Source organism: Xyrauchen texanus, chromosome 10 (assembly GCF_025860055.1).
Source record: "Xyrauchen texanus isolate HMW12.3.18 chromosome 10, RBS_HiC_50CHRs, whole genome shotgun sequence".
Taxonomy (NCBI): Eukaryota; Metazoa; Chordata; class Actinopteri; order Cypriniformes; family Catostomidae; genus Xyrauchen; species Xyrauchen texanus.
In genome coordinates this window covers 13,743,678-13,815,766 of record NC_068285.1, presented here as the reverse complement: position 1 = coordinate 13,815,766, position 72,089 = coordinate 13,743,678, and the positions used below count along the sequence as shown (strand labels likewise).

Below are 72,089 nucleotides of genomic sequence, written 5' to 3'. Positions count from 1 at the left end.
ATATTGCTAAGCCTTTGCCTCACTTAAATTGAATTGTGTCAATGCATTCAAAATCAATTCATGCAATTTATCTTCCATTATTTAGAGCGATTGGGATGAAACACAGCTGATCCCAGAGCAAGAGTGTAAAAGCAGTCATAAAGGGATGATGCTGGGTTTTTCACAGCCTTCTTTGCTCATATTTACCAAGGGCGTCAATATTTCTGGCCATCACTGTATATATACTAAACTGCACGGCTAGTCAGTAAATCACTCCCATGATACCTCAAAGTTTTGTGAACTTCCTATACTGGCGTTCTGTTTCACGTCATTCTTGATTGATACATTTTTTTTAAGACTCCTAGCAGCCTAGTTAAGCATTAAGCAAGTCATCCATTTCCTGTCAAATTCATCCATTTCCTGTCAAATTCAAGAGGCATTAAAACTAAAACGCATTCGCCATGCAAATATCTACTCTAACAGTGAGCTTCAATGTAGCTTTTTACTATATTCAAACTCATTTGCAGAATGCATCACTTTATCAAACTCCAAATTTAGACATGGCTTTTAAAGAAAACTGAAAGAGAAATATTATATTTAAGAAAGGGGTTTGATCCATGTGTCTTGTTATATAAAGGACACCATTGCTACCTGTAAACCATGAAAGTAAATCCATTCTAAAGATTAAATGCACATTTAATGCAATCTGAAATAGTGTTTTGGATTGAGAAGTTTCAATCCAAATGAAGGTGACCTAGAAACTAGTGGGTTACTAGGACAACATTCCTGTTTTATCACCAATATGCCCTTAGGCAAAGCACATAACCCCAGGTCACCAATATATAGGGACCGTCCGTGCATTCAATTGGCATGTTTTCAGTCGTTTTGGTCAAAAAATAGCTGCCAAATAACAGTTTTTAGTTTTTTCAGAAAGCGATGACAACTAGGCTACACAAATGCAATAAAAGTTCTGGCTATCCTTACCCCTATGTGCAGGAAGGAGACCGTTACGCTACCTTGGAAATTTCACCCAGGGAAGTGTTATATTACAGCATCTTGCACCAGTTAGTATGAAATTACTAACACCAGATGTTACCATGTGTTAAAAGTACCTCAGAAATGGTTGAACAGGCACTCAGTAAATTTTTTCTCATTCAAAATGTCCCCTAAAATGTAATTGCATTTGGAACATACTGTATGAATAAAATCAAGACTCCAGTCATATCAGTAACATTATAAAAGCTGTTTTATTCCACAGGAGAGGGTCTCCACATGGGGGCGGCCATGTTGGAAATACATGAACAGCTGAAAACGACTTGATTAATCTCAGTAACCTCCCTGTTATTGGACACTTTCACTCATGGATTAAAGTCATTATGGCTTACTATAAACAGTGAATTTTTACTATAAATAATGTGTTTGAATGATAATACATCCAGGCCACTAGGTGTCACTGTAAGTCCAAAATGACAAGAACAAAAACTGAGTGCACTGAAGCTGTGCTGTAAAGATTTAAATTAAAATATTTAATGAACATAAATTGAGAACATTAAGGATACATTGGTTGCTTTTAGTCATTGTATTAATTTTATCCTAGAATAAAATTTTTATGTAGGTGAAAATGTATTGTTAAAAAATGAAAACAACATATAGTGAACACGCTATGTACATGCAAACCCTTACAAAAATGTATTAATGCCATACCCCCATGAAAAGGCAGATTTATGCTGGTTTGGGGGGGAGGGGGGGTATGCCCCTGAAATTACAAATATTGGGGAGAAAATGTATAGTGTAATCTTCTGTGTTTTATTTGTAACCTATATTTCTTAATATTGTATTATAGGCCTATATAGAGATATTCTTGCATAAAACATAAGATATAATTACTCAAATAGATCATGTCTGTTAAAAGGTCTTTGAACCAAAAACACTTACTATAAGTTTCAGAACTCAAACCTTCCTCCTCCCTGCAAAGAAACCTTTAACACCTTGATTTCAGATTTAGCACTAAATGCAGGTCTCAACAAGTTCTATAATGTTTGTATTCAGATCACAAAAACCACATATGAAGGTAGTCAAAAAAGCATGTGGCCACATCGCATTATGCGTCCCGGACAGCAGTGAAGCGACTCCCCTCATCTGCCAATTAACCACTGTGCTAAAACAAGAGTGTAAACTTTGCCGATTACGAGCGGATTTTGAAGTAAACAACCATCCGATCGGAAAAATCGGATGGATGATCTGTTGTCATGGAACAGATACCCTCCACATGAAATCCAAACACATGTAGTCACAGGAGACCCATTTAATCGACCAGTTGTAAACAGCGATGTGTCTCGCCTGATCACATGTGATCGGATCACTCGAGACGCACCTCCAGGTGAAATGGGCACAAAAATAGCATTTGTTGAAGTCAATCTTCCAAAACAACTCATTCTATGCTTCCTCCACAATGTGATGTCACACTGAGGTATGTATTTGCATCTGACCTCCTCCACAACAAAACATCAATGCCTACTTAACCTTATGACCTCCGTCACCCCCATCCTGTAGTGGTGAGCAGTGAGATGGCAAGGAGAGAGCAGGTCAGTCAAGAGCAGAGAGCCAATCAGAACAGTGGGCGTTTACTGTCAATCCTTAAAGGAGAAGCAGCACCAAAAACGAGTGTTTATGACAGAGGGCCAGAATGAGGATGGAGAATTATCATGTTTTACAATATGACCCTTTTATTTATTTATTTTTTGCAACAAAAAAAAAAAACTTTACACATTTTATAAGTTAACCTGAAGGAACATATACAAAAAAAAAAAAAAAAAAAAAAAGGCATGTCATGACTCCCTGTAATAAATTGGTTAAATTTAAGTATTTTACATTCTTATTATTATTGTATTTTTTTTTTTATATTTTTGCCATAATAAAGGTTTTTAAAAAATGCAGGGGGGGCGGGGGGTAATTTCTTACCTTGATTTTTCTGATTAAACTAGCTGATAAAAGGACAACTTGCTATTGTAAAGGAAGGAAAACAGAGATGTGAACGAGCAGTTTTTTTGTTTTTTGGTATTGCATAATGAACTAATATAGTCCTATCCGTTTATCATTGTGTGACTCCACTCGAATTACGTCCCCTTTTCTACTAATATAACTAAGCATTTATTTAATCACTAGTGGTTTTCAACCTCCGTGAGAGTCTTGCCATTTTGCGACAACGAGCTGGTTTACGTTATTTCGTGTTGTCATATGTCAATCGACCACGAGATGTCGCCACTCCACTTAAAGGTGTAAATGCGTTGTGAAATGTGAATTACAGGGATTTAAAATTAGTGTTTGCTTATAATATTCATTTTATAAAATAATAATAATCATATTAATAGTAAAATATGTAGTCAATCAATGAGTCATTTTTGACGTTACAAATAGATTGGTAGTAAAGACAGTGCAGTGCATTACCTTCAACAAACAGCAGAGGACGCAGTTTCTCATATTAAACATTACGGAAGTGAGATCAATCTCTGCGACAGTCCTTTCTAGAATAAATCATTCGTATTTCATAGGCATTGTCCAGGAACTGCCTGTCAATGGCATTTATCTGTCCTAACACTGTTATGTGCATATGCTGGTAAATTTAAACATTTCGTTATATTGCTAAGCCTTTGCCTCACTTAAATTGAATTGTGTCAATCCATTCAAAATCAATTCATGCAATTTATCTTCCATTATTTAGAGCGATTGGGATGAAACACAGCTGATCCCAGAGCAAGAGTGTAAAAGCAGTCATAAAGGGATGATGCTGTTTTTTTCACAGACCCAAAAGGATTCATAAATAAATTAGATGCATAAACAACAAGGCTCGGTCCATATCCCTTTTCTCTGGTGTTCGCTTCTCGGATTACACCATTTGTGTTGTGCACACTTCCATTTCTTCTTTTATATTCAGTGAGAGAACCACTAAACACATGCAGAGCAGCTTAATTAGAAAAGTAATGCATACCTAAGTAGTTTTCTCTTAAAAGCCTTACATTATGTGAAATCCAATTAGCTTTTATATGATACTTCTGGTACAAAGATCATTATAAACTAAATTATGACTGTTTTCGGTGCATTTTATTTTACTAACATTATAACTTGACATCAAAGAAAATAACAGAATTATTAAAGTTGTATGATATGACCCCTTAAAAGGTAACAGGGTGTATAGCTTCGATGTAAAGGCCTACTAGCCTGCAGTTTAATAACTTCCTGCAGTGAAATGAGAATATATTTCCAATTTGGAGTGGCATTAATAATTTAGAAGTGTGGTTCGGTCTCCAAGTAATGAAACAATTATTAATTATAGACTGGATAATGTCTCATATGTTTAACATGGTGCAGCTAGAGCCATTTTAATCACATAACAATACCATATTAACCCTTAATATCTATCATAACCTTAAATACAAATGATTGGAGTGATTACAGTCCTTCTTATATTTTTTATGAATCCAAATCATGTTGCTCTACTCAGATTATTAACACCATAGGGCCTGATCATGCCTAATTAAGTACATCAGTGCTGCATCAGCTGAGGTTAGTCTCCATGGCGAATCCCTCAGTTTTGTTCTGAATGATTGATATAGTAAATGCATTTGAATGTCAGTGAACACTAATGAGCATAACGGAGACCGGTTCGATGTCGGCAGAATGATCCTATTGGGTTGTTTCTAATACAGCCACACTACATTATACTTTTATTGAGTCCAAATAATCAGAGACAGCACCTGCTACGGCAGCTGCCAAAGGAAATAGTACAAAATCATGACATCTAATTAGTGACACATAGAAACAATGCAGGTGGACACCTGTGAGAAATGTATTGTTGTGCAGTTGAAAACAAAGTGTTAAGAAGGCTTTCACTGAATGTTCAACCATTTTCATCTGAATCCTTTAACAGTTGCATTGCTAATTTTTGTCCAGCCTCCCTTTCTGTTTAAATTTAGCATACTGGAACTTTTTTCTCTCTTTCATTCTCTAGCTCACACTTTCTAGGATGGTTTAAAAAAATCTTGTGTTGTTTTCAGAGAAATCTAATATATATATATATATATTAGGGCTGTCGATTTAACTTTTAACTTCAGTGCGATTCATTTTATTAAAAATGACGCGTTAAAAAAATTAACGCAATTAATCGCACTGCCCCCGGACCGTAATAAGGAAGATTCCTGAGAAATGCAAGCATGTAGTCCCACCTGTTTACTCCAGAGGGCAGTAAGTGAAATTTCAACTGTGTGGCAACGCGCAGTTTATACAGTGAAGAAAACAATCAGACAGCACAACACAGACATGCGTTACGTTCTTGCGTTCAAAACACTTGATGAGCGCAAATGTGAACTAAGGGATCTCTAGATGTGTTCTAAGTATTAAACTATATTTAATCTGACACAGTGACGTAAAATGTTTATTTTTATGACGCAATGCGCCCGAGACGCTAGACAAGCATGTCTGACATAGGTGTTCATTGACGGGTCCTTAAACAAGCCCTCATAATAAATCTCCAACTGATTGACAAATTCACTTGTGTAATGGATTGATGAACTGTGTGCCAATGATTGACTTATGATCAATAATATGGTAGTAAACAATACATTGTATTCTAAAGCCGCTTTTTGTATCATCTTATTAATGATGAACTCTTCAATGCCACGAATGAATGTAATGCACTTTAATTATCTGAATATTTATATATATATATATATACTTTTTTAAATATTTAAAGATAACTATGTATAATTATTTCATCATTATATTTTTAATTATTGTTATATGAGGGGCTTTCTCAGCAAATATTTGTATATGCGACTAAATGTGATTAAACGCGATTAATTAATCGGGACACCATGTAATTAATTCGATTAAAAATTTTAAGCGATTGACAGCCCTAATATATATGACCATGAATAAGATTTTTTTTTATTTGTTATTTAGGCTTTGATTAGGCAATGGAACGATCCCATTTATTCTCTTCTGATCCGATTCTACATTATTTTATTATAAATTAGGAAAACAAAAATACAATTACATAAGTGCATGTGCAAAATTTGCAATTTGTTTTTATTGTAATTTCTAATAATAATAATAATAATAATAATAATAATAATAATAATAGTGCTGCATGAGTGCTCCAGGAAGTCAGTGTTTGAGTGTTTGTTTGAAGGCTAATTTGTTGGCTTCTCATTCAACATCTGGTAAAAGTGCCAACGCCGTTCTCAATGCATGTTATAGGCAGACCAACTACGCTGAGCAGCGCATCACGAGTCTCTGCACATGTTTATGTGTTTGTCGGCAGTTTCAGTAAAGCGTGGTGCCAGAGACTACTAGCTGTGCATGCTGACTGTATATTTATTTTTAAACACAGTTTTTTGCAATTCACAAAGCTTTTGGATGACTGTAAGTGCCTGAATAAAATGCACAAGTTATACAGACTTGAAGCATGACACTAACGTCAATGACTAACATGCGGTATCTGATTTGGATTGGGCTCGCTGGACCGATACCCGATCAGGGTAAAAACGTCAGAATCAGACCCAATATCAATCCGGGAATCAGACCGGTGCCATCCCTAAAATATATTATTTAATTTCTTATTTTACAATAGCCATATTTTTGCAGTGAGATTACTTCATTAATCCCCAAGCAGATGTGTTTGTAAAAAGTAAACTATGCCCTTGCAGTTACAGCACCTGCACTCATATAAATTGGGTATAAAGTCTGATTGAATTTCCTACATGTGGCTTTTTCTGACTGCAGCCTAGTCAGTCAAAACCCAATGTTTAGTTTAATTTAATTCACTAAAAGCATTTTGTCAAACAACAACTGAACATTACAGTTAAAGGTACACTCAGTAACTTTTGTCTTTGTGTCATCTTGGACTTACACTGACACCTCGCAACTTGGATGCAACATCATTCAAAATAACTAGTTTTCCGTTTCAGATGCCATTGTAGAAATGTACTATTCATAGTCAGCAAATATTACTTTAATAAACGAATGAACGTTTCAAATAAAGGGCGGTTACTGAATTTGCACAAGTAGTATTTGGTCATGTGATCCTCATGGAAATTGGTACTTTAGTTTACCAAAGTGGCATTCAACTGATCACAAAGTATAGTCAGGACATTACTGATGTAAAAAACAGCAACATCACTATTTGAAAAAACAGGACCCATTTCCAGCAGCCATCACTTATTAATGCTAAATTGCTAATTTGGTACTAGAAAATCACTTGCCATTATATCAAACACAGCTGAAAGCTATTTGGTTCATTAAATGAAGCTTAACATTGTCTTTGTGTTTGTTTTTGAGTTGTCACAGTATGCAATAGACTGGCATGTCTTAAGGTAAAAAATGTCAAAAAATAAACAGCTTTCTCTAGAAACTCGTCAGTCAATCATTGTTTTGAGAAATGAATACAATGCTTGAAATTGCCAAAAAACTGAAGATTTCACACAAAGGTGTACACTACAGTCTTCAAAGGACAACTCTAACAAGGACAGAAAGAGATGTGGAAGGCCAGATGTGCAACTAAACAAGAGGATAAGTACATCAGAGTCTCTAGTTTGAGAAATAGATGCCTCACATGTCCTCCGCTGACAGCTTCATTGAATTCTACCCGCTCAACACCAGTTTCATGTACAACAGTAAAGAGAAGACTCAGGGGTGCAGGACTTATGGGAAGAATTGAAGAAAAAGACACTTTTGAAACAAAAAGAAAAGGTTGGAGTGGGCAAAGAAACACAGACATTGGACAACAGATAATTGGAAAAGAGTGTTATGGATATTAAGCCCATTGAGGTTTTGTGTGATCAGCTAGACTGTAAGGTGCATGAGAAGTGCCCGACAAGACAGACACATCTATGACAAGTGCTACAGGAAACTTTTTTTTCTAATTTAATAGTAATTTTTATAGTATGATTTAACCCCTTCACGAACCCAGTCAGGAAGGCAGTTTATTTGTAATGAAAGTGCCTGTGACTTCTGGGAAAAACAACAGTCTGAATGCTGGTGGTTGTGTAAAAAGTCAGAGAGCCTGCACTTAAAAAGAGGGGCATAAGTACATGTTTGGCTAATGAAATTGCAAGCGGTCTAGACAGAGATGACTTGCTATGAGAGAGACGTTACTTCCAGGTTGTAAAACCTTGCGATTGTGTTTTGAGAAGATCTGCTACACAACATGTGTCTTGTAAGGACACACCATTCGTCCATGCCCATGAAGAGGCCACACCTCTAGCTTAGTGTACTTTAACACCAGTTGGGCAATTTGCACCCTGCGACTTGTAAGCCAGGGCAACGCATCAACAATCCAGTGAGAAAGTCTTTGCTTGGAGATGGACATTTCTTTTGTGTGTCATCCACAGCACACAAAGAGCTGAAACAGTCTGATTTGGTGGCTGCGCTCAACATATATCTGTAGCGCTTGCAAAGGGCATAACAAATGCAAGGACTGTTCCTCATCTGAATTAAAAGGAGGAGGGACAAAGGCTTAATGGTGAACCACCTGCGCTCTGAAAGGTGTGGTTAGAACCTTTGGCACACAGCCTTTTCTGTGTTTGACAGTGGTTTTTGAAAGACCCAGACCAAACTCCAAATTGTCAACTGACTGTGCTTACAAATCACCAACCCGTTTTACTGAGGCCAAAGCCAGCAGTAATGCGATCTTAAGAGAAAGCACACACAATTCAACATAGTCCAGAGGCTCGAAGGGTGGCCTAACGAGCACTTTTAGGACCAAAGTTAGGTCCCAAGTTGGGACTGTAGCTGGGTGATGGGGATTTAACCACCCTGCCCCCTTAAAGAATTATGATTAGATCATGTTTGCCTATAGAGTTGCCAGCTTCAGGTGCATGATATGCAGATATAGTCGCCAATTAAACTTTGAGCATTAATGGAATGAGCCCTGCGTCCAATCGCTCTTAAATAAATGTATGAATTTCAGGTCTTTGCCGTGTGAAAAGAACCAATTAGTGAACACATTTCATTTCAGTGCATAAAGGCGTCTCATGTATGGTGCTCTAGCATGTAAAATGGTGTTAATATCCGACTGAGCCAATTCTGGGTTGTCCGCTGTGCTCCGTCAAACTTCACAGCTCTGGTTGTGGATGCCAAATCGTGCCTTGTGTTTGAGAGAGAAAGACTCTCTTCAGCGGTATTTCCCATGGAGGCCTGTCTAGTACTTCTACCCTCTCCCAACATGAAACCAGGACCAGGACTGATTGGGCCATTTCGGCACAATTAACAGAACTGTTTCCATGTCCACTCAGACTTTGCTGATGACAGAATGGAGGCGGCGCACCGGGGGAAATGCATACTTGCGTTTTGCCGATCATACGTGGGCCAGCGCATTCTGGCAACTTATATATGCCACTACTGTTGTGTTGTCTGAACGAATCAGAATGTGGTGATTCATGATATAGGAATAAAAAGCTCTCAAAGCTAAGACAGACAATAGCTCTAGGCCAGCACTGTAGGAAAGAGTGCTTAAAACACTTCAGCTTGCACATGAGCATCTGTAAAATAAATTGAAGCGCAATAATTTTGATCAAATTAAAATTGTATTTGTGACGCAAGTAAAAACAGAACAGAAGCTATAATTGGGTAGCTATAAATGTAATTGCTTGATAAATAAAGAGTAATTTGTTGCATCACTTCATAAAAGGAAAATGTAATCAGGTTCTGATTATTGTGATGGGTCACACCCAACACTAACAGCAGCTCTGTATGTGCTTTGCAGTGTCACTGAATAGACGTCAAAAAATGATAAATATGTGAATGAGTAGAATATTTTGTATAAGATGCATCACTGTTCCATTATAAGAGATCTTTGTGAGTGAAATACCCTATGCTTTATTTACTTGTAGGGCTTACACAAGCACACCATAGAGCACAAATTATGATTAAAACTTGCATAATATTAAGCGTACAATATAAAGATTATGCATATTGGCAGTCTAGCAGCTTCTATCCCTTTCTAAAATTATAACAGGAATGTGGCCCGTGGCACCTTATATATTGCTGCACTTGGCCCCTGAGCATAAAACGTTTCGCACCTGTCCAGGTGTCGAAAGTTGGGCATCCATCACACACCGTGCCCCAACCTGTGTTGTATGCATCTGTGGTCAGTACTTTCCTTCATTCTATTTTGCCCAGCATAACCTTACCCTAACCCTGTTGGTAGAAGGCCAGCGCTGTCCATGGTGCTAGTTCAGCCAGACAGTGGCAAGTCACCACGATGTGAAAGCGCCCGAGGCTCCAGGCAATGCGAACATCACTTAAGTCAGTACTGGAGAGGTCTCATGTGTAACAGACCTAAAGGTATGACTGCGAATTCTGCCACCATAAAACCCAGCACTCTCTGAAATGACATCAGTGGAAATGTTTTTCCTGTTTGAACTGAGACAGACACCAAAGAATGGTTTGTACGTGCTCGTTCATGAGGTGCGCACACATGCTCACGAAGTTGAGACAAACTCCTAAAAAGGAGATTTACTGGCTGTGGGAAAGTGTGCTTTTCGCCAGTTGACATTAGACCTGATTTTCCTTATGGCAAAGCAGCAAGTCTCCATGTTCACTTAGTAGTGCCTCTGATTGGCTAGTAATATCCAATTGCTGAGGTAATTCAAAACATGCACACCGTTCATTTTCAACGAGGCGAGCACCGCATCGATACAATTGATGAGCATGCGGGGAGCCAGAGATAGACTGAAAAAAAAACTGAAAAAGGACTTTAAATTGATGCGCAGTGAATGAGTCAGGATTTTGTCAGTTCGTTATGAACTTCTGGGAAGAACGGGGCAGATCAGCGGAATGTGGTCACCTGACGGCATCCGGACTGCAAGAACCATTAATCAATTCAGATTTTTCAGGTTCCTCTGTAGGAGATCAATCGAGGCCAAGCTCTTTGACCACCTTTGAAAGGACGCAAAGCATCTCATTGTCAGTGGTATATACACGCTCCTGGCCCTTGCTGGGGGAGGGGGCAGCAACGTCCTCCATTGACCACTCGCCAGCTGCAGTGAGAGACATAACATAATCCTCAGCGTCAGAATAGGGCCTAAGCTCGTCACGCACATACTGTATTGGCAAATATGTAACATATGGAGAATGAGGGGCTCACATGGTGTGTGCCAACACGAGGTCCACTTCAAATTCTTCCTGCTCGCTCTCGCTGCCCCGCCATGCCTCCTTGTGTGATTGCTCTAGGATCACAGAAGACATGGATGGGAAGGCGTGGGAGGCTGAATCGTCCCTCAGAATGAGGGTGTGTCTTGAGACTCATGCCCTCACAGTAAGGGCAGTCTCTATGAGAGCCGTCTCTGCGTAGGCGCGGCCCAGACAGTGAATACAGCTCTCATGCTAATCTGATAGCGGGATGTGTCCCTCGTATAAGAAACACTTACGAATGACATCTTTAAAAAAGACAAAACACGTAAGCGGCTCTTCTAGACTTCTAGATGAGAGATGAATCGCTGTCTTAAAGGAAGAACATTTTGTGGAATGTGTTTGCGCATCTGCTTTTATACCGGAGAGCTTCGTGCCTAAAAGGGCGGGGCTTATTGACCATAGCCAATTTTAAAATTGCAGTTTTTGTAGAAGGGTTTCTACTAGGTCATATAGAAGGACACTCCCCATAGCGTCCGCTTCCTGATGAAGTGTCAAGTGTACGTAAGAGAACATCTTTTATAAGGTCTTCAACTCACGTGAGTGGTTATAATTTCAAACATATATTGCAAAATTACAATGCATTTCTTTAGCAGTACATCTTTATTTAAAGAGTAAAAAAATGACTGAGTGCACATTTAAAGCATTCAAAAAATTCAGTGGGGTGTGGGTTAAGCAGTTTATACAGTAGATTAATTTTGTTTAAATCAAAACTACCCCATTCCTTTCCTCTTTCAACATTTAACCTTCATATATATTCAATACATCTAGGTAAATGTACTCATACATACAGTATATGTTAATATAACTCATGAACACATAGCACCTACATGTATCCAACCTGTTTGTTTAGCTTCATCCATCCTTTTTGGCATCAGTACCCTCAATCCATTCTCCCTCCCACCATTCCTCTCTTTCTATTTCTCACACACACACACACACACACACACACACACACACACACAATCTTCACTTTTCTCATCAACCATCGTTGCCCCATCATTTCCCCGGTGACGGCTTCAGCAGTACCGTCGATAAACCATCACCATGGAAACAGCCCAGCAACAGGATGGCCCCTCACGGCCAATGAGAGCATGAGGTGTCCTGGATTCTCCTCCAATGGGGGCGGAAGGCCTAGTGAGCTCAAGGTGAATGCTCAGGGAGGTGTGAGCACACACTTCCTTTCTGGTATATTTAGCAAACAGCGGTGCTGCATCACTCGTCCTTTCATTCTCCTTTTCTTCCCTGTGCTTTTGATCATTTGGATGCAAAAGCACAATACACTTTTCTCTAGTAAAAGAAAATGCTGTATTCAGCAGTGTAGGTGTTACATGGAGTGATGTATGTAATTGGTTTGGTAGGCTTGGTATTCTGGAACAATACTAAAACCTTAAAGTTAGTATAAGGAGGCAGATTGTGCTGTTCTTTGTAAGGGATGGAATTTCTGAAAATATCAGTATCGGATCCCATAGAATTACTGTTACACATTACTGAGAACAATTTTCTTGCTTTTAGCAACACTTAGTTGACATATCACCAATGAACTGCTGCAATCTGTGCAATGAACCACTTAATTTCATTTAGTCACATAATTTTCATGAAGTATCCCCCGGTAAATTATGAATAGAAAAACCTGAGTAAACCCACCTTGTATGAATGCTTACACATGGTAAAGGGTTAATGAAGGGAAAAATAATGTCTTAATTCATACCTAAAAATGGCTATATTAAAGGGTTAGAGTAACTCTGTCCCCAGTAATCAGCTAAATCTGACAAACCTACCTTTGGTGATGTCCTTAAAGGTAACAATTATTCAGAAATAAAGTCAATAATGATTTTAAATTATTATTATTATAAAGATCTTTTCTTCCAGAAAACTGCTGTCGTCTGTTGGAGGTTGGAGGAGTGGCCGAGGATCAAGCCACAGCGTATCGGAGAAACGACGAGTAAGTGTTTTCTCTCTCTCTCTCTCTCTCTCTCTCTCTCTCTCTCTCCCACTGCCGCTCCGTGTTGGCCTTTCCCTCACTTTTTTTGAATGTTTTTGTTAATTTTGCACGATCGCTATTACGGCGTGTCGGTGTCACATTTATTTTTTTCCCTCCACTTTTCCCCTCCCTCATCCAGGTAGACAGGGATGACCTGCCGGCAGACGGGGCTTTAGGCACGCCCCTCCCCAGGGAAAGGGGGGTGGGGGGAACGTCATGCCTGGTTCTCCCCGGCCTGAGAGAACGAGGGAGGAATGTGAGAGGGTGGAGGGCAGGGCTGGGTCGTGATGCTACACACCCGGCCCCTAATCAGGATAATCAAGACTCCGAGAGGGATAAAGGCCAACTGGAAACGGCAGTGGGAGAGAGAGCGAGAGAGAGAGAGAGAGAGATTTACGGCAGCTGTCCGACACCTTTGTGTGTTTGTATTTTTGGTTTCAGTTCTTCATTAAAATATTATTTATATTGTCAAGCCGGTTCTTGCCTCCTCATTTCCATTAATCCCTTTACAGACATTTAGCTAGATACTCAATGATAATGTGTTGGAATGATGGCTGCTGGAAATGGGGCTTTTTTCAATAGCAATGGTGCTGTTTTGTAGATCAGTAATGTCCTGACTATACTTTGTGATCATCTGAATGCCACTTTGGTGAATTAAAGTACCAATATCCTTCTGAAACTTAAAAATCTGTACATTATTCCAGATTTTGGCCACCAGTGAATATATATGTTATTGTTAATAAGATTCTGTCTTGTATATCTCTTAATGACTGTTAGGAATACCAATCCTGCAATAAAAATTAAATCAAGGTCTAAAATAATGATAATAATGCTGTATAACTGCATGTGCTTTATCAGACATAGAAGACACATTTGAATATGTTGCATAGATTTGAAAATGAACCCGCATGAACATTCAAGTAAATATTCATAAAAAGCAACTAGTACAGAGGCAAAATCAATTTTGATGACATAATTCAGCCTACAGACAGCTACACAATGAAAGGAACAGATTGAGTCATTGCTTGTATAATGACCTTAAAATACAGAGAGGCAGAAGCTTTCAATGTTCACACATCTTCAGTATAAACAGTACAATCACTCAATCAACTGCAATTTAATAATGCACTATGTTGCTGAATATCCCTTCTGCATTCCATTGATGTGGAGCAAAATTGATTGTTTTAATGATGATGGATTTGTGTGTGTACTCTGTTTTAATAGGCAACTGTGTTTAATTTAAACACATGTCCATTGTTTGTGTGTGTGTGAGTGTTCTAACAATGTAGAATGTGTGGAACCACATTTGTTTGTGTACATCTTCAAATCTTTTGTGTCACATTTTGAGTTGGTGCAGTGTCTGAATCTTTCATTCCCTATCATCAATGATCAATGAGAGATACAATAGATATAGGTTTGTATCTTGTGTTGTGAAAGAAAGCATCTTTTTCTCAGTTGTATTCTCAGTATAAAACTAAGTGATTGAAGTGTGTGTGTGTGTGTGTGTGTGTGTGTGTGTGTGTGTTTGAGTTGCGTCTTGATTGAGACTGCATTCCTTGCCAACGCTAGTCATCTCCAGTCACGTGACCTGCCAGCCAGTGGTCTCCAAGCAACCTCCTCCCCTCCCCCTCTCCATCCTCCCCTCCATCTATTTCTCGCTGTATTCTGTTACTCCGAAGACCCTGTGTGCGTGGGAGTGGATGTGATTTAGTGAGCCAGCGAGGAACGTGTTTATTTATAGAGCTGATGGAAAGTGGTGGGGGAAATGTTGTGTTCGCTCAAATGAAACTATCTATTATGAACCTATCCCAGCAATAACCAATCACACACACACACACACACACACACACACATACAATCTTGTTTTATATCATTGTGGGGACTCTCCATAGACTTCCATGGATCTTATACAGATCTAATAATAATTTCTATCTACTAACCCTACCCTTAAACCTAACACTCACAGAAACCTTTTGCATTTTTACATTTTCAAAAAAACATCTTTTAGTATGTTTACTAAGCCATTTCCCTCATGGGGACCGCAGGCTGGGCCCCACAATGTAGGTGATCTCAGGTTTTACTATCCTTGTGGGGACATTTGGTCCCTACAATGTAGCATAAACATGTATACACACACACACACATGTGTGGCTATCATGAGGATTCTCCATAGACATAATGATTTTTATACTGTACAAACTATAGATTATATCCCTTAAATCTAACACAACCCCTAAACCAAACACAACCCCTAAACCTACCCCTCTCCAAAAAAAACTTTTTTAGTATGTTTTTTAAGCGATTTGAATTATGGGTACATGTCCTCATAAAATTTTTTTAACATAATACCCTTGTAATTACCAGTTTGTAACCTAAAAAAATCGTCGAACATTTGTTTTACCAACATTTTTGCCATGGTCGTGCAATGCTCATGAGATCAGGGTGGGAAAATCAATAGACCGATGAGTTTCGTCAGTTGATGTTCAGTAACTGATCATGTACTAAGTTGTGGTACAAAAGATTTGAAAGTGGTTTGGTGACTACTGTAAATAATGATAGAATATTCATTTTTGGGTGAACTTTCCACCTTAACATCAGGAAGCTGATCTCAGACCTCTGTACTATAACTATTTATAGTGCGGTCATATATCTATTGCCTGATGAAACTGATTGCAGTTGTTTTCTCAGGCAGTGTGATCACTAGCACAGAACCATTTTAGATGGGATTTTTAAAGCAGAGCACTAGGACCCAGTGGAGTGTGAAACAATGTATGGATGTAATTAAAGGCCTTTGTCATTTGTTTGATGAGGTAGATTGGATTATAATGATGGGAGGTTTGCAATCACTGCTCCTGTTGCGGCTTGTGGCACTCTGCCTGATTGAATGACCTCCTGAAATGACAAAAGACAGGTTACTAAGCTTCTCTCTTCCACCTTTCATTTGTCAGTGGACTGGATTGATTTTTTTGACAGCTTGTAACTCAGACACATAGAATGGTTAAATTCAGTAAACTACTCTTAACAATGACTTGAATCTGTGCATAAAGTAGTCAATATAACAATAAACAGCATTTTTTAATTTTCTGAGTAAAATGTGAGAGGTGCTTGCTTGTGCAACATTTGACACTGAGGCGTTTTTGTTTTTTGTAGGGCGCCTAAGTGTTGATAAGCATTTGCTAGCGTATTCTGGGTGGTTGCCTACTGGCCCAAGTCAAAAAAAACATCTCCAAGTCTCTATGATGTTGTGGTCTCAATATATGTCTCAGGTCCCTCCTTCAATGCAAGTCTTGGAGATTTTTTCGCATGTTTTGACATTCACCAAGGGAAAATCATAAGTCTAATCGCTTTAAAAGTAATAGCACACCTCTTCTCAACAAGCCGTATGATTTGAGGTATCATTCATGTCTGTAACACAGATGGAGTAGGGCAGGTTACGCACTTAAGTTCAATACGTATGGTTTCGGCCAGGGTTTGTGCAAATCCAGAGCATAAGAATGCAAGTCCTGTTCAGATTTGTGTCTGGCACACATACACTGTAAGGACACGTTGCATTCTCAATGTTGTCACAAGGAGCACTATTGTGGACATTAGCATAAACTATGTTCAGTTATAGCAAGATTTCTCTTTCTTGTCAAGTACTGTCATGGTGGAAGGGCTTGGTATTGATACAGATTTCTTGATTTGATGGTTTCAGATTCACAAGTTCTTGATTTGATTCGATTTCAACATGACTCAAATTTTGTTTCATTTGGATATATTTCAGCTGTAAGGTCCATTCTGTTCAAAGAATGGCAAATTCTCAGGGCCAGCAAAGCCATCTCTTCTGGCCTAATTAATAAATAAATATTTTTTCATCCGTTCATTCTCATTCACCTTTTTACCTATGTATGCAGAAGCAGCACGTGAGTCTGAGTTCCACCCCATCAGGCCGTCAGAATTTCTACAGAATCCCTCAACAGTGCAAGTGAATAGGCATCTTAAGTCAGTTTGTCAGATTGATCAGCCAGTCAGATTGATTTATTTGTTTTTGTTTATGTTGGGTGTGGTCTTTAGGATATGTCCCAGTCAAGGCCCTCTAGGTTTAAGTGATGAACGGAATTTGAGATCAAGCTGACGAGTCGGCTGTCATCACTGCCACTATCACCATTGAAGAAGAGATCCCTATGGTTTAAAAAACCAGAGATGTAAACAGGAAAGGAGGGCTGATTTTGACTTCAAGTAAATTGGTATGGGCTTTTTGCATTGTTAAAGCAACATCAGGAGTTTTCTAAGTGTAATTTGGAGTGGTGGTACAGGGCTGTTAATCAGAAGGTTGCAGGTTTGAACCCCACGCCCACCACCACTGTGCCCAAGGCACTTAACTCCAGGTTGCTCTGGGGGGATTGTCCCTGTAATAAGTGCACTGTAAGTTGCTTTGGATAAAAGCGTCTGCCAAATGCATAAATGTAAATGTAAATTAGGCTGTCTGGAGTATTCAGTGTCATTTCATGTTTTGCAAAGTAACAAAATGTAATGCAGTGTATGAAACAAAATGTAATGCAAGCAACATTTAAATTGCAAATATTATTAGATATCTTATTCCTGGTATTGTAGACCTCCTTGATTTTGGCTTCTGTGCACGAATGTGTTGGTATTTCTAGTTGACTGCAACACTGTATGATGTCCATTGGCATAGGTTGTCTTATTAATTGTAAAAAGTAAAAATTGTTAATGGCATGAATCGTACTGAAGGCTTAAAATGCACAGCCTGTCACTGATTCTGCTTAAATATGAAATTAGCTCTCAGCAATGCTGTAAATTATACAGGGAATCTAACTTGGTACACTACAAAAATATTAATAAAAAAAAATAGACAACAGGCCCCAAACTATGCAGTTCAATTGCTATTTATTGAACAGAAATGATGATCAATACAACCAAAACTTAAGTGATTATTCAGAATTATTTTCTTTCCCCCAGGACAACATGGCAGAGCAACAGTTTTAATAGAACCTTGCTAAGCATATTAAAGTTTACTAAAGTCCTCAAGCACCGAATTTGTTTCTATCTGCGCCTTCTCCTGTAACGAAACAATAGGGGATGTGCATGTGAAAATAATGAGTGCCGAATTTGCAGCAAGTTTGCAGCATTTTGCAGAAACTCTAGATTTTATATAAGGGAGTACACAAAATGGAGGCTGCCATCTTTGCTCATGGGCACTCAGATCCAGGATCGGCTGTCATGTGACCAATTGCTCATGAATGAAAACAGATTGTGACTTAAATCTTTTTTGTGGGGGAAAAAAATAATCAGAAAACATGGCTTCTTTTGAATGGCTGTCAAAGGAGAAACATGCTTTTTTCCATCACAGGCTGTTGTTCCAGCATCTGTCAGCAGGGGCAAAAGTGGACCTACTAACCAGGATATTCCTGACCCCCTGAGTTTAATAGCACTGACAGTTGAGGTAACTATCAACCCTTGAGCACCGAGGTTTACTGGCACAAGCAAGAGCGCATGCTATGTTCAGATGGAACCATGCACTTGCAAACCATGGGCCAAGCATTCATATACTTGGGTAAATTATGTTTCTGGTCAATGTATGAGCAATATCACCAGTGATGCCTGCCATAGCAAGAACAACTACCTATGATGCAGGAGAAATATTTAGGATCCTGCTTCCACCAGCTGCATACAAAATGCATTTCCTCTTAAATGGAGTGGCACATAATGCAGGCAGTCATCTGTGATTCTTTGTGTGTTTGTCCTACCTGTACTTGGTAGCAATAATGTGAAATTGCTCAGGAAGACCACCTGTCAAACCCAGCCATCTGTAAGACAAGTAGTGGAGGATAGAAAGAGAGAGAGAGAGAGAGAGCGAGACTAGGGCTTTTTCATTTATGTGCGTTTATTATTTAACAGCCTGAAGCTCTTGACTACAAATGTAGAGATTATGAAACATTTACGCACATGGATGTAGTGAGGGAGAGTGGGAGGAGGTGAGATGGAGGGATGTGGAGGGGAAGAGACACAGGAGAGATGGGGGATACCGAGCGCAGTAACCATCCGCTGGAGGATTGGTGTGTTTCCCTATCAACCTTCCCTTCATCAATCTTTTACTCTCTCCCTCTTCCTCTCTCTTGAATCCCATTTATCGCTGCCTTTTATACACCCTTGTTTTCAGTCATCCTGTTCCCTTCTCATCAAGGTCGCTGGCAAGGACGTTTGCATCTCTTCTCTGATTGGCTGACACAATGGCTGGGACTTAAAGAGACAAGAGCGTTTAAAATGGCAGCCATCTTGGATTCTTAGTCTATCTCAGAGCAAATATTTAGCATTTGAAACACAAAATAATCCGAAAGGATTCAACACAGTTCACGTTACTCTAAAAAGAATACGTGATTTTGTAATTTTGTCATAATGCAGGTCAAATTGCAGTTTTCAAGAAATATTCTTGCAAATCTAATACAGAGTCAAAGGACAAGACAAGGTTAAAAGGATTTTGCATTCACAAGCAGTCGAAAGTATTGATTTTGAAGAGGCTAGTTTTGCATACTGCACATCTGTTAGTTGTTCATGCTCCTTTGAGATTATATTGCACTATATTTGATGTATAGAAGATTGCAAGAAAATGGTGCAAATATAAAGAGAAATAAGATGTGCTTGTATGATGAGGATATTTTTGGCAATTTTATTATAAATTCTATTATAAAAAGAGTCTAGTTGTACTACAGTAATGGCTTGGAATGAGTCAACGAATGGAAGTACTGTGGTTTCGTCACGTTTTACAGAAAATCAATGGCTTTCACGTTTTGAGTTACTGTAGTGCATCAGCTAAGCAAACCCCCGAGGAATAATAATGGAAGGAGACACAGAGAAAGAAAGAGCTGAGACAGTCCTCTCACCCAGACATATGCACATTCACACATACTATATGTATGCATACACAATGACTTATCAACATCATGCATTTAATCTTGCCACATAAATGAATGTATCCTAGCCAGACGGAAATAATTCTATCCTACATTTCATGCAAATCAAACCTCAAATATACTGCTACTGTTTTTTTTTTTTAACACTGCCATTTTATGCCATTATATGACTGGACTGTGCAATTTAACCCTCCAAAAGTCTTCTTTTTTCCGGTGACATTTTCCTCTACATCTGTTATGCAAAATAGCACCATCCACCTTCGTGCAATGTTTGTCTGAGTAGATCTGGTAACGTCCTATTGTGTGATACAGCTGGTAATGTTATAGCGCAGGAAAATGTATTTGAGAACATGTAAATAATCACTCTGTTAATAATTTCTTGTATTCCCTGCTGTAGACCAAGCTTTCCAGACACAATGTGTGGAGGGGAGGAAGGACAGTGAGAAGAGGTCCTTAACAAGAAAGAGGAAGCTAACAGGAAAAAAAATAGCTTGAAGGGAGATTAAGTGCTCTAAAAATGGGAAAAAGAATACGAGAGCGACATTAGCAACCAAGTCATGTTCTCGGAAATGTGAAGTTCTTACACTTGTGTAATAGTTCCAGCATTAATATGAGCATTACAGCAGTTTCAGCTTTCTGGAAATACCTTCTGGGTTTTCAGAGAGATTACGCATAAATGTACTGTACATGGTATTTTGATATGTTATGCTAGTATGAACAGAAGTAATACTAGCCGAGACTTGGGGATGTTTTGGAAAAGTGGCCATCCACACAGACACAACTATCGACCCTAGCTCATGTGTGTGTGTGCCTGTGTGTTAGCCTTTTTAGGTCTCAAGAGGTATTTCATGTGGTTCAACAGTGCTGCTTACACAAAATGTTGTTTGTTTCTTCCAATTCCACCTTGATCATTTTGTGAATCCTTTAATCATATCACGTATATAAAAAAAACACATTTTCCTCTGTTTATTCTTCCTGTTTTCCACTTATTTCTCTCCTTCACCCTTATCTTCCATGTATAGTATCCCTACAGTATCCCTGTAGAGAAGACGAGCAGTACTGGTCACCAGCACATTTGGTTTAATGGATGCTGGTGTTCACACCTTTTTTAACATATTTACTTGTAAACTGGCTTCACGAATTCACTGGTTGAGCAGCTTCACTAGCTCATTTTTGCTGGTCTACAGAATGGCTTTGTTGTTGGTATATGTTTTGGAAGGTGACCCCACCAGGCTGTTTAAAGGGTTAGTTCAACCAAAAACTAAAATTATCTCATCATTTACTCACCTTCATGCCAGCCCATGTGTGTATGAATTATTTTCTACAGCAGAATACATTTGAAGAAAAAGTAGAAGAATATCTTAGCACTGTAGATCCTTTAAAAGCAAGTGGGTGGTGACCAGACCTTTGAAGATGACAGTCTGTGATTTTTGGAGCTGCAAAGGTCTGATCACCACCCACTTGCATTTTAAGGACATATGTACTGAGCCGAGATATTTTAGATTTTTCTTCAGATGTATTCTGCTAAAGAAGGAAAGTCATACACACCTGGGATGGCATGAAGTTGAATAAATAATGAGAGAATATTCATTTTGAAGTGAACAATCCCTTTAACTGTATTAACCAGCAAGACCACCTTTGTTCAATTAGCCTCACTAGAAAGACGATGCTGGTTGTTTTGCTGGTAAACAGTGTAGCTAGATCTGCACCTCACCAGCACTAACCAATATAAACCAGAGTGCCCAGTGCAGAAATTCCAGACTGATCACAAAGTGAATTCATCGACAGTAGGTCGAAAGTTCTTAAGTGAATATCAGCAAAGTAACAAATTGCCCCAATGTCTGAAGGGGGAAGTGTTGTTGAACATATTCGGGCACGTGTGAGCTCCAGTTTCTGGAGAAATGTTCTGAGTGGCATAAAAAGCGAGTTTAGTTGTATATTATGTAATACAGTGTGCCGATTGTATTAACCACATGCCCGAACTCCAACCCTAAACCTAACAGTCAGTGGAGTAAAAATGTAATTTTAGAGGGAAAATGCTATTGTTCATGTACATGCAAAGACTTCCTGGTTTCAACGTGGAATCCACCGCTGTGTCTGAGGCTGCTGATGCAACATGCTATATCTGTCGCACCACAGGAAAAGGTAAACACGTTTGCATTGATTAAATAAAATCTGACAGCAGATGCTGCTTGTAATTCACTTAGCAGAATGGGATCAATGTCAGGGTACTGGAAAATTCGGTAGCAGCATGTCGCTTTCACATGTGATCATGTTGGAAATTCTTGCTGGTCTAATCTCGTCTTTTCAGCAGGAGACATCCACCCAGTCTCACCAATCTGTCTCTCTGTTGGGCCCTCATGGTGGTCCTCAAGACAGATTAAATCCTTTAAAATCCATAAATTCAATACATTCTGAAAAAAAATACATATAACAACATGCAGACCCCTTCACTCCTATCCATGTGTAGGATGGTGGTATTTCAGGGCTCTGCAGGAGTAATCATTACTGTTATGCTGTTTCAAGACATAGTCAGGACACCCAGATTATTGATTTAACACCAAGAGCTGCTGGTTTCTTGCACTGTTGAGAATGGTACTAATCCATCAATTGCTTTGTTGCTGCTAATCTTGACATAAGCTGTGTCCCGTTTGGAAGGCTGCGTGCTATAGGACGCATCCTTTGAAGGCTGCAGTATACTGAGACGGCCTTCATGGACAAACGGAAACGGAACATGGTTGCTATGACAGCACGCCACTCTTTAACAAGCGCGAGCACTTTGAGTGAGAAGGGAACGAAGTCCCTTAAGAAGGGACTGTATGAGGTACATTTTAGGAGAGTTATAATGATGTAAAGAGAAAAGAAAATAGATTTTACAGGTGTACTTTTAGTCTAATACTTCATTTGAATTATATGTGAATATAATTATACATATTATATAGCCTGCACCCATCTACTGAGGTATTTCAACCTGGGAACTAACATTACTTGCGTTTGAACATCATATTTACGGGCAAATTGTTGTCATATTGGTTTAGCCGTTTCCGTTGAAGCAAAGAATTGTGGGTTGTGAGTGCCCACGAAGGATACACCTCATGCATCCTCCGAATTCCCGTGAAAGAAGGTCGCATTTGAAGGGTGCATTTGAAGTGTCCTACTCGCTATTATGAATAGAGAGACAGCCTCGATGACGTATGCGGCCGACAAATGCGACCTCCGCAGGACGCAGCCTTCCAAATGAGACACAGCCATAGTTTAGCAACCCTTACCATGATAATGAATTATTGCATGATAATTTACTTCTATAAATAAAGGTTAAACATAAACATGACTAAAAACTTTTGCAATGCTTTTAGATAAAAACAAATCTACATTTAACATGGCATTTATATATTTACCAAAATGTGTCTTGGGAAAAACAATATTACACTGCAAAAAATACTTTCCTTACTCTGTATTTTTGTCTCTTATTTCCAGTACAAATATCTAAACATCCTTAAAACAAAATCAATTTCCTTGAGAACAAAAACGGGTCTTGTTTTCAGAGAAATTTAACCAAATGTACTGGATTTTTTGCTTAAAAAAAGACTTTTGCCATTTGGGTAAGCAAATATAAACTTAATAAAATCTTCCTTTTATTTCTTACCCCATTGGAAAAGTTTTTTTTTCTTGTTTCAAATATAAAACCCAGTAAAAAAAAAATATTTTTATAATTTTTCTGAAAACAAGACAAAATATTTGATGTCATTTTGCATCTTAGTAAATGTATGTTGTTTTAAGAATATTTAGATATGGTCTTAATTTTGACCCACTATAAAATCTATTTTTGGAACTTCAATAAATATTTCAAGTGCCTCAAAAAACATTCCTGGGCCACTAGAGGAAGGTTTGATGGTCTGTAATGTTCTTGCAGAAACTTGTGATTCCATTAAGCACTTAGTACTGGGGTGGTGGTGTAGTGGTCTAAACCACATAACTGGTAAACTGTTAATCAGAAGGTTGCTGGTTCGATCCCCACAGCCACCACCATTGAGTCCTTGAGCAAGGCACTTAACTCCAGGTTGCTGCGGGGGATTGTCCCTGTAATAAGTGCACTGTAAGTCACTTTGGATAAAAGCGTCTGCCAAATGCATAAATGTAAATGTAGTTTCAAGCTCTAATGTTCTGGAGACACACATTGACTTCCTCTGAGCAGAGATTGTACTTCAGGCGCTGCTGATACAGTTCTACTCAGCAGTCTTATTGTATATTTCTATATATACTTATATTTTCTGTTTGCTTTTTATTTCATTTTTTTATGATCTCTGTCTTGTTGTATTGTTTGTGCACTGGAAGCTTCTGTCAGCAAGACAAATTCCTTGTATGTGTAAGAATACTTGGCAATAAAGCTCATTCTGATTCTGATTACCTGAAACTAGTGAACCTAAAACCCTTTTAAAATCTCAAAAGGGTTCTTCTGAAATGTAATTTCAGCTGCAATCAAATGTCAGACGTATTTGCTTAATGTAGACGTTTTGGCTTCGAGAGGTTAATTAAACATGTCGTTCAGACCCCAACTCCATCCCCATATATCATTTTCTCAATAACTCACTTGCATGATTAGGGGGCAAGATTACTTAGCAGCTGTTGCTATGGGGACCTGATAGAGGACAAAATGAGAATTTGAGGCCGAGGATTTCGTATATTGTTGCTTGGATGCAGTCAGACAATTTGTTTTTTGGAAAAAGAACTTGGTTTTCTCTGACATGGACATAAACAGATGATGCAGACAGAAAACTTGAGTTGCTAAAAACAACTGCAAAAGATATATTGATTGTTGCACTGGATTTCTGTATTCTCACGTGGCCTTGAGAACACAGTAAGAAAGCAATGCCTAGGATTGAACAATAACTTACTGATTTGAACATATATACAAAAGTATATAAAATTCTGAAAATTTGATTCAAGGATGATTGGCGTCATCCTGATTGTTCTAGGCCACATTAATCTATTCTTAGCATCAAGTCGAACAATTATAAAACACAACTTTTTCTCCTGTCTTTCTGAGCTATTTTCAACCATTTTATTCTCTCTATGCATCTTTTTAAGGTTATTTTCGCTCTCTCTATTCTCTCCATCCAGACTCTGAATAGAAGGCGGACTCATTCTGTCTCAACTCAATTAACTAATCCTCTCACCCCCTCTGTTTGACTAACTTCCTCGCTGTGTTCAAAAATATTGAGGTATCTCTTTTTGCCCTTATAAGACTGACACCCCACCGCCGCTAAAATACTTTAAAAAATGTCTCATCTGTGTGACTTATACACAGTAATGTATTGTATGTTCAACCCATTTTCACCCCAATAAACATTTGCACACAATTCTCCCTCCCTACCTGTTTTTCAATCTGTAATACACCCTCTCGATTCGGACAGTCCCAGGGTTTAGATAACATCGTAAAATTGGCTTATCTTCAGGAGCAAGTGCTGAGAATGAAAATAAGATTGAGAAGCCTTGTGCATTGGCAATAGATCACAAGTCATCCACTGAACAATCTTTGGGTGTGGTTTTTGACATCTGTTGAGACGATTTATTCTATGTAAGCTTTCAACATGTTATAAGACTAGAAAGGCATGTCTTGTTTTAGGTCTGTTCTCACCCTAAAATGATTGGATCACTTCAGAAGACATGGATTAAACCACGGGAATCTTATGGATTAATTTCATGATGCCTTTATATGCTTTTTTGAGCTTAAATTTCTGTCCACATTCACGTGCATTGAATTGAATTGACCTACAGAGCTGAGATATTCATCTAAAAAATCTTCATGTTAGTTCTGGGATGGCATAAGGGTGAGTAAATGATGAGAGAATAAGCCTCCGAAAGGCATAAAGGCCGTCGGCGGAAGGTGGTGCGACGAGAGAGAGATCGTTTATGGTCAGCTGACCATCATGTGTGTGTTTGTGTCTTTTGTTTATGTTTCTCATTAAAGTAGTATTTATATTGCCAAGCCGGGTTTCGCCTCCTCCTTGCCCATTAACGGCTTTACACTTGTGCCAAAACCCGGGAAGGAGGAGGGATGCCCGTCACGGCAGTCCTCTCGACCCCTCCATGTTTCTGGGGGAAGGCAGGGCACTCTTCTGCCCCTGGCAGCGGCTCCATCCCTCCAGACGGTCGTGGAGTCCAGTCCCCACTTGCCTCACGGACGGTAGCTGTTCCCTGCGTACGGGCTACTCTGTCCCCTGGCGGAGGGCAGCGGCACTCCCCTGGGTGGATGGCAGTGTCAAGGACTCCACGACGGGCATCCCTCCTCCTTCCCGGGTTTCGGCACCAGTGTAAAGCGGTTAATGGGCAAGGAATGGGCAATATAAATAACACTTTAATGAGAAACTTAAACAAAAGACACAAACACACACATGACGGTCAGCTGACCGTAAACGATCTCTCTCTCGTCGCATCACCTTCCACTGTCGGCCTTTATCCCTCTCCGAGGCTTAATTAGCCTGATAAGGGACCCGGTGTGTATAATCACGACCAGGCCCCGCCCTCCGCCCTGCCACACATAGCATCATACATCATAAAAGGGGCGGCTGTGGCTCAGGTGGTAGAGGGGGTCGGCCGCTAATCGCAGGGTTGGCGGTTCGATTCCCAGCCCACATGACTCCATATGCCGAAGCGTCCTTGAACAAGACACTGAACCCCAAGTTTCTCCCAATGGCAAGTTAGCACCTTGCATGGCAGCTCTGCCGTCATTAGTGTATGAGTGTGAGTGTGAATGTGTGTGTGAATGGATGAATGGGACACAATGTAAAGCACTTTGGTAACCTCTAAGGTTTAAAAAAGGTGCTATATAAGTGCAGACCATATATACATGGTACTGCAACGTACTTCACAATATACCTTGGTACTATGTCATAGGCTAGATGGTGCATGTTTAAAACACCATGTGTAATGTCTAACAAAAAAAACGATGGTATTATCATGGTCCTTATTTGCAATTTGGTCTATTATCCTGTTCATTGGTTCTGCCATGATTTAACAAAAGTAGCACACTTAAAAACCAAGCAGACAGACAAACAAGCGAAAGTATGCTATTCAAAAATGGAATGCAAAGAAATGTCCTCTTAATTTAACTGTCTTCTATAGTATAGCCTGACTATGATCTTCTTGAACATTGTCTGATTTATTAGAACGCCATTTTTGTTACATTCTTTGCGTCAATTAGGCGCTACTTTCACACGCGGAGGGATGCCGAGGCATCTGGCACTACAGCGGCGGAGGCACACAGAGAGGCAGACGAAGCGCTTCGGCACTTCATTTCGCCGGTATCATTCGCCTGCGATTCAGCCAGAGACGCTTCATAATCCTCTGCGCTGCATATGCTCTTCTATCATTATATCAACGGCAGCCACATGCGCTTTTAAAAACCAATGCAGCTTGGTCCATTCTTTAGGTTTTTTCTTCATGTAGACCCACTCTAGAACATTATTATACATGATCCCTACGAGTAATTTGTTACATCTATAGATCTATCCATAGAGGGTCGTTTGAACGTTGTCGTTACTCGTCCAACAGCATCATTCCTTCTTCTATCCACTGACTGAAACCAAACGCAGTTTGAAAGACTAAAGAAACAGCTACTGACGGCTCCAAAATGGGGGTAAGATTCAGTATTCTCAATGCATGCACGTTTTTTCATGGATGCACCGTTAGAATAACCCTGTTGAGGCGAATATATGATATAACAAAATTGTATATTAACATGTCCATATGTACAGAACATTTTCTGGATGGTTTCATTTAACAGGTGCATTTAACTTGAGGCTATTTATTACTATTTATTTCACATTTTCGGCATTGCTGACAGTTATACCCATTGTAAATGGCATTTACAGGTTAATCTAACACCAGGTTGTGAGCGTAACACCTTTAGCGTTGGTCAATAACGGTGCTCGGTCGTTTGGTAATTGCGTCAAATCTGGCCACTTCATATCCACAGTTTTGCGCCCGCTCTGATGCGTCATAACGCGAGTGCAGAGGGAGAAAAGAGAATTCGGATTCGCATATAAATGCACAAATCGTCGCAATATGTATACATCATGTTTTGACGCTTGGCATAAAGCGTTTGACATTGGACATTTTGGCGCTAATTGTACGTCTTTCAGATGGATGCGCGTATTCGTCTGGTGCATTGGACCCGCAAAATGGCATATTCATGCACACCCAATAATATAACAGAATATCATACATACATATATTATATGTAGGCTACTTTTTAAATTTTCCGACGGTTTCTGTTTGCCCTCCATACCGTTTGATTAAATGTGTGATGACAGTTTGTCAGAAGGATGAGTCTGAGAATTCCTGTCGGTGTCCTAAATGAAAAGGCGTTAACCGCAGATGGGGTGGGGGGCGTATGGATTTGGGAAGACTGCATCTGGACCCCTTTCGAAGGTTTTGCACCCGACTGTCTGACATAACCTTGTTTTGTACTTGATCTGTGGCACAAAATATATCCAAACGGTGCCAAAAATCGAGTAGAATTTTTCAAAATACCAGCGCAGACAACTGCGTCAAACGCCGATGTCTGCTGTTCCCAATTTCGAAGCTGATTCATGATATAGCCTAACCAGGCACGCATCGAACTTAATCTCACATATTGCACCTTCTAGATTGTGTTATTTTGCGACCTTGCAACTACCAGATTAGTGAATCTGAAATTCTTATCAAGAGAGACCAATTGTTCCAGTCAATCTGAAAATACATGGCGATATGCTGTGACGCAAGCACGCGCACGACAATGGAACGGCGCGAGGCCATATCCTCTTTCAACCCATACTTATCCTTTTGAATCGCCAGTGAAGTACTGTCTCGCGGTTTCCGTGTCGTTCTTACATGCTGATTTCGGTCGTGACGACCGAGGGGGGAACCGCGACTGCGTCAAAGTGGAGGTTGATCAATGACAGTGGAAATTCCCGGACAAGTATTGCGATTGGTCCATGAAGCGCCACGAGGGCGTCAATACCGAGAGGGCAGGTTCAAATTCCCAAGTCACCGATGATTTATGTGCAGCCAGTCCATCAATAGATTGAGGATGCGTGATTGGCCAGATGCGCTGCCTGAGGCTAAGTGAAGGTTTGGAGCTGGATGTGGTGGTGGGGATTGGCTGATATGGGATGGGAATAAAATGGGAAGGGAAGATTAATGATGGGGGAAACGGGAGGCGGTTACCTGGTGTCACCTTGAGAAAGGCACTGGGAGTCCTGTTGTTGAAGGCGCAGGTGCATTTGGGTTGTCAGCAATTAGTATGTGGTGATGATGCTTCCAAGAGTGTGTCTCTGAGATGCCCTTGGGACATTAGTGCAAACCCAAATAGCACACCTACATCTCTGAGATCTGTTTTAGATCTTTTCATCTGGAAAGCGTCACAATCTAATTAAAGGGACAGTTCACCCAAAAAATAAAATTCTCTCATCATTTACTCAACCTTATGCCATCCCAGATGTGAATGACTTTCTTTATTCTGTAGAGCACAAATGAAGATTTTTAGAAGAATATTTCAGTTTTGTTGGTCCTCACAATGCATGTGAATGGTGACCAGATCCAAAAAGCATATAAAGGCAGCATAAAAGTAATCCGTAAGACTCAAGTGGTTAAATCCATATCTTCCTAAAAGATATGATAGGTGTGGGTGAGAAACAGATCAACATTTAAGTCCTTTTTTACTGCAAATCTACACTTTCACTTTCACATTCAGTCACCTGCTGGTCAATGGAGGTGATTTATAGGAAAAAAGGACTTTAAAATGTATCTGTTGCTCACCCATACTTATCATATTACTTCTGAGGACATGGATTAAACCACTGCAGCCATTTGGATACATTTTAAGATGCATTTATGTGCTTTTTGACCTTCTGAGTTCTGCTCACCATTCACTTGCATTATGAGGACCAACAGAGCTGAGACATTCTTCTAAAACTCTTAATTTGTGTTCTGCAGATCTGGGATGGCATGAGGGTGAGCAAATGATGAGAGAATTTTCATTTTTGGCTGAACAATCTGCTAAACATCTTAAAAATATCAGATTTACAAGCATTCTGAATCCTAAACATCTCAGAGTCATCTGCTGAATGTCTTATTAACATCCAAGAGGAGACGTCTTAAAGACGTATTGCAGATGAGCAACAACCTAAAAAACATCTGGGTGATGTACGTGTGCTATAACGATGCAATTCTGTCTGAAGACTCTGAGGCCACTACACATCCCTGATAGGACACGCACATCACCCAGACGTCTATCTGACTCATCTGCAATACGCCTATTAGACATTTCCTCTCGGATGTCAATAAGATACGCAGCGGATGTCTTTGAGACATTTATGATTCAGAGTGTTTGTAAATCTGATCTTTTTAAGATGTTTAGCAGATGTTAATTAGAACGAATCGCTTTCCAGAAACTCTATTGGGATATTCTCACTGGAAAAGCCCTCAATACTGATATTTGAGACCTAGCAGCTTTTTCATACACTAGTGTTTGCCACCATTTTGTTTAAAGAATAAGCTTCATTTTGGTAGAGAAGCAGACAATGGGGTTTAAACATCTGTCCCCTTCCCTTCTAACTGGTTTTTATGTTGCATGCGTAATATGCATCAGCACATTATGCACCCTGCTGTGTGCATTTGTGTGTTGTGGAGAGGCTTATAATAGAAGGTTGTGTAATGGACGGCGTTCAATATCTCATTCTCACTGAGTGATTTTGGATATGTACTATGTGTGCGTGTAACTTTCCACTAAAGCATGCAATCCAGCCTTATTTTGTGTCAAAGCCCGGGGTCAGCAAAGCTAGCAGACACACTATCAGTCAATTTGCCAGTTGCCAACATGATGTCATATCCTTTGGGACCTTCAAGGTCAGCCAGAAAGCTGATTTGATTGGCCCCCAAATGTCAATAGCAGGTTTAAATCTGCTTGTTCCCCTTTAAGGCTGGTTTCCTTTACATTTACTGTAGCTAATCACAGTGACCAGAATTGCATTAACAAACAGCTGCTGTCTGTGGTGCTATTGAAATTAATTCCTTGTAAAATAGGTATGCTTAGATTAGCATTTTAGAAGTGCCAAGAACTATAACAGGAAGATTTTAAAAATGTGATGTACAAATGTAAGGCTTGTTCTTCCGGTCAGGGCATTTAATTATTACTCAATTGAAGATAAGGTTATTTTACAATTTGTCAAGCTTTTCTTACGGATTTTCAGAATCTAGAAATGAGCTAGCGAACAGAGAGGGAATTGAGACAGATTATTTAATATTGTAAATTAGTGTGAATGTCACAAATTGAATGTGGGGAAAAACAAGGAATGTATTTTGCATAAAGAAAATGAAGCCAATTTTTAGGATCTGTATAATGTTTTTTGTAACAGTATTTTCATGACAGTTGGGTACATTTCTCTCTATGTAATTCTCATATCTGGATATTATTATTAAGTTTAACTTGTTGTTAAACCTCAGTGAGATTCTCATTACGTTATTACAGTATTGTTTGATGTATTACAGTAAAAATACTGTAATGCAATAGTCTTTTATGGAACTCAGCGTAAAAGGCGACGAACACCTCCTGGCATCCACACCAGGCCGGACAGATGAAACAAACCAGGGAGTTGGCAGAGGGGCAGATGACAGACCAGGGAGGGTGGGTGGGGGAGACTAGGGGGACGGCACAGGCAGGACTTTTGGCAACCAGGGAAACTGGGCAGACCAGAGAACCAGGACGAAACTGGAGGGCCGACCCCTCCAGGGGCGCTGCAGCAGACCCCGACACAGGGATCCCTCTCCTCTTCCTTCTCCGCCTCTTGTAGATGGAAGGAGCAGCAGGCTACTGTGCCTCCTGGTGGCCAGCCGCGGACCCCTTGGCCTCCTGACAGTCTGCAATTGGCTCTCTTCCTCCTGGTGGTCAGCATTGACCGGTTCCTCCTGGCGGTCAGCGACCGGCTCCTCCACCTCCTGGCGGTCTGCAGCGAGCTCGGCCGCCTCCTGCCTCTCAAATGCGGGCACGGCCGTTTCCTGGCACTCGGGTTCGACCACCTCCTGGCTGACAGACGTGGGCTTGGCCATCTCCTGGCACTCAGAAGCGGGTCCGACCGCCTCCTGGCTGTTAGATGCGGTCTCGGCCGCCTCCTGGCACTCAAATGCGGGCTCAGCCACCTCCAGGCGCTCAGACCTGGACTCGACCGCCTCTTGGTACTCAAACGCCATAGATTGAATACTTGCACATTATGCTTCATATCTTAACATGACTCACTGCACTGCTTAGATATCCATATCCACATCTTTATTTAAACTCCCACCACTCTCTTAACCAATTTAGCATTCCTACTTCTGTGATGCCAGTTAATTAGTCATTTAGCCAAAATAATCTTATGTGCCGGTTTGTCATGTTTTATTTATAGTCTTGAATGATAAAAGAAGTAGTTTTTATAAATATTGCATGAATGAGCAAGGTTTCTTTCGAAGGTTTACGGAGGGTGTCTAATGCATTTTGTTAATCCGCAAGAGCGTGTTCAGGACACAGTGTATTTTCATGTCCTCAAGGTCATTAGATGAAGCCTTGGACAGCTGTGGATAGAAAGAATATATGCTGCTGAGGTTTGTTTGAGAGGGGGGTTAAGTTTTACATTTGTGGCCTTAACCACCAGATGCATTTACACTTGGCCGAGGTGTGCCTTGTATGTATCTACTGAGGTTTGAGTGATCGGATTGCTATTCATGTGCTACTCAAATGTATCTCAAACAACATTTACCCTTGGTCTTTTCATGACCAAGTGTAAATACCCCGAAAGATTTCATTCCTTGGGCCCTCTTACAGTCAATCTGGGATCTTGTGAATTTAATCAAAGCTAAGACAATATACTCTACTTAAAGTAGAGCAGCAATTGCGTATTAGAAACCTCATAAATCACACTTCTTGTGGCCTCAGAGTCACAGCGGCCAATGGTTTTTGGCATTAATGTGCACGTGGCCCTTGTCTGATCTTGGGTCATGACTGATTACGTACTTGGTATTGCACGTGTGCAGGCGTGCATGAGAAAGTTGTAGAGAACAGCAAACAGTCAAATGGAGGATGTTTCATGAATGAAGATACAATGAGAACACAGTGTACCAGATGCAAGTCTGCTCTATCAAGCACACTTGATTAGATGATGGTAAAGGACCATTAAGCAGCTTCAGACTCTATACAGTATATAATCATATATATATTATCATAGAAAATGAGCGATTGAATGTATGAAAAAAAGAAAGGGAGACAGCGGGATTACAATTGTTCAGTAGGTTAATCCAGAATATAGTAAACAGTCTTAATCCTACATTGCAAATCACCCAGAGGATATAAAGAGGGAACCCTTGACAGATGGTCAAACTGTTTCAACACACTGGCACAAGGATGATACAAACTTGGCCTTTTTGTAATTGTAGTATATTTTGTACCCTGCTTTTGTATACATTACTCTAAAACAAAAAATGTATGATGTTTTTATGTTTATCTTTTTCACTTGCACTGTATCTGTGATTGCCTCTCTCTGAATTATGTTACTCCGTTACATTGTCTTGGTAATTTCACTCTTTTGGCTTGTTAGGCTTTATAAATAACTACTAATAGTTCCTTATAATTTTTTCATAATTCAAGACAAATTTCATTTCAAATAAAAGAAAGCTCATAAATGAAAGCCGTTTCATCATTGATCGATATAATAAAAAAATGTAAGTTAAATATTAACTTAATCAGTAATAATTAATAAATAAATTAATCAGTTAAATTGATATTTTTGGATTGCCCCATCCTCTTTACTTAATATAGATACAATAACATTTTAAATAATTGTTTTTATATTAAACCTTATGATTAACATAAATTATTATAATAAATTAATTCAGTTCAAATTAGAAGCTAAATATGAACTGTTGACTAAATCTTATTTAGGATTGTATTTTTTACGCCTTTTTTAATAACATAATAGTTTCTGTTTAAAGCGTAATTGATGGCCAATTTAGTACAAATAAATTCTGTTAATATATAACAGCTGTTTATCATAATTTAATGTTTATATTATATTAAGTGAAAAAGTTACACATCTGCTTGAATGAAGCTCATTGAATATCAACAATTCCAGTTAATTCTGAAAAAGCTCTACAAGACATTCTGTGATCTGTATTTATTAATCTGACATTTACTTCACAAATATAGATATTTTTTTAATGTATTGCATTTTAAAATCAAAGCATCCTGCTGTGCCGTAATAGTGGATTTGACTTTAATGCCTTCTGGATGTGTTTGCAAGCAAAAAATAGGTCACAGCTGCACACACGGCAAATCAGGGAATCAATGAAAAGTCGTAATGTGGATCTAAGCACACTAGACAGACACACACCTCCCCCCATATCCTGCATGGGGTTCCTGGTTAAGCTTTGCAGTTTCAAAGATAATCAGGTTTGTGGATGGGCATTCCCTGATGGTTGGCATTTCCCCTTGCCCCCTACTTGAGTTCCTGTGTCTCTTGCAGTGTAGCAGAAGGTGTTCAAGCGTGATGCTTAAAAATGAGCCTTCTATGCAACTGCATCCATATGACTTTTTTCTGAGATGCATTTCATTTATTTTCTCAGATACTGTATATACATCAATTTATATTTGCGTTTGTCATTGGTCCATTGACTTTATAATATGGAATGTCCTAAAACAACTTGTGCTTGCAAAAATGTGTCAATATCGTTTCATGAAGATATTATCGTAATGGTTTCTGTTTAACAATCGGATCCCTTATGATTCATTGTAATTCATGATTTTGGACAAATTACAATTTAAATAAAATCTGCCAATTAATCATATAAAGTACAATAAGGTTTCATTAGTTAACATTAGTTAATGCATTACATATCATTAACTAATAATGAACAATATATATATATATATATTTATTAATCTTTGCTGATGTTAGTTGACAAAAATACAACCGTTCATTGTTAGTTCATGTTAGTTCCTGGTGCATTAACTAATGTTAACTAATGCAACTTTTAATGAAGAAAAAAAAAACAAATATTTGTATATGTTGAAATTAACATTAACCATGATTAATAAATACTGTAAAAGTATTTTAAAGTGTTACCATTATATCTGTTATCTTTATTGTTCAAATATATTAATATTGAAAGTTGAATATCCCCCTCCCACCCCACGTATTTAATTTAGAAAAAAAAAAAGGTTAAATATTCAATCTTATGATGAAAATAAATAATTATAATAAATATATAAATAAATTCTATTAAAATTAAAAGCTAAAAATATGAACAGTTAACTTGATCTTTTGGGGATTGTTTCCCCCGTTTTTAATAAGAATCATATTTGTTTTTGTTTGATATGAAATTGATAAACAATATAGAGCAAATCAATGGTGCTGAGAGACAATAGCTGTATTATGATCATGTAATGTTTATATTAGAGGTGATATTCAAGATAAAATGTAAAAAAAATTGTCTGTTACCTTTAATGGTGTCCTGGTTTTGAAGTTGGCCGAACAAAATCGAGCACTATACCAAAATGTGATAATGTACAATCTGCAGTCATAACATTGTCTACCATTCTGTCTCTGCAGTATGGACGGTCAGACAGTTACCGCGTGGCGACCACGCAGGACAAAGATGAAAAGGAATCTCCCAAAAAGAAGGCAGGGAAAGACCTGGATGACCTCAAGAAGGAAGTACCATTGGTAAGCCACACATTGATTTTAAAAGCTTTTTTCATTCTATACATTTATCATGAAATGGAGCAGAAATGGACAGATTTCCCTACTGTAATTTCATTTAGTTTAGTTTATTTACATTTTGATAGATAAGATGATCTACGTTAAGTGATTTGGTCCGTGTGATGGTACTACTTTATTGCTCATATAGCAATACATTATACATCCTCTTTATCACTATTTGTGTGAATTAAACTAATTTAATCTTCCTCCATGTTCTCTTTTCCCCAGACAGAGCATAAGATGTCGATTGAAGAAGTATGCAGAAAGTACAACACTGATATTGTACAGGTGAGTTCATCACATCGTCAATAAAAATGTGAACATTTGATTATTTACCATAAATACAAATTTTGCTTTTAGTAGCTTTCGCTTTGGTAGATACTCTTCTTCTTAAAGAGACAGCTAAGCAATGTCAGAAATGTACTTTTTAAGTTAGTAAATGGCAATACTTGCACCAGGAATAGATTTTTCAGGGTCACTTTTACATTATAGAAAACCACACAGTGTGTCATCCATATCAGATACTTCATATCTGTACTTAATCTTTAGTCAATAGAATAGTATGAAATACTTCTCTGATCCAATGTAATGTATTTAATGCGGTTTACCGCTATACCGCGGGAATATCTTGCTTTTCAACCGTGGTTAGAAAAAATCCATACCGCCCCAGCCCTAATCTCATCATTTACTCACTCACATGCCATTCCAGATGCGTATGACTGTCTTTCTCCTGCTAAACACAAATTTAGAATTTTAGAAGAAAATCTCAGCTCTGTAAGTCCATATAATGCAAGTGAATGGTGACCAAATTGGAATTGAAGCTCCAAAAAGCATATAAAGGTAGCAAGAAATCCATAAGACTTCAGTGGTTAAATCAATGTCTTCTGAAGCGATCCAATTGATTTTGGGTGTGAACAAATATAAATATACCTCCTTTTCACTATACATATTGCCATTGCATTCTCTGCCATGATTTCAAGCTCAACTACACTTCCTAGTGCTTGACACACACACAGAGCACTAGATGGCGCTAGGATGTGTAATCGAGCTTGAAATCATGATCGCCAAGGAGACTGCAGATGTCTAGATTTATAGTGAAAACTGAGTTTGGTCTGTTCGCTTAAGAAGATATGGATTAAACCACTTGAGTTTTATGGGTTACTTTTATGCTGCCTTTATGTGCTTTTTGGAGTTTTAGTCACCATTCACTTGCATTGAATGACCCTAAAGAGCTGAGATATTCTTCTAAAAGTCTTGTTTTGTCTCTGGTTGAGAACCATTGCTAGATATACTATCAAGCTAATTTCACAGGAGCCCTGATACATTTCTTCTCATCTCACCTCTTTTCCTTTACTCCCTTGAAGGGTCTGACTAATGCTAGGGCAGCCGAGTACCTCATTCGTGATGGTCCCAATGCTCTCACCCCGCCCCCTACTACCCCGGAGTGGGTTAAGTTCTGCCGACAGCTCTTCGGAGGGTTCTCCATCCTGCTGTGGATTGGAGCCATCCTCTGCTTCCTGGCCTATGCCATCCAGGCCGCCACGGAGGACGAGCCTGCGGGAGACAACGTGAGAACATGCACGCACACACACAACTTGTAAATTAGCACAAAAATTAGCCAACGTTTGATTGGTACATCAATTTGTTACATTATAAATACCAAATCAAAATTGTAGTTTTGTGTTTTTTAGCTTGTGGCTGTTAGCATTGATTAGCCATCTATATAATAGCGTACTCCAAAACTTGACAAATTATTATTATTATTTTTTTATAAATATACAGGTTTAAAATTTACAGAATATCTCTTTTTGGAATATTTAACAAACATATTGGTACCGGATGCCCACTGAAGCTAAGCAGGGTTGAGCCTGGTCAGTACCTGGATGGGAGACCTCTTGAGAAAACTATGGTTGCTGCTGGAAGAGGTATTAAGGAGGCCAGCAGGGGGTGCTCACCCTGACTCACTGTGGTCATTAAAAATACCAGGATACTTCTCAAAAAGAGTAGGGGTGTAACCCTGGTGTCCTAGCCAAATTCCCTCCATTGGCCCTTCTCAATCATGTCCTCCTAATAATCCCCATCCATTAATTGGCTCTATCACTCTACTCTCTCCTCTCCACCAATAGCTGGTGTGTGGTGACTGTACTGACGAACTATGGCTGCCGTCGCATCATCTAGGTGGATGCTGCCCACTGGTGGTGGTTGAGGAGATTCCCCTGTTCACTGTGTAAAGTGCTTTGAGTGTACAGTAGTGTCAGAAAAGCGCTATTTAAATATAACGTTCATAGTTCATGGCTGTAACGTAAACTAAAGCCTATTGGCTATTTGAAAAAATAGGGATAAGACCTCTGATTTTGAATTGTTCTGGCCAAACTTCCTGTTTCAATAGGAAATATGTCAGCACAGGTACATACATACACTGATGTTGTGCTACAGTTTGGACTGTGTGAGAATTAGGACAATGAAAATTTGCCAGAGAGTAGATAAGGACACAATCTATAACCCTATTCCAGCTCAGTCTTTTATTTGTAATCTGGTTGGCATTCTAATATTGATATTATCATCAATCTCTTTCTTTTATAGAGTACTGTATAAAGTTTTGAGAAAAGCTAATGGAGAGTTTGCTTTAGCTGAGAGACTGGTTTTCCTGAACTTGCCATTCATTTGATAAATTGCACTTTTGTTTCTCTCTCTCTGCTCCACAGTTGTATCTGGGCATCGTGTTGTCTGCTGTGGTTATCATCACTGGCTGCTTCTCCTACTTCCAGGAGGCCAAGAGCTCTAAGATCATGGAGTCTTTCAAGAACATGGTTCCCCAGGTATAAAAAGCTACAGTGAAGTCCAAAATACCAAGATATTATTTTCAAGTGTATTCCTATGTGTTTCTTCAAATTCGGGCACTTTTAACACATTAAACAAAGTAAAGTCTCATTATAAAATGTTTCACTTTCTTTGGCCTACTAACAATGTCCAACAATGTATGCACATACATCACAGGAGATTGTATATTTTTCTTGGATATATTTCGTCCTAATCCTAATATGTCCTAATTATAATTCAGAAGTGACATACTATATATTTACAGATATAGATAATAGATTACACTCAAAATGCTTTCTGAACTGCTCTGACCTTGAAAACAACAGTCTCAGTGAATCAAAAGGAAAAGTAGACATAGAGCTGTAATAATAAATCTCCAATTAATCTCTATCCCATGTTTGCCTTTCTTGTCATAATCCTAATTATTATCTCCCACTGCTGAGACTCTGAAGCTTCTAGAATGTATTAAAACACCCTCTGAGAGGTTGAAACTGGTGTTTGTGTGTGCTCTCAAAGCAAGCTTTAGTGATCCGTGAAGGAGAGAAGCTCCAGATTAATGCTGAGGAGGTGGTGGGTGGAGATCTGGTGGAGGTGAAGGGAGGTGACAGGATCCCTGCTGACCTCAGGATCATTTCTGCCCATGGCTGCAAGGTATCTAGATACACTTCTATGGATATGCCAGGCCTGATTCACTCAAATTCTGCAATGGTTCTTTGTAGCACTTTCTTTGTAGATTGAACAAAATTCTTCTTATCAAGAATCAAATTTGCAATATTGGGTTCTTGAGTTATGTATATGGATCTTTGGAGAATTAAAATGTTCTTCATTACATTATAGGTTCTTCAGATCAGATATTGGTTTCTGGGCTCTTTAAAGGACCAGTACATTGTTTGTTTTCCCCCCATTTTTCCCTTCATTTCCCCTTTTTTTCTAAAGACAAATATAAAGATCTTTGTGGAACTTAAAATGGTTCTTTTATGGCATCAGGCAGGTGGATGGATGGATGGATGGATGGATCAAACGACAGACAGACAGACAGACAGACAGACTGATAGATAGATAGATGAGAGAGAGAGAGAGAGAGAGAGAGATAGATAGATAGATAGATAGATAGATAGATAGATAGATAGATAGATAGATAGATAGATAGATGAGAGAGAGAGATAGATAGATAGATAGATAGATAGATAGATAGATAGATAGATAGATAGATAGATAGATAGATAGATAGATAGATAGATAGATAGATAGATAGATGAGAGAGAGATAGATAGATAGATAGATAGATAGATAGATAGATAGATAGATAGATAGATAGATGAGAGAGAGAGAGAAGATAGATAGATAGATAGATAGATAGATAGATAGATAGATAGATAGATAGATAGATAGATAGATAGATGAGAGAGATATAGATAGATAGATAGATAGATAGATAGATAGATAGATAGATAGATAGATATATAGATAGATAGATAGATAGATAAGAGAGAGAGATACAGATAGATAGATAGATAGATAGATAGATAGATAGATAGATAGATAGATAGATAGATAGATAGAGAGAGAGATAGATAGATAGATAGATAGATGAGAGAGATAGATAGATAGATAGATAGATAGATAGATAGATAGATAGATAGATAGATAGATAGATAGATAGATAGATAGATAGATAGATAGATAGATGAGAGAGAGATACAGATAGATAGATAGATAGATAGATAGATAGATAGATAGATAGATAGATAGATAGATAGATAGATAGATAGATAGATAGATAGATAGATAGATAGATAGATGAGAGAGATAGATAGATAGATAGATAGATAGATAGATAGATAGATAGATAGATAGATAGATAGATAGATAGATAGATAGATAGATAGATAGATAGATAACCTTTATTTTTAATAGTGTCCAATGATTTAAGCTCATAATATTCTTTATTCTTCAGGTTGACAACTCCTCCCTTACCGGCGAATCAGAGCCCCAGACCAGGTCACCTGACTGCACCCATGATAACCCTCTGGAAACCCGCAACATCGCCTTCTTCTCCACCAACTGCGTTGAGGGTATGGTTGTCATAGCAGCTGCATCACTGCTCAATTGTTTCCCCTATGCTGTCTCTCTCACGTTATTATCTTATTTTCTGTTCTCTATTACTCATCCTCCCCAATCGATTTTCGATTTTTTTTCCCATTTCAATTTTTTCTGGGTCATTTTTTCCAAGAACTGCCTCAGAGGAAAGATGTTGTCATGACAACAACCTCTCACTGTTGTGCCCAGTCTTGCCATTCATCAGTTGCCCACGCGATTGCTAACACCCACTTGTTTTTCACTCTAGTTTTCCACACATTTCTCGCTCTGTCACTCATTCTTTCACACTCCCTCTCTCTTTTTTTATTGAATTCAAATCTGACTGAATAAATGAATAATCATGAAGTTGCAAAACACGATTTCTTAGCTCTACCATTACGGAAAATCTGTCAAGTTGTCATTTTTTATTATAAATCAGTTTCACAATGTTTTTTTTTTTTCTGTGAATATGATTTTGAACATTCCCAATAACAAATTCAAATGCTTTTTTTGCAATGAAGAAGGCAATTTATAGTCCGACTGTGATTGGTCTCTGTCAGTGCAATGCAGTTGTTTTGAAAGGCCAAGAGATGTTGCAAATGCCCAGAGCTCAGAGCTGTCAGAAGGGTGTCTGTGTTTCGTGATCTTTGTCAATAGACCTCTTTCATGCAAAGGCCATCTTTGATTTTTAATGGGAATAACAACGAGGCTGTGAGGAATAGACTTGCCAGCTCTCAATGGCACAAATGGTTCAAAGCTGTGTAAAGCTCCTAGATCACATCTGATTTTCCACACCTCATGTTCTCCCGAGTAAATACTGTATGCTCTTGGACAGATACATTATCAACGTTTTGTCCGCAGAACGATCCAAAAATACTTTAAACTGCAGTACAGCCCATTGCAGAGACTGTAAGTTTATCCCTCACAGCCTCATTCCCATTAACAATCAAAAATGGCGCTTGTGTCAATAAGTGAAATGATGTCGCTCAGATTCTTGCTCCAGTATGATTCTCTCCTGACCCCTTGTGGTGAGTTATGGGAATTAAGGCTTTCAACATGCTTTGCTTGTAAAGCACAATGACATAATACCAAAACAATCATCTCAGACATAAAGCTTTTACTTGCAGTTTGAGGTTATAAAAATAGTTAATATGAGAAAACATTTTTTTACGATTTGTGTCAGATTTATTTAGTCGACTTTAATGGTCAAATAACATTATTCAGTTGTGCAGTCAATTAAAAAATATATAAAAAGAAAAAAGTGATAACACGTTTACAGTGGTAAAACTGTTAATAATAAGTGTATAATATAATATAATATAATATAATACACTTTACAATAAGTTCTATATGTTAGTATTATTAAATGCATTAGGTATCATGAACTAACACTGAAACATTATTTTTAAAAGCATTTATTTATCTTGGTGAATTTTAATGAATGAAAATACTATTGTTCATTGTTAGTTCATGTTAATTCATAAAACATAAATAATGTTAACATTGAACTTTGAATTTTAAAAATGTATTAATTGTTAAATTAACATTAACTAACCATTAATAAGTGCTGGAAATGTATTATTCATTGTTAATTCATGAAAACTTCTGTAGTCAACAAAGACAAACGTATTGTATAGTTATACATATATAATATAATATAATATAATAATGCAGTGTAATGTAATCAGTGTTGGGAGTAATGCAATGCTAAATAATTCATTACTGTAATTAAATTACTTTTTGTTGAGGGGAAAGTAACGTAAGGGATTTCTCTTAATGTTTCAGTAATTTAATTACAGTTACTTCTGATGTAATTGTGTTAAATACTCTAAAGACTATAGAACAGTATAAAACAAGAGTGAATTTAAAATAGAAATTTAAAGTGTTATGTTAAAATTTATGTTTTCTAATTAATCTTTCATTGTTTTGGCCAGTTCATGAATAATAATTTATTTGATTTTATATTATTTATTTGCAATAATTAAAAGAACAATTTCATGTTTGTCCTTGTATTTTTCATCTGGTTGAGGTTGATCAGGGTTTTAGAAAGTAATTAATAATAAGTAATGCAATTACTTTTCAAAGTAATTAGTACAGTAATCTAATTACACTGTAGAAGATGTAATTAGTAGTTAGTAATTAATTACTTTTTAGAGTAACCCAACCCTGAATGTAATGTAATGAAATATAATATAATATAATCCTCCATAGGTTGCCTACTAATCTGAATATTTAGGTGTGAGTATCTCCCAATTGTCAGTGTTGATTACAGCCCTGTATTATATCATATATTATTAAAACTCCCTCTTCTCTGTCTGTCAGGTACTGCTCGTGGTATTGTCGTATGCACTGGTGACCGCACTGTAATGGGCCGCATTGCCACACTGACCTCTGGCCTTGAGACCGGCAAGACCCCTATCGCCAAGGAGATCGAGCACTTCATCCAAATCATCACAGGCGTGGCCGTCTTCCTGGGCATGTCCTTCTTCATCCTGTCAATCATCCTGGGCTACTCCTGGCTGGAGGCCGTCATCTTCCTCATTGGAATCATTGTCGCCAATGTGCCCGAAGGACTGCTGGCCACCGTCACTGTGAGGATTCCTGTAGTTTTCCCTCTCTTCCACTGTGTGGTTTTTGTGTGTGTGTGTGAGACATTAAAGTGATATCCAAAAATAAAAATTCTGTCATCATTCTCTCACCCTCATTTTGTTCCAAACTTAAACATAATTCTTTCCTCGTTCCATGGAACAGTAAACGAGACGTTAGACAGAATGATAGCCTCAGTCCCCATTTACTATCATTGTAAAGAAAAATAAATGAATACTGAGACTTTGCATCCCCAACATTTTTGTGTGGCATGGAAGTTATACATGTTTGAATCAACATGAGGGTGGTTTAATATGGACAGAATTTTAATTGTTGATGGTTCCTCAAACCTTCTTTTTGAATTTGTTGGTATATTTCAATTTTAAGTGTGTATTTGTGTCTCATCTAGTGCCTACTCACGTCTTTTTCTCTGTTTTTGTGACCACATAAATGTGTGTTATTGTTCTGTTTTCCACTTTAATTTGTGTGTTTGCGTGTTGGACAGTCGGTTCTGTTTAGTCTATGTTCAAATGGAATACTATAGTGTACTGATGCTTACAAAATCCTGCATAGTATGTACAGTAACACTAAGTTAACATAAGAGCTGTCTATTTTAGCGTTTCTCTTCTTATTTTAATTTTTTACTTAAGATTTTAATATATGAACTGGCTAAATATTTAGATTCAAATTTCATGTGTTTCAGTCAGTTTCTTTATTGATTTGGTTTATGTATTTGTTGCACCTTCTATTGGACTTAGGACACAACGTCAGTTAAAACATTTGTTAAAAATGGGCGATTTCCCCTTAACTGAAATAATGTCTTTGTGATTCTAATCTAATTAGAATTTTAATCATATTTGAATTTAAAATGTTAAAACTTAGTACTTATGCAGCAAGATGCTGATGCAATGGCTAAAGACCTCCACTTAAAGGTGCAACATGTAATATATTTACTGTACTAAAGCATAAACTTATCATAATATGTTATCAGAGATTTAGGAAACATGCTAAGTTGAAATACTGGCTTCTCCGAAAGCAATGCTACAGCCAGTATATTCTACTTTGAAATGTCCGTTCTGGGACGGAATTTCTGTTTGTGTTTTGGCCTGTGTGATCCCGCCCACTGTCCATTTTCCAATAGTATTTGGACACCCCGTGATGCAGATTTGAACAAGCCAGCAATACATCTAGCTAACATTGACAGAGTTATAAAAAATCCACATGAGCTGGTTTATAATTTGCAAAAAATAATAACATTGCAAACGTATACATTAGCTGATCAACTTACGGTGTAAGGCTTGTTACTTGCCATTGTCAGTTTTCTCATTCCTGTTGCGTGTCCTCAGCCTGACATCCCGCGTGAGCTTTGAGTCTGGGGAGCAGTGGAGACAACGCTCTCCAATGTTTCTAATTTGGACTGCAGTACCCATTTTAAATCATCATCAGTGCATGGCAAAATTCAAATTTTAGCAGTATTTAGCATTTGAATGTGCATTTTAAATTTTTAAATTTTGAATTTTGAATTTTAATTACATACTATATTGTGGGCTGCAGGATGTGGGATGTATACTGCTCATTTTGGCTCATTTAGTAAAACATCCAGGTATTCCATACATACATAATGCATACTTAAAATAGTAGTACGGTAGTATTCCATTCTGAACATAGTTGGTTAACCATGGATATCCGTTGTCTGTCCTTTTCGTAAAATTACATTTGTGCCTCTGGATTATTTCTTTTATTACTTGGTGTAAATCTGTACATTTTCAGTGAAGTGTCGTGGCTTCTTGTCTGTGATTGTGTCTTTGCTGTGTCTGTGAATGCTTGAGTAGTGTTGTAAATTGTTGACGGTGTTTGTGATAGCGTGCATCAATGAATGTGTTCTTTAACTGTATTCCCTCTCTCTAATTTTCTGTGACTTTATTGTGTGACTGTGACTCTATCGCTGTCTTTCTGTTCCTCTCTCTTTTTTTCCTGTTCTTTTACAGACTCATACTAGGCCAATATGACAGTCTGACAAAGTATTACTCTGTGGTATCTCTAGTTTCCTGTGCAAGCTAGTGGCTGCCACATTAGCTTAGTTCTCACTGCAACCAATTCTGATTTTCTGATCTGGATCTTTATGGCTGACTGTCTGCAATGTCCGTTTGCAGATAATGACATTAGATTCATTTGTTCAGACAGTTTAGCCCAAATCTGGCATATCTAAATTAAATTTCCATATTAATGACCCAAAAGTAAAACCCTATGCTGTTTCAAACCCATTAGACTTTCTTTTATGGAACACAAAAGGAGTTATTTGGCAGAATCACTCCTCAGTCTTAGTCCCCATTCACTTTCATTGAATAGGAAAATAGATGCAATGAAAGTGAATGGTGACTGAGACTAACATATTACATGGTCTAACATCTCCTTTTGTGTTCCATGGAAGAAAGTCATATAAGTTGAAACCAGTCTGGGCCGTGCATTTAAAGTCTAGTCCACAGTGTCACAGTTTCACAATGAATAAGACACCGTATGTCTATCATACATTATGTGACAGTCAACTAATAGTACAAATTGACATTTTAAAAACACGTCCACGCATGAAAGCCAGAACTTGAAATGACACTTAATGCTCAAGCAAGCCTAATTTTAACTGCAGCATGACTGTTTTGTGAAATGAACGTCTCCCGAACAGACTCATAATTTTTCATATGAATCTACCAAGGAGGTCTATAATACCTGGACAAATCTATCTATTAATATTTGCGATCTAAATGTTGCTTGCAATACATTTCATTTCATCAGGGTACACGGTTATGCTGCGTTTCATTCAAGTTGGATGAGGGAAATTCCTACTTGATATCTCCGACCATAAATGCATTAAATTCCCTGATATTCGGAACTGCAACGCTTCTGTTAGATTAGCAGGATGTAACACAGCACTACTTTTCAAAACTGACACTGAATGCTCCAGCAGCCTAATTTACACTTAGAAAACTCCTGTTGTTGCTATAACAATGCAAGAAACACTTACCAATATACTTGAAGTGAAAATCAGTCCCACTTTCCTGTTTAATAAATTGAGCAATCACACGGTCACGCAGAACATCTCGTGTTTATAAATCCATAAGGATCTCTTTCTCATTGATGACGATCTCGCACTCGCTTTCAAATTACGTCACTTAAAGTGTGATTGTGTCACTCAAGGCCAGCTAGAAGGCCTCGACTGGGACATATCCAGGGCTGGACAGGTAATCTGGCATACCGGGCATTTTCCCTGGTGGTCCGACGCACTTTGGGGCCGATCAGGGGCGGACTGGACATCGGGAGAACAGAGCGGGCCAGTGGGTCGGCCGCGAAATGTGCCGAATGGACAGCAATAAGCTAAAATGAGGTGCAGCGTTATGTAGAACGGACAATAAAACAGTGCCGGGATATGCAGAAAAGGACAGAAGTTTTAAAGAAACATTGTAAAGAAGTAGATTCAAAATGAGCAATACATGAAATTAAAATCTAGTTAAACAGAAATAAACACACAGAGGAATAATATTTAATCTATATGCACCAATACAGGAATAAAAACTAAATTTACCTACATATATTTGTACTAAAACATTCTTTTTTGAAAACACACTGTGTGAAAAAACTACAAATTCATTCCTTTTTTTTTTTTTTTGTTTTGTTTTTTTTTTTTTAACCCTGTTGAATATTATTATAATCCTGAATTATTATTGTGGGACATAGTTAAGTTTATTATTATGATATAATACAATATAATACAACATGGCAGATTTGAATCCCCGAGGGGGCATTTGAAATTGCACAGATTTGTCACTTCACCAAAGATGTAACGATGCTGAAAATGATTTATTTATTTTTTCACACTAATACCTTCGTTTCAGTGTGAAAGGCAGCGTGAGTCACAGCTTTCATAGATATGCACATGCATAAGCCCAACTGAAACATCACCAAACGTTCAAAATATTAAGGCTTATCAACCTTAATAATGTTTAAGACAACATCACTTAAATTCGTAAACAAAACACATCAAAAGGCAGTAAACCGCTGTACCAACAATTAGAAAAACGGAACGTGCCGAGTGCTGATGCTAAACCACTTATGCTTGCACTTTTAGTTACATCATTTAGTTAAATCCTTATCCTGGGTAAATCCCTTTTCTTAAATCATTCCCTTCTTTTAGCCTTTGAGCCTCTGAGCTCTGACTGAATTACATGGCAGAAAACATTTTTCTAATTAAGCACAGATTTGCCAGAGAGTGTAACTTCTGTCCCCACCTTCCACCTGAAACTTTCAATTACTCACCACAAATAGTGAAAAAAAATTAAAACACCTTTAAAAGATGGTAACTAAATAATACAAATTGGTTTAAATACAACATTTGGACAGAGGGGGCACAGTGGTCTGGCTGAGGGGGCACTGAAATCTGATTTCAATGCTTTTTGCTGTTCAGAATACAAACCAAATGAATTTGAGTTGAATTTGATTTCTGCTGCCTGTCTGAACAAATCTATAGAGACTGACACTCTTGTAGACTGAGGCTCTCACTGTGACTTGATTGGCTGTGTTTGCATGTGCGCTTTGTGCTACTAAACTAGCTGTGCTTTTACTAGCTTTGCTGCGGCTTTGCTGTACTCCTCAGAGCCTCTTTCTGCAACACTGTCCTATAACTGCACGATGCTGCATTGTAACACCCAAACACCCAATGTAATGTCCCTAATGCTCTTTTCTTTTTCTTGTCTCTCTTTGATTCTCTCTGCTCATGTTTCAACTTCTGCCTCAACTGCACTTCTTTTTTGTGTTCCATTTTTCCGGTCCTTTGTTTCCGTCTCTCCCATTCCACCTCTCTGTTTCCGTCTGTCAGGTGTGTCTGACCCTCACGGCCAAGCGTATGGCTCGTAAGAACTGTCTTGTGAAGAACCTGGAGGCTGTGGAGACTCTGGGTTCCACCTCCACCATCTGCTCCGATAAGACCGGCACTTTGACGCAGAACCGCATGACTGTCGCCCACATGTGGTTCGACAATCAGATTCACGAAGCTGACACCACCGAAGACCAGTCTGGTGGGTAATTTAAGATTAGTAAATCTTACTGACTACTGTGTAAACCATGTTCACATCAACACCAGGGGGAATTACATTTAAATTCAATTGATATTTTACATATCAGATGAAAATTCTCTCAGCATTTACTCACTCTTATGCCATCCCAGATATGTATGACTTTCTTTGTTCTGCAGAACACAAATTATGATTTGTAGAAGAATATTTCAGCTCTGTAGATCCATACAATGCAAGTGAATGGGTGCCAAAATGTTGTTGCTCAAAAAAAGCACATCAAGGCATCATGAAAGTAATCCATATGACTCCAGTGTATTAATCCATATTTTCCGAAGTGATATGATAGGTTGGGGTGTGAAAAAGATCAATATTTACAAGAAGAAGAATGTGAAAGTGAAAGTTAAAGTGGAGATTGGCTGAGCAGAGAGGGGAATTTAAAGTAAAAAAACGTAAATATTGATCTGAGTCTCACACACATCAATCAGATCTCTTCTGAAGACATTGATTTAACCACTGGAGTTTTATGGATTACTTTTATGCTGATTCAAAATTTTGGCACCCATTCACTTGCATTGTATGGACTAACAGAGCTGAAAAATTCTTCTAAAAAGTCTTCTAAAAATATATCATTTGCGTTCAGCAGGAGAAAGACAGTCATACACATCTGGGATGGCATAAGGGTGAGTAAATGATGAGAGAATTGTAGATTTTGGGTGAACTATCCCTTTAATTTGAATTGGGATGCAGAATTGCAGTTTGAAATTGAATTTAAGCACGCAGAATTAAAATGGAATGAAATTCAAAGGAATTTATATAACTGTAAGTATAGTTTTCAATAATACATTTGTGATGAGGAGGAGGGCGTGACCGGGTCGAGAGGATTCACGCCCGGCTCTGAGTTGCCCAATCATCGGGAGAGAGATAAAGGAGAAGCCAGGGACGCTAGAGAGGGAGAGAGAAAGACGTATGCAGCAGTCTTGTGTATTTATGTTGTGATGTTATGCTTTCAGTTCAGCAATTGTGTTAATTAAAAGTTTACGCTGACTGCTCAACCAGTTCCCACCTCCTCCTTGCCCATCGTATGAATACGTAACACTGGTGCTGAAACCCGGGAGGGAGGAGGGATGCGCCGTTGGAGAGCCATCTCCGCTGATGGAGGGTCATGATGCCGTGGAGGTATGGTCTGGTGGAACTGGAGCGCCTGAGGGTGGAGGAGCCCGTTGCCATACACCAGGAAGCAGAGGAGCTGCTGCCAGCTGCCGGGAGGCGGAGGAGCCCGCTGCCATCCTCCAGGAGGCGGAGGAGCCAGCTGCCATCTGCTAGGAGGCGAGGTCCAGTGCCATTGCCCGGCGTCACGGAGGACAGCTGCACAGCTGGCTGAGGACCAGTCGACAGCGTGTTTTGGAACCAGCTGAGCAGTCAACATAAACTTTGTATTAACACAAACTCTAAACTGAAAGCATAACGTCACAACATAAACACACATACACAAGATTACTGCGTGCGTCTCTCTACCTCCCTCTCTGGCATCCCTGGCTCCTCCTTTATCTCTCTCCCGCTGATTGGGCAACTTAGCACCGGGAGTGCATCCTCTCGGCCTGGCCACGCCATCCTCCTCATCACAACATTTTTCAGTATAAATTACTCATTAACACATTATCATCCATTCAACATATGGGGTAGATGATATTATTAATCAATTCATGAAATGCCACCTATAAACTTTTTTATTTTATTTATATGTACTGTATGCAATAAACTTTCATTTTGTGGAATGCTCTAATTAACCCCATAGTCTTCAAAATTGAGCCAAACAACATGAAACAATTCAACATTCGGTGGTGCATAACCTGTTCACTTCAAATGTTGTCTACATTTTACATCATTTTGAGGTCTTTCTCCATCAGGTGCGTCGTTTGATAAGAGCTCTGGGACGTGGTTGTCTCTGGCCCGTGTTGCGGCGCTCTGTAACAGAGCTGTGTTTAAGGCGGCTCAAGACTCTCTGCCAATCCTGAAGCGTGATGTGGCGGGCGATGCTTCTGAGTCTGCCCTCCTTAAGTGCATCGAGCTTTCCTGTGGATCAGTCAAAGCCATGAGGGACAAGAACAAGAAAGTGGCTGAAATTCCATTCAACTCCACCAACAAATACCAGGTTTGTATAATGTTTATATGCAGTGGTTAAATTTACTCTTGAAGCATAGCATCCATAAATGTGCTGAAATATCCAGTCAATGCCATCTTTATTGGCTAAATACTTAAGAATAGGAGACATGGCCTAGTGGTCAGTAAAATGCTCCAGCAGAGTGAGTCATAGTGCTCTTGTTGGGCAACATGAGGTCAAGCCTGATGGCATTTCCTTACTCAGTATCCCACTTCTTCCATGATTCTTCTCTACTACTCCTCTCTCTACTATCTGTAAATGTAAGTGGCAAAAAAGCCAAAATAAATGGATTTGTTTCCACAACAGCTGTCAGTGCACGAGTCAGATGATGAGAGCAACAGCCACTACCTGCTGGTGATGAAGGGGGCGCCAGAGCGCATCCTGGACTGCTGCACCACCATCATGGTGCAGGGCAAAGAGCAACCCATGGACGAGGAGTTGAAGGAGGCTTTCCAGAATGCCTACCTGGAACTTGGAGGACTTGGAGAAAGAGTTCTGGGTGAGACATAGGGATGAGGGAATGTTTTAGGGACAAATACACTATCAGCCAATGTTTGGACACACCTACTCATTCCTTATTACTACTATTTGCCACATTTTTGAATAATAGTAAAGTCTTCAAAACCATGAAATAACACAAATGGAAGTGGGTTGGGAATTACGTAGTGACCAAGAAATGTTGAACAAATCCATACTAACTTAAATTTAAGCTTCTTCAAAGTAGCCACTCTTTGTTTAGATTACAGCTCTAAAAGACTAATGAAAATGTGTTTTTTATTCCTCCATCCAGGCTTCTGCCACGTGTTCCTGTCTGAAGACAAATACCCCAAAGGATTTGCCTTCGACACTGATGACATTAACTTTCAAACTGACAACTTGTGCTTTGTGGGCCTGATGTCCATGATTGACCCTCCTCGAGCCGCCGTCCCCGACGCTGTGGGCAAATGCCGCTCGGCTGGCATCAAAGTCATCATGGTGACCGGTGACCATCCAATCACAGCCAAGGCCATCGCCAAAGGTGTCGGCATCATCTCAGAGGGTAACGAGACAGTGGAAGACATCGCCGCACGCCTTAACATTCCTGTCAGCCAGGTCAACCCCAGGTAGAGTATTAAAACAGAGAATATATCAAAAAGTATTTCCAAACTGTGTATCAATCATTGGGTCTTATTCACAAAACACAAGCGAAACATACACAAGCAAAACGTATGGTTTTACATACACAGAAATTCATTCTGCTAGTATTTCTTGAAAAAGGCCCAACGATCCAGACAGTATATACAGTAAGGCTTATACAGTCAATACAGGTTCAAATCCGGTGTGTAACGTTTCCATATTCCATTGCGCCCTGATCTTGCCATCGTTTTCTTTCTTCTCTTTACTATACTGTGAATACAAATAGCAAAAAGGCCATAAAATGATCAAAAAATACACTACTGCACACACTTTGAAGAGGACTGTGCTTAACGGCCATTGTGATTTAGCCAAGGAGGACATGGATCAGCATTCTTATTGGTCCTGAAACAACATTCGTATCAACCAAACAGATTTTTGGGGTTAGTTGTGTGATCATGTTGTGTTCACATCATGTCAAATGATTGTAATTAGTACTGTATGTTTCTGAGTTTAACACCATGCACTGTGCACTTACACGACTCACAATGCCATCTAATTTATTATTTTTCAAAGTGTAGTATCGTCTTAAATTAAACAGTAGTGGATTTATACTATACAGAAGCATTCACCGTTTTACAGCTAACTTGAGTGATGTTTCACATATGTGTGTTTTGTAGCTTTAGCATGTTAGCCGAAGTCACTGCAATATTAATATTTCAAATAATGTATCTGCTACTTTACAAAATGGCATGGAATGGTATATAATGTGTGATTTGGGATGCAGATTTTGTCTTTGAAACTTCTGACTTCTCACCACTTGACTGTGCTGACGTCATGTGCGAACCAAAATGGCGACTTCAACAGTTAAAGGGTTAGGTCACCCAAAAATGAACATTCGCTCATCATTTACTCATGCCATCCCGGATGTGTATGGCTTTCTTTCATCTGCTGAATTTTTAGAAGAATTTTTCAGCTCTGTAGGTCCATACAGTGCAAGTGAATGGGTGCCAAAATTTTGAAGTTAAAAATCCACATATGGACAGTATAAAAGTACTCCAGATGACTGATATGTTGGGTAAATCCATATCTTCTGAAGCGATAGGTGTGGGTAAGAAACAGATCAATATTTAAACCCTTTTTCCTTCACTTTTACTTTCTTGTAGTGGATAACAGGGGACTTTTAAGGAATTGTTCACCCAAAAATAAACATTCTCTCATTATTTACTCACCCTCATGCCATCCCAGATGTGAATGACATTCTTTCTTCTGCAGAACACAAACAAAGATTTTTAGAAGAATATTTCAGCTCTGTAGCTTCAATGCAATTCAATGCAGGTGAATGTTGGCCAGAATTTTGAAGTATACAAAAGCACATAAAGGCAGTGTGAATGTAATCCATAAGACTCCAGTGGTTAAATCCATGTCTTCTGAAGCGATATGATAGGTGTGGGTGAGAAACAGATCAATATTTAAGTCCTTTTTACTTATTTTCCTCACTGTCCAGTAGGTGGTGATATGCATGAAGAATGTGAATTGCCAAAAACATAGAAAGAAGTAAGTGAAAGTGGAAGGTTGTCATGCTGCAGAACCAAGACGTTTTAACTGTAGAATCGTCCAGCACAGGCCACAAAGCAACACGGAGGAATAAAAATCAAAAACTCGACTCTCAAACTACTATATCCTCTACATCAATTCACCGCTGTTAAAAATCCAAATAGATCTGCTGTAGTTTATTTCCACGTTGCAAACCTGGACATGTGAAAAGGGTCTGGTTTGAACACATACGAGAAAAAAGAATAACAAAACAGAATTGTGGATATTGTGAAACTGATTTTTAGTCATTTAGATCTTTGCGTTTTGCATTTTAAGTGACAGTCACAGCCGTGCATGTACTACATGCTGCTTTTTATCCTATTGGAGAGCTTTGTATCCATTTTGTATTCTCCATTTGTGCGTTACCAGGGATGCTAAAGCCTGTGTGATCCACGGGACTGATCTAAAGGATCTCAGTCAGGACCAGATGGATGAAGTGCTGAGGAATCACACAGAGATTGTGTTTGCCAGGACCTCTCCCCAACAGAAACTCATCATTGTGGAGGGATGCCAGAGACAGGTATACACTCACACACACACACACACACACACACACACACACACACACACACACACATACACTGCAATAACAAATGCCTTCAGATAATGGCAACTTGTGGCAAAACATTCCTATATATTGTTATAAACGGGGACTCTGCTGAGGCACTCTATTATATAAAGATGTATTCTAACAAAAATGAAATTCCAGTTGAAGTGAGGACTTCAATTGGGACTTTTGACTCCAAATTGCTCTTACTATCTGTGTCTCTTAGGGTGCCATTGTGGCTGTAACTGGTGATGGAGTGAATGATTCTCCCGCTCTGAAGAAGGCTGACATTGGCGTTGCTATGGGCATCTCTGGCTCAGACGTCTCCAAACAAGCTGCAGACATGATCCTGCTGGATGACAACTTTGCATCCATTGTTACTGGAGTTGAGGAGGGTAAGACAGATATACGTTAGAATATAAGTAATACAAACTCAAATTTAAGAGTTCTTCCACAATCACACTACAAGAAACCTAGTAAGGAAAATGTTGGAAAAGTCCTTTAAATGAGGCCTAATATGCCCCTTTTTACAAGATGTAATATAAGTCTCAGGTGTCCCCAGAATGTGTCTGTGAAGTTTCAGCTTAAAATACCCCACGGATCATTTATTATACCATGTTGTAAATGTCTCTTTTTGGGTGGAATCAAAAACATGCTGATTTCGCGTGTCTCTTTAAATGCAAATGAGCTGCTGCTCCAACCCCCGGTTGGTTACTACAGCAACAACAAATCAGAACCTATATGACTGACAGCGTAAATACCGGAGTTCAGGCAGGGCTGGACTAGGAAGATAAATCAGCCAGGGATTTTACATAGCAACTGGCCCAAAAGTTGAGCGGAGGGGGTGTTCGCTGCCCTTATCTGCATATCGCGGCACCGTTTTGTGGTCCGTACTGCATAACACAGTGGCTCATTTTAGGTTATCTCAGCCCATTTCGCGGCCGACCCACCAGCCCGCTCGGTTCTCCCGATGGGTAGTCCACCTCTTTTCGGTGGCGGCGGCCCAACGGGAAAATGCCTGGAATGCCAGATTACCAGTCCAGCTTGTCCACTGCGTCTTCAGCGGCTCTGATGCCGGGAGTACATGAAGAACATCTTATGTTCACTTTTACAGCCAGCAACAGAACACTAATGACACTTACGAAGCTGAGACATTATTCTTCTCACTGTATCTGCTCCAGCGTCGGAAAAAAATGGCACACTGTGTGTAGATCACTCAGGGGAGGATCTATGATAATAGGGTCGAGTCCGTCACCAGTCGTGGGCGTGGCCTGCTCTAACGGAACATTAGAGAGTAAATTAAAACCGTTCATTTCGACACACTGTTTGTGATTAAAAGAAATATAAGAAAGTGGAGTGAGTGGACTTTTAACACTGTATGGTGATTGTGTACACTCACTGCTGACTCACATTCATGTACTAACACCATGTAAAAGTGAATTTTGCATAATAGGTCCCCTTTAATATTTAAAGGAATGTTCCAGGTTCAAGTTAATACAAGGCGGTTACAATGAGGCACTTACAATGAAAGTAAATGGGGCCAGTCCATAAACATTCAAATAAACCTTGTTTTAAAAGTAGAGCCACGAGACATAAACACTGTTTGTGTTAACATGATTTTAGTGTTATAAACATTTGTACTAACCTTTTCTGTGTAAAAGTTACATTAGTTACAAGATTGTTGCCACGACGACGTAACGACGGTAAACCGTGTAATGTTTAAAACATTGTCACGCTGGTAAATCCCTGATTTTATCACACTAAAATCACGTTAACGTACATTATAATGTACATCTTGTGGCTATACTTTTGAAACGGTGTGTATATTAATGTTTATAGACTGGCCCCATTCACTTCCATTGTAAGCGCCTCACTGTAACCTGCTATTTAAAAAAAATTATAATAATTTAACAACTAATAATTTTGTTTTATTTTTTGGGTAATTAACATTATGCTACAAATGCTGTTGACTGAGCTTAACTTGTACTGAACCCGAAACATACCTTTAAAATATTTCTGTATCCAACATAAATGAAGTCTGGCTGCTTAAATGAGCTAGTTTTGTATTTTCCGAGATTGTGCAATTGTAGACAATCAAACCGAATTGTAAGTGAATGAGCTGTTTTGAAGTCGGTATTGATGGAAGTCTGTTTCTGTTTTTCATCTGCAGGTCGTCTGATTTTTGATAACCTGAAGAAGTCCATCGCCTACACGTTGACCAGCAACATCCCTGAGATCACTCCCTTCTTGTTCTTCATCATAGTCAACATTCCTCTGCCCCTGGGAACTATCACTATCCTCTGCATTGACTTAGGCACTGACATGGTGAGGCACACGTGTTGTGAATATTTTTTTGCGTATATGCCTTAATGTAACAGTAAAAGTACGATTAATGTATCATTGATGTTGTGTGCGCTTGCACACAATATCATTTATAAAAGTACTTGAAACAGACTGGCTGACCGGCTACAAAATACTGGCTGCAATACACCACCAACACAACACACAACATGACCAACTCTTATCCTCTTTTAACACGTGTTTTACTGAAATGCATGCATAAATGATGTTGTTTTTTTATTTTCAGGTTCCTGCAATCTCATTGGCTTATGAAGCAGCAGAGAGTGACATCATGAAGCGCCAGCCTCGAAACCCCAGCAGGGACAAGCTGGTAAACGAACGTCTCATCAGCATCGCCTATGGACAGATCGGTTAGTGAGCTGCTGCATCATAATATACTGAAACAAGAACAATGTTTGATTAACGGAATATTCAAGTTTCAATATCAAGTTGAGCTCAATCGAAAGCAATTGTGGTGCATCATCACAAAGATTAATTTTGACTTGCCCCTCCTTTAACTTCTGGGTTACAGTGAGGCTCTTTCAATGGAAGTGAAGGGGGGCCAATCCGTAAATGTTAAAATACTCACTGTTTCAAAAGTATAGTCACAAAACGTAAACATTAAGCATTTTAACAGGATTTTAGTGATAGTTATTGCCAATTTTACAACTTTGTTGCCATGACGATGTAATGTCAGCAAACCGTAAAACCCTAAAATGACTGTAAACAACTTTACAGTTTAAATAGTACATGTAACGAAAGCGAGCTGGTATGTGTAAACCTCCCTCCCCTGGCCTCAAGAGGTGCTCTAGCGACTGACACTAGGGGCTGTAGCATTTAGCCTCCTCGTTAGCACGTCTGCCTCCCATGCTGGCAGACCCTGGTTCGAATCGCATTTGGAGCAGATCATGCAGGACAGGCTACATACGCAAGTTTAATAGAAAAATTAATGTAAGTGCTTTTATAAAATTATAAACTTTATATTTCTGCCTTTAAACACTCCAAAAGTTGTCCTTATTCAATTCCATTGTTGTTGTTATCAACATTATGCCACAAATGCTGTCGATTGAGCTTAACTTGTATTGAACCTGGAATATTCCTTTTAAAAGACCAGCTATCTACAGATCTGAACTGACACTTTCTCCCTTCATCTGCGTGTATATAGGTATGATTCAGGCCCTGGGAGGATTTTTCAGTTATTTTGTGATTCTGGCTGAGAATGGCTTTCTTCCAAGTGTGCTTGTGGGCATTCGATTAAATTGGGACGATCGCTCTAACAATGATCTAGAGGACAGCTACGGACAGCAATGGGTATGCATGCTTAACAACTACAGTTCAATGCATAAGAGTACACAAACTATACACAATAGAGTATATTTAAAATAAAAGGTTGTTTTAAACAGGCTCAAAACTCAAAGAATGTGTCAGGGCTAACTTAGACCATCAGATTACTTTTGATTTCTGTATAAAAAAAAACCCTGTTGAAATCTCTATTTGGAATAGTCCAAATTATTAATTAATAGTGGTGGTGGCGTAGTGGGCTAAAGCACAGTACTGTTAAGCAGAAGGTTGCTGGTTCAATCCCCACAGCCACCACCATTGTGTCCTTGTATTGAACAACAGATTGCTCTGGGGTTGTCCCAGTAATAAGTGCACTGTAAGTCTCTTTGGATAAAAGAGTCTGCCAAATGCATAATGTAGAGCTAAATGTAGCGTGTGACGTCATTGGTGGGAGGAGTCACTGACATGACTGGACATGTTCGGTCCAACCTAATAAGGTCTAGTGTTGCAAAGTGTACACTACATGACTTGCACTCTGCACATGACCATTTGTAATTTGTGATTGAGCATGTCCATGCATTCGCTGTTTAAAATGTCCCTTTAAATCTGCACGTAATCTGCGAAAAAACGTCCTTTACAGCTGCCTTTAGCGTTGTCCTGTTTCAAATGGATTTTAAAATGAAGACAATAAAATGAGTTCACAAACTCTCACAGTTTATTCTTGATAACATGTCAACAATCAAGAAAGTATGGCTCTCGCCCATTTTCACGCATATTTGCAAAGGAAAAAAAAATACAAACTGTTAAAAACAATAAAGACATCGGGTAGGGAGATGTGGGTGAAGTTTTACTTTATTTTCTATATATTGTTTGTCTTATGCTTACTAATAACTTGCCCTCCTCTTGAGCTCTAGCTTTATTTAGTTGGCTTTGGCTAAATGGTTGGTGTATCGCTCTTCTGGATAGTGCACACACCTGACGACACGACCTCTAGATATCAAGCTATCAAGATATTTGGAAAACTGTTGTGTCTGGGACATGTCGCAGGAGTGCACACACAACAAGACCATTCATCATGAGATTTGAGACCTTTCATCGCAGACCAGTCAGCAACTCTAAACATCAAAGGAGACAAGCTGGACTTTTGTAGTGTACACTTGGCTTTATACCATTTGTTTGGATGTATGTGCGTTCTTGACGCTGTAAGGGCGCCTACACATTTGAGTTTAGGCTGTGTCAGAGAATGCTGCGAATGCATTGATTTCAAATGAAAGGGTGCGTTGGAAGGATTGAGAAACCAAAAGTTGGGAGCATATCGACTTTTGCTGCAACGCATTCTGATGTAGGCATGCACTGACCAATGAGAATCTCATAAAGGGGGGACTAGCTGCGCTGTAGTATAAAAAAAACATGACATTTCATCAAATTGTTTATGTTTCCAGCTGATTTTCTATAAAGCTGAATAAATCAATCTTATTCCGAGTAATGGCCAGCATCATACAATCACTGCCAACCATGTTAAAATAACATTTAGGATTATACAACTCTGAATCTATGCACTGGTCTCAGAACAGTTCGAAATGCACCTTATCTAACTCCATATAAAGTCTGTTAAAGCAACTTTTTGATGAACATGCACAGTAAAAATAGGGATGCGTTTACTAATTTTAATTAATAGAACCGAATTGTACAGTGATAAAAAATTGAAATATAACAACATTTATATTTAAATGAAGCAAAATGTCCAACAGATGTGTTGATGTTGAAAGTTATCCAATATAAGTAACATTTTCCAAACATCAGCGTGCTGGATATTTTTAAAGTGGCATAAACTAGAGACGCTACTCCAGGTTTCAATTCAGAAATGTAAAGAGTTTCCTTTTGTTGTGCGCCAGAAGTTTAACCCTTCAATGACAGTGTAGAGTGTTTCTGAACAGTATTCTGTTGGTTTAAATGAATTAAATGATGCGTTGCGTACAGGGATGGATTACCGACTGGACCAATGGGGCCAGTGCCCATGGGCCCTTGACTACCAGGGGCCCTTGACTGCCCAGGGGGGCCCTGGGCTTTAAAGTTGCACGATCCAGTTTGGTGATCCCCCCCGCTCGAAACCACCCCCCTCCCCCACCCCCCACTCTACAACTTTTGGCCATGAAAACAAACGCCCCATGACTTTTGTTGGGGGGCCCTTGAAGCTAATTGGCCCTGGGGACTTTGCAAGTCATAATCTGTCCCTATTTGCATATAGCAAAGCCAAAAAACAACATGGGGCTCCACATGTGGATATGGGGTGGAACAAGATTGAGATGAATCATGAGTGATGTTTGAAGAAAGCAAATAAAAATCAAGGAACATATCCCCTGTTTATCGGCCTTCTGTTTCAATCAAGCTGTAAAATGTGTGTGAAAATATAATGTTACTGTGTTTATTGATGATTCATTACATTTTAGTTATTAAATTAGCCCTAGCAAGGCAAAGGAGTCGTCTATTTATTTGAAAAACCTTAAAAAACATACTGTCCATCAGCATCATTTCCACCTCAGAATTCTATTCAAAACGACACAAAATTTGAGATATGCTGAAATGACACCGTAGTGTCATTGTTCATGATTTTCATAAAAAAAAATGACATAAATCTGCAATTTAAAAACCTAGTGAGAGTGTGAAAAATGTTGTAATGAGACAAAACTCCACAGTTCCAAAAATGACCTTATACTGTGTATGTGTGTTATTGTGCACGTTCTAGTGTGCATTGTGATAAAGAATAGTGATAATACATTATGCTAAGGTTGTCTTTCCATCTCTCTCCCAGACATATGAGCAGAGGAAAATTGTGGAGTTCACGTGCCACACCGCCTTCTTCGTCAGTATCGTGGTTGTGCAGTGGGCCGATGTGATTATCTGCAAGACTCGCCGCAACTCTGTGTTCCAGCAGGGCATGAAGTCAGTACCTCTCACCATCTGTCCTCCGGAAGAACGAGTTCTGAGGCTTTGCAAAGACTGAAACAAACTAGCCTTGCTAAATATTTGTCTGCTTTGTTCTTTGCAGGAATAAAATTCTGATCTTCGGCCTGTTTGAGGAGACAGCTCTCGCTGCTTTCCTGTCTTACTGCCCCGGTATGGATGTGGCCCTTAGGATGTACCCTCTGAAGTGAGTGTTATTGCCGTAGAGATTGCTACAATTGTATGTTTTGACAAAACGCCAATTGAGCTAGAATGACTTAGATGACCTGTTGTTGTTAATGACTAAATGTGTCTTTCTTCTTCTCTCGTTTCTTCTCTCAGGCCCAGTTGGTGGTTTTGTGCGTTTCCATACAGCTTCTTAATCTTTGTTTACGATGAGATCCGAAAGCTCATCCTGCGCCGAAACCCAGGAGGTAAAGGACTCGTCAACAAATGTACACCGCGGAATAGCGTTTATCGTTATTTGTATTGTAAAATATTAATGAAACGTTTTTCTCTTGTTCCAGGTTGGGTTGAAAAGGAGACATACTACTGAATTGTCAAATACGTCCTCATTCCCTCACTTTCTTTCTCTCTGTCTCTGTCTCCTGAATCTATCCATCCCTCCTTTTACAAACCAACAAAGAACCAAGCATATTACATTTCACATCTCTTTTCCTCTACCGACATTTTTTTAAAATGAGAGGACCAACAACAAAGGAGGGGGAACAGATCGTTGCAGTCGTTCTCTCCTCCCGTCTTTTTTTAGTTTCCACCCAAAGACTACAGCTCAGTCTGCCAGTATCATAGTTGTGAGGTGTGCTGATCCTGATAAATACACTGTTAGCATGTGCGCCTCTCAAAACCCGGCAGCTGCGTTAAGATTCTGTCACGGCTAACAGGAACTCCTGTATTAACACTGCCGTGCTATTTCTCTGACTTTGATCAATCATGTTTCTTCTCCGTTCCCTTTATGACGAGAGTTTGGATAACTGAGTTTTACGTCATGAGTCCCCTCTGCTGGGGAAAAAGGGGAAAGACACCCTCACCACATTGTTTCCTGTTGTGTTGTTGGAGAGCTGATTTTATTTTATTTAATAATTCATAACTTTTTTCGTTCATTTTCTTCTACGTTAGAAATGTGTCTGGGAGGTGCTTGTTTTCATTTTTCTCAGACATGACAAAGCACACTGCCACCCTCTCACTCTCTCTCTCTCTCTCTCTCTCTCTCTCTCTCTCTCTCTCTCCCACCCCATTTATCCTGCACACCCCCTCCCTCCCTGATCTTGCTCCTTCTGTCCGTCCCCGTCTGTTTGTCTGTTTGTGAACAATGTGACGAAGCCTCCCTTCTCTATCCTGCCCTCTATTCCTCCCTCCCCTGTTTCCCCTCAGCCCCTGTTGAAAAAAAGAAAATACAATCTTTCTGTGTCCTACGAAAAAGAGATTTCTCTGATTTCATTGTTTAAATAAGTGCAGAAAATGTGGAATAAAAGCAATGTACCTAACACGTGAAACAACAGCAAAAAATGAAATAAAAAAGAAGGATCTCTCTTTCCTCAGCTTTGCGTCAGTTTGTTTTTGTGTCTGATGTTTGGCATGAAAGTCTTTATGAAATATTCAACGTTAATTCACCAGCTCACGTTCAAACTCTTGCTGTTACAAAAATGTATTTTGGTTTAAACTCTTACCCTTCTATTAATTATTAGTAAATATTTTTGAATGGATGTGCGCACACTGTAGTGTAGTTGGATGAATATTGCGTGTAATGCATCGAGATGTTTTACTTTTAAATATGTTGGTAATTCAAATTCTCTTTAATGTAATATAGTGAATGCAATCGTCTTGTCTGGACACAATGATTTATTATTATTATTTAAATCAGCATAAATGTAGTACAACATACAGTATACTACTATAATGAAAATGAATGCTTCACAGTTTTAATACAATATTTATTTGCATTACGGTAATGAGAACTAGATTTGTTTTTATATTATGATCATAAAGTTTGAAAATGAGCTTAATTATCATAAATAATCTTATTTATATATATATATATATATATATAGATACTCACACATGCACTCTTGACATTTTCTCCACCAACTTCTTGAGGTATCACCCTGGGATGCATTTTAAACGGTGTTGAAGGAGTTCCCATCTATGTTGGGCACTTAGTGGCTGCTTTTTTTTTTTTTTAACCTTTTTTTATTATGTCTTTATTGTTTTTAGCTTTATTATTTGGTCCAAGTCATCAATTTCAAAAAAGTGTTTTTTTTTTTTTATTGAATTTTAGTTTTATAATGAAATAAATGTATATGGTTGCACAATTATATTTTTGTCTACAAAACTAATTTTAAAACATTTAAGCATACGCCTTTAGATAAAAGACAAAATGTAAGATCATAAGAAACATTGCAGGCAAGTGTTTCAAAACTTTTGACTGGTAGTATATGTGTGTAAATATTTATAAAACAATCGGTAACAATATAAAAAGGTTGTTTTCTATAAAGAATAGTTCACCCGAAAATTGAAGTTCTCTCATCATTACTCACTCTCATGCCATCACGTGTATGACTTTATGTCTTCTTCAGGACACAAATGAAGATTTTTAGATGAATTTCTTAGCTCTGTAGGTCCATACATTGCAAGTGAATGGTGACCAAAACTTTGAAGCACCAAAAAGCACATAAAGGTAGCATAATATTAATCCATATGACTGCAGTGGCTAAATCCATGTCTTCGGAAGCAATCTAATCGATTTTGGATGACAACAGACCAATATAAAACTCCTTTTTCACTATAATTCTTAACCTTGGCGATCATGATTTCAAGTTCGATTACACTTCCTAGTGCCATCTAGCACACTGCGCACACATCAAGCACTAGGAAGTGTAATCAAGCCTGAAATCATGATAGAGACTGCAGTGGCAAGACTTTGGCTTTTTGTCAATGTGCATTCAAGAAGACTTGCAGACTTGAGTGAGATTTAAGTTGACATTTATTTGATGAATGTAAAACAGAAAGTAATGTCTCTCTCTTTGGCGTAGGCCCCGTCTGGCAGTCTGAAGAAGTTGTATTCGGAACCGTCATATCCCGCTGGAGATAGGAGGCAGGGGCGAGGAGCCTACCCCCATGCAGGACGGGGCTCAACTGGTGGTGGTGGGGTGGTGGAGGTTGCCGTGTTAGCACACTGAAACAGCAATGTGATAGATTGTGAGCAGACTTATAAAGCAACGGCTAACATGTGATTGGCTGGGAATTACCCAGCTAATGGTGCGATGATGTACGGCAGCTAGTCTTCCCGCTAGAACTACACTGCGCTTACATTTCTTTTGTGTTCTTATGTTCTCGTGGACTCGTTCCACTGCCGAAGTTTGATTTCAATCCTCAAGAGTGCAAGTACAGTGAACGCAGGACATTACCTGGATCGAGGTAATGCATTGGATGGTGACTTGTGGGTAAGAACTCGGTACTACAGTGGCATATGCAGGATATTTATTATTTTGTTTTGTTTTGTTTTTTTCCTCAATAGTTTCCCGTTGTAAACTCAAGAAAGTCTGACGGCTCGTGATAGTCGTTATACTCTGCCAACATTTGTTGTTTTTTTGGGCATCATTTTAATACAGTAATAAACATGGATAAAATTAGTGTTTACAGAGTTTACTCTTTTAACGTGTCACTAGTCCTGCATCACTGGTGTGATGATATTAATGCTGTCACTGGTGTGATAATGTCAGTAGATCTCTCACTGGATTCAAATGTGCTGTGATAGTTACTTGCATCTCAAAGCTCTCAATAGATGTGTGTCCTTCTGTCCTTCCTAGTTCATTCTTCCAAGGTGGCTTGGCAAGACCAGTCTTAACAAGAACGCAAGTCTGTTCTCTGCATTCTTAGAATTGAGAAACAACCTTCAACTTGGGTCTGTTCTCGCCCAAAACCAATTAAAAGGCTTCAGAAGACATGAATTAAAACACTGGAGTCTTAAGGATTACTTTTATGTTGCCTTTATTTGCTTGTTGGAACTTCAGAGTTTTGGTCACCATTCACTTGCATTGTGTGGACCTACTGAGCTGAGATATTCGACTAAAAATCATAATTCGTGTTCTGCATAAGAACAAAAGTCATGCACATCTGGGATGGCATGAGGGTGAGTAAATGATGAGAGAATTTTCATTATTGGGTGAACTGTCCCTTTAACATTAGTAAATGCATTAGGTATCATGAGCTGATAATGAACAATTCATTTTTTTTAAATACAATATTTCTTACATTAATTAATCTTGGTAAAACATGCATGAAAATACAATCTTTTTTGTTACTGCAATAAATATAATTTATTTATCTTCTTCTTCTTCTTCTTTTGTACTTTTGGGGTGAGATATGACACGAACATGTTCTTGATAAGATAACTTGTGGTCAGCTAATAAAATCAGCCCAAATATTTCAATTAGCATTCACAGTGTGAGAACTCTTACCTCTGTAATGGGTTTGCTATGAACTCTGCAAGTCTGTTAATGGTTTTACTGTCATTCGCTCACTTTCGCAGGATTATAACCTTCATCCTTTGAGCGTTTATGAGATTGGTGCCTTCTTCCAAAATAATTTTGTGAAAATAATGTGATGTGCATCTCACTCTAAATCACTTACCACCATTTATCTAATCTCACACTAATTGCTTTATATTTTTTATTTTCTATATTGTTTTTTTTAATAGTTATTTGTTCGAAATACCAGGTTGTCAGTGATAGATAGTATCTCCTGTAGAAAATATTAATAAATTAAAAATCTCTCACACCTAGACATCACCTAAACGTGTGGGTCACCCCATTTATAGACTGTGTGCACATACAGATAGAGACCAACGGCTGGTAAAACAGCCTATATATTTATACAGGCTTATATATATATATAAATACACACACACACACACACACGCACAGTTTGGGTTTTTATATGAGAGAGAAAGGAAAAGACAGACTGCAGTAAAGTCTTTGATTAATTCCCTGGTTACATTCAGCTGCTGTTTCATTTTGATGATGAAGAGGGCTCGCACACCCGTGCACACACACACACACACACACACACACACACACACACACACACACACACACACAACCACACCTCTAAAAACAGAAATACAAACATGCCTTGAAGCCAACTCTCTCAAATAAGAGAAATATGTCTCCTCATTATGATACACACACACATACACACCGCTCTCCTTGTCAGCTGTCCTGCCTGCTTTAATCTGTCTGCTCAATGCAGACCCCCAATCTCTCTCTCCCCCTTTCCCCTCTATCTCTCTCTCTCTCTTTCTCTCTCTCTCGCTCCACTGTTCTGTGTGATAGAATATCGATCGCTCGCCTCGTCTCAGCAGAAAGGGGGAAGGGAGGGGGAAATGGTCAGATGTGCTCCAAGGTTGTCTCCTTGGCAACTGCAGGATAGGTCACAGGGTTGCCATGGTGCCTAGGTCAGCAGGGTCACCAGGAGGAGTGACCAGTAATTTTGGGGTGATGGGTAATTGTGGAAATGGAGTAGGTCTGTGTTTGGATGTGTGTGTGTGTGTGTGTGTGTGTGTGTGTGTGTGTGTGTGTGTGTGTGTGTGTGTGTGTGTGTGTGTGTGTGTGTTTATGCTACATTGTGGGAAATGTCCCCACAAGGATAGTAAAACCTGAGATCACCTACATTGTAGAAACATGAGGGAAATGGCTTAGTAAACATACTAAAACAGGTTTTTTTTACAATGTAAAAATGCAAAAAGTGAGGGTTCTGTGAGGGTTAAGTTTTAGGGGTAGGGTTAGAGGATAGAAATGATCATTAGATCTGTATAAAATCCATAAAATGCATGGAAGTCTATAGAGACTCCCCACAATGATATAAAAACAGTCGTAAAACAGCTCATTCAATATGGTTCATATGTTGCAGTAACATTTTGACTTGTCTGTCAACTTCAGCTCTCAACACACCCACCCACCCACCCACACACACACACACACACACACACACACACACACACACACACACATTAGCAGGTGACATAAACAAACATGAATCTATCCATCAAACAGGTGGAATCCTCACATAAGATGCTACTACAAAAGGTCTCAATCATTCCGAGGCTTTCAGTGATATGCATAACTGGTACACAATTATAAGAATGTGTGGAGCCAAGTAGGTCCCATATAACAAAATGAGGCAAAAATATCTTTATTTTTTATTTTTTTATTATTTGCACAGGGAAGCAATTGCACATAGTCGACAATAGAAAAGAAAGATTTGCAATCTCCATTAAGACGGTGGATGTGGCTGATGTTCACCCTTGTAGTGAAAGTTTAATACCTCGTGATGGCGCCAAAATCAGTGAATTACGTGATTTCTTTGTGAGAATTATTTACGAGATTTTCGTTTTTATTCAAGTTTTGATTTAACCCGTTTCTTCGGATCACAGACACAAAAATTGTATTATTTTTTTTAAATAAATGAAAAAATAAATTGTACAAACAAGATTTTTATTTTTTGTATTATTTATTCTGCAGTATTCTGCTGTAAAACATAAATGATGTTCTCAATAGAAAAAAACTTTCTATGATTTTAAGTTATTTTGAGACGTAATTGAAGCGCAAGAGATTGTGGCACTCTAACCTGACAACATTTCTGGAGGAAACATGTTATGTTTATTTCAGCAGTTTGGTCAATTGTTATGTAAAAGTTACATTGATTCATGAGTACATTTATTACAAAATGTAATTATATATGATGCACATGTAGCCTACATATTATGATACCAAACGTATCCAAAGACTCATTCTCAAATCAACTTTCGAAAGATACACTGTCGAGTGTAGCTTTGGCCTCATATCCAAGGGGAAAACAAAAGACTAACTGAGAAATTAAGGTAAATTATGATTATGTAACTATTAAAAATATGCATTCGGTGTAGTGTAGCGTAGCAGCACAGTTATTGTGTTGTTTTGTTGTTTTATGTGAAGCAGGTGTGTCTTGTGGTGGCAAATCTGCACGAGGTGTTGAAGAAAACATCTGAATAAAATTATATGTGTTGTTGTTGTTTTTATATATATGAAGGACCAGGATGGGAAAAAGATCAGAAATTCTTCGTGTTGAGAGATTTTGGATTTAAGCGACCAGAAGTGGCTGGTGGCAGTGACCAGACTGGCGTATATGGTGGGATGATGGGTTTTAGGTAATAGTTGTTGTATGGGCCACTGGCAGCACTGTAGTCCTGGAAAAGTGTCTTGGGTTTAATTCTCACAGTTACTGGGTGAGATCTGAGCACAGGCAGAAAATGAGAGAATTTCCAGAGGTTTAATACAAGCATTTTGGATGCGCTAGACGGGACGTGGCAGGTAGACCAGAGAGAAGCGGGCTGACCCTGCACTAGTCGGTGATTGAATAAATGCACCAGAGTTAAAGCTTAAAAGCCTGATTAATGTTAATGGGGAAATTGCCACTGTTTTACAAAGACATGCTTAAAAGTAATATATATACATACATACACACACACACACACACACACACACACACACACAGATGGATAGATGGATGAATGGATGGATAGATGGATGGATGGATGGATGGTTGGATGGATGGATGGATGGATGGTTGGATGGATGGATGGTTGGATGGATGGTTGGATGGACGGATGGATGGTTGGATGGATGAGGTTGCAAGTTTGATGTTCTTCCTACACATCTTTTTAAATATGTTTTTAAGACAATTAGTCCAAGCGTGACAGCTATCATTTATAGCTCCCTCTCTAATGGACTAGTTCTTGCTAGTTTTAAACATGCAGATGTGTAAACTTAAAAAAAAATAATAATAATAAAAAAAATAAAAAAAAACATCTTGATTCAACAATACAAGTTTTGTAAAAACAAAAAATTTTAATTCAAAGAGTTGTTTATTCAAAGCTTCACTCTTACCCAAGGGCGGACTGGCCATCGGGAGCACTGTGAGTTTTCCCGGTGGACCGCTGGGTAATTTGGGCCGGCCCATTACCACGCAAGTACCGGCCCGTTCAACAGGCGAAACAGACAGCTGCCCTGGGCTCCAACATGCCCGAGCGGACCCCATTACAGAGCGAATATTCAATGATCACTGTAAGGTAAAACTGATACAATGGCTTTTTATTTTACAAGCAAACAAGCTCTTGCACTGTCACAAAGCTCATTCAAACAAGAGGGATCAGTCCCAGAGGTAATGCTTGTTTCATGCTTGTTTCATGCTAATTCATGCTAAATTAACAACATATCTAAAGGTGATATTTCTCATTTCTTATAATTGTGTGTAATTGTTGTTTTTTAAAAGTAATTAATAAATAGTTAAACATGGTGGCCCATTCTGCATAAAGCAGCAGCCCATTTTAGCTTATCGCGGCCCATTCGTCCCCGTTTAGCGGCCGGCACATAGTCCTGGTTCTCCCGATGCCCAGTCCGACCCTGTATAAAGATGAGCTCAGAATTATCAAAATGACAAAAACTGCAAGTTAAAACAAATACATTAAGAGCAGCGTATATAAAATCTGCAAACAGATTAGAAAAATCTAGGGAAGGAATTAAAAATGTATTATGTATTATGTATTATTATTATTATTATTACTTGTTTCCACAACTTCAATAGACAATAGTTTATTCGCACTTCTAGAAAAAAGTTGAAAGGTGATAAAGATCTTTACAATCGAAATGCTGACTTGTCACAGCACATTAAATACATCTTTTCCCTTGAACTTTCATGTACATTTTAACCTAACATCTGTATGTTGGGAAAAAAAAGTGTTCGTACTATGTGTGCTATGGTGTGGTGTGTTGCGGGCTGGGTTTGGTGGGCCGGTCTGGGCCATAAAGTCTAGGGCCACTTTTTAGTCCGATTCCCCCACGCTCCTACCTGAACACTTTTAATATTTTAGACACGTTTAAGTCTGGTTTCAGATTCTTACACAGTATTGAGTCTGCTTTGTTGAAGGTCACACATGATATCTTGCTTGCTCTGGACTCATTCTATTGAGCTCATATGCTGTTTTAGTTTTGTTGGATCTCAGTGCTGCGTTTGACACTACTGACCACAACATCCTTCTCAAATGCCTTGAGTGTATGGTTGGTATCCAGGGTCTGGCCTTGTAGTGGTTTGCTTCCTATCTGAAAGATAGGACCTTTTCTGTAAATGTAGGTACTTTTTCTTCTTCATCAGCTCCCTTATCTTGTGGTGTCCCTCAAGGATCCATTTTAGGTCCATTATTGTTTTCTCTTTATTTGCTTCCTCTGGGTTATATGTTTCAGAAATATAATATCGCTTATCACTGCTATGCTGATGACTCCCAGTTTTACCTTTCAGTTAGACCAGACAGTAACTGCCCTTTTGAGAATCTGCAGAAGTGCCTTGAAGACATTAAAAGTTGGATGGCGAATAATATTTTGCAGATAAATGAAGGTAAATCTGAAGTATTGATTTTAGGCTGACCCATGTCTTCTTCTCCTCTCTCGGAAGCCCATTTAGGTCCACTTTCTTCCGATGTATAAAAGCGAGTTAAGAATCTTGAAATAATTTTTGACTCTTTGCTTAATTTTGATAAAGAGATTAGTGCTGATATTAAGAGAAGCTTCTTTCATCTCAGATCTATTGCAAAGCTAAAACATTTCCTTTCTAGTAAAGATCTGGAAATTGTGATCCAAGCTCTTATTGGCCTTTCTCAGTCTGCTTTATCTTGCTTACAAATTGTTCAAAATGGGGCAACAAGGTTTTTAACAGGGTCAAAAAAGAGGGATCATATTTCTCCCATATTGGCATCTCTTCACTGGCTTCCTGTTAAGTTCAGGGTTGATTTTAAAATCCTTTTTTTTTGTGTATAAAGCATTGTTTGGTCTTGCACCAAAATACATTTGTGGCCTTCTCCACCATTACTCTCCAACGAGAGCTCTCAGATCTTCCATTAAATAATTTTTGTGTGTCCCCTGTTGTCAATGTAAATCCAAGTGTGATCCTCATCGTTAGCTTCATCGTTAGCTATTTATAAATCTTCCCTAAATCATATTTTTATTCTATAGCTTTTGAAAATGTTAAATGTTGGATGTTTATTGATTTGATGATTTTTAATGCATATACTGTTTTATCGTTTTTTAGTTTTTTGTAATTTTCTCCCCCTTTTCACCCCATTTTTGGAATTCCCAATTCCCACTACTTACTAGGTAAGTAGTTACTCACCTCAATCCCGGTGGTGGAGGACATGTCTCAGTTGCATCCGCTTCTGAGATCGTCAATCTGCGTATCTACTCACGTGAACCTGCCGAGACTCACAGCATGTGGAGGTTCATGCTACTCTCCACAATCCACGCACAACTTATCACGTGCCCCATTGAGAGTGACCACAAGGAGGTTACCCCATGTGACTCTACTCTAGCATCCGGGCCAATTCGGTTGCTTAGGAGACCTGGCTGGAGTCACTCTGGATTCAAACTCGTGACTCCAGGGGCGGTAGTCAGCATCAATACTTGCTGAGCTACCCAAGCCCCCTTTTTGTTTTTAATTCTTGATATCTTTCCTCTTTATTATTGTGCTTAATTTTCTCTATTGTGCAGCACTTTGGAACAACTTATGTTGTGTTTCAATGTGCTTTATACATAAATGTTGATTGATTGATTGATTTTTTTTCTCCCCAATTTGGAATGGCCAATTCCCAATGTGCTCTAAGTCCTCATGGTGGCTTAGTGACTCGTCGTAATCCAGGTGGCTGAGGACAAATCTCAGTTACCTCCGCGTCTGAGACTGTCAATCCACGCATCTTAACACATGGCACATTACCAAGGAGACGTAGCATGTGTGGAGGCTTCATGCAATTATCCGCAGCATCCAAGCACGACTCACCATGTGCCCCACCAAGAGCAAGAACCACACCCCATTTGACTCTACCCTCCCAAGCATCTGGGCCAATTTGGTTGCTTAGGAGACCTGGCTGGAGTCACTCAGCATTCCCTGGATTTGGACTTGCGACGCCAGGGGTGGTAGTCAGGGTCAGTACTCGCTGAGCTACCCAGGCCCTGATTATATATTGATTGATTTTAATGTTTTGTTTTATTTGTCAGCTACTTACAATATATTGGCATTCCTAACTTGTTTTCCATTTGTGCACCTAAAACCCTAATAAGTTGACTGAACTCAACTGATTGAGTAAACTCATTTCCTCAAAGATTTGAGTAATGGCATTGCCAAAAACTGTGTAATTAAGTTGACTTAACTTGGTGTTCATATAGAAATGGAAGCAAAGCGTAGTTCTAGCGGGAAGACTAGCAGCTGTACATCATCGCACCATTAGCTGGGTAATTCCCAGCCAATCACATGTAAGCCATTGCTTTATAAGTCTGCTCACAATCTATCACATTGCTGTTTCAGTGTGCTAACACGGCAACCTCCACCACCCCACCACCACCAGTTGAGCCCTGTCCCGCACAGGGGTAGGCTCCTCGCCCCTGCCTCCTATCTCCGGCAGGACATGACGGTTCCGGGTACAACTCCCTCGGACCGCCGGACGGGGCCTACGCCAAAGAGAGAGACATTACTTTCTGTTTTACATTTATCAAATAAATGGCATCTTAATCTTCACTCAAGCCTGCGTGTCTTCCAGATAGAAAGAACTTGACTATTTAAGTTAAAGTAACTAGATGCAAGTTGACTTAACTTAGATTTGCTTTTTAAATGTTGTTGTTTCTACTTAATAA

General features: G+C 38.9%; 1 protein-coding gene across 1 annotated transcript; it reads left to right on the top strand.

Moving 5' to 3' along the window:
* The first annotated feature begins 27,355 nt into the window (after nucleotides 1–27,355).
* Nucleotides 27,356–61,611, top strand: atp1a3a (ATPase Na+/K+ transporting subunit alpha 3a). Its single transcript, XM_052135419.1, has 21 exons — nucleotides 27,356–27,700; nucleotides 35,682–35,795; nucleotides 36,060–36,119; nucleotides 37,196–37,399; nucleotides 38,537–38,650; nucleotides 39,168–39,302; nucleotides 40,609–40,726; nucleotides 43,053–43,321; nucleotides 48,184–48,382; nucleotides 50,287–50,531; nucleotides 50,847–51,039; nucleotides 51,331–51,643; nucleotides 53,619–53,769; nucleotides 54,023–54,191; nucleotides 55,967–56,121; nucleotides 56,384–56,507; nucleotides 57,302–57,447; nucleotides 60,230–60,360; nucleotides 60,467–60,568; nucleotides 60,703–60,794; nucleotides 60,888–61,611. The coding sequence occupies exons 1-21, from the start codon at nucleotides 27,695–27,697 to the stop codon at nucleotides 60,914–60,916; spliced, it is 3,069 nt and encodes a 1,022-aa protein (XP_051991379.1). The 5' UTR covers nucleotides 27,356–27,694; the 3' UTR covers nucleotides 60,917–61,611.
* The last annotated feature ends 10,478 nt before the right edge of the window (nucleotides 61,612–72,089 follow it).

What these genes read in the sequence shown, in the direction of transcription:
- atp1a3a (XM_052135419.1), top strand. An exon ending in GTGTTCCAGCAGGGCATGAA is followed by an intron (nt 60,361 to 60,466) that starts GTCAGTACCTCT and finishes TGTTCTTTGCAG; the next exon opens with GAATAAAATTCTGATCTTCG. An exon ending in CTTAGGATGTACCCTCTGAA is followed by an intron (nt 60,569 to 60,702) that starts GTGAGTGTTATT and finishes TTCTTCTCTCAG; the next exon opens with GCCCAGTTGGTGGTTTTGTG.